At 42.8% G+C, this 62,024-nt stretch overlaps 1 protein-coding gene across 1 annotated transcript; it reads right to left on the bottom strand.

The window, feature by feature from the left end:
* Window positions 1-25,034: 25,034 nt before the first annotated feature.
* CYB5B (cytochrome b5 type B) lies at window positions 25,035-61,754 on the bottom strand. The gene is made up of 5 exons (XM_080936867.1): window positions 61,534-61,754; window positions 40,634-40,762; window positions 40,174-40,203; window positions 31,390-31,418; window positions 25,035-27,392 (listed from the first exon to the last, which is right to left on the bottom strand). Exons 1-5 carry the CDS (start codon window positions 61,693-61,695, stop codon window positions 27,302-27,304), a joined length of 441 nt encoding a protein of 146 aa, XP_080792993.1. The 5' UTR covers window positions 61,696-61,754; the 3' UTR covers window positions 25,035-27,301.
* Window positions 61,755-62,024: the final 270 nt, after the last annotated feature.

The following is a 62,024-nucleotide window of genomic DNA, read 5'->3' as shown; positions in this document are numbered from 1 at the left end:
CATTGGAAGCTTGAGCTAGGTGGCCACCATAGCAGTTGGAAAGCAAGACGCTGGGCCTGAATGGGATCAACCTATAACCTCCAAGCCCCGCCTATATAATCCTGGTCATCCAGTTAGGCTCCATACCCAAAAGACTTCCCTCCCTCCCAAAAACAGCACCACCAACTGGAGGTCAGTGCTCAAATACATGGGGCGGAACATTTTACATTCAGATCTAACACGGGGTAGGAATGTGGGGGTGATTATCAATGTATACAGTTCCTTTTTAGAGCAATGGGTGTCTGGAATTAGACGGCTATTCTGTATGTAGACTACAAACTACTGAGCCGTCCACTTTAGAATAGAGTTTGGGATCTGGCCAGATAGCTCTAGCTCAGCAGTTAAGAGTGTGTACTGCTCTTACCGAGGACCTGGGTTTATACCTCATGTCCTGATTCCTACGGAAGCAGATGCCAAAACCTCATTCTTGAAAGCCAGATCTGAATGCTTGCCCTTCTTCATAACAGACTTTATAACTCCTACTGGAAGGCATTGTGGGAGGTGCAGGATTTGTCAGTCAACCTGAGTTCACTCACTCGCACGGTAAAGATCACACTCCAAGAAGGAAAGAAGCGTGGAAGTTAGGAGCCTGCGGACAGCCGTAGGCAAACTCACTCTCCAGACAGCTCCAGGCACCTAGGGGGAGAACACAGGTAGGTCATGTTCCTTGTAACCCTAAATGGAACTGCCATTGCTTGGACTTGAAGGCCAGGCTCTTCCTACGGACAGTCGCTGGGAGTCTTGTTCTAGCCTTTCCTGACCCCGTTCTGGTCAGCCAGGTCAGGCCAGCCTTGCAAATGCTACTTGTTTACTCGAGGACCGAGCGATCCCTGAGTGGTACACACGTCTTGGGGTGATAGGATGATGGCCAGTAGGTCTTGCTGCCATCATGGGTACCCCTTCCTCAAGCCTTTGTAGGGGGTTATTGTCACCAAGAAGCAGAGACAGGATGTCACTATTTCTTAGATCTTCTGGAGCTGGAGAAATGGCTCAGCAGTTAGGAGACACATTGTTCTTATAAAGGACTCAAGTTCAGTTCCCATCACCCATGTTGGGCAGCTCACACCGCCCTGTAACTCCACAACTAAGGCACCCAACACCTCTGGCCTCTGTGAACACTGCACTCATATGCACACACAAACAACACACACACACACACACACACACACACAATTCAAAACAATGGAAATAAATCTCTTTGTTGTTTTGTTTTTCAAGACATAGTTTCTCCGTGTAGCTCTGGCTGTCCTAGAACTTGCTCTGTAGACCAGGCTGGCCTCCAACTCAGAGATCTGCCTTCCAAGTGCTGGGATTAATGGCTTGTGCTACCACCACCTGGCCATGGAATTAAATCTTAGCAAAAATAATTTCTTGGTCACCAGGATCTTGGTCCCTGGGTGCTCCTCCACAAAACGCCCATAGCCACCGTTGGTTTCTCATGTCAAAAGAGCCCAGACAGATGGCATGAGCTCTGCCCTCCAGTCTACCAATCGATCTCACCCTAGTTTGCTTATTGCTACATAACGAATCTGTTTATCTCAAGACCCACACTCCCTCTTTCTCCTTTAGATTCATGGACATTGCTAAATGTTGTCCTTTGCGGGGGAACCTTACAAAGACACACTTGACCCTGACTGCTCAGCATACCTTCCTAGTTTCAGCAAATCAGAAGACACGCCCACCCTACAAAGAAGACCACAGTAGCTAAAACCCAGGGAGCCTTGGTGTTCTTAGGGCCTTCTCCATGCACAGAACTGGTCTCGCCAGCCTCAGCTGATGTGGCAAGAAGTAGACAGACATGGATCCCAGCTCTGTCATTTGTTAGCTATGTGACCTTGGGCAATGTATCCGCCCTTTCTGGCTGTCAATGCTCTTATCTAAACCCCCAAACCAAACAAAAGATACAAACTGCAAGGAATGGGTCCAAGGCTAGTGGCCCGAGTTTTGTGTGGTTATTGTAAAGGGGGATCAGAGGTATGCAGCTGGCACTTAATACATATTCACACACACACACATCCCTTCTGCTGCCTTCTGTGGGTACTGACATTCTGCAGAGACAAGATCAGCCATGCAGTTGCTGCTACTGAGGATGTCTTAGTTTCAATTTCCTTCAAAGAGCAGAAACACATAGTTTGGACAAGACAGCTATAGGGTGGCCTCTGAAGGCACATTATGCAGGCTAGGGATGTATCTTGGTTGGTAGACTGCTTGCTTGCTGTGCGCACAAAGCCCTTCAATCAATCCCCAACATGCATTAGCAGTTCCAGAACTCGGGAGGTAGAGGCAAGAGGATCAGAAGTTAAAGTTATCTTTGGCTACATAGTGGGTCTGAGGTCATCTTGGGCTACAGGAGACCCTGTCTCAAAAGAAATAAATGTGTCAGGTGTGGTGGTGTATGCCTTTCATTCAGCAATTGGGGAAGGCGAGGAGGGTGTATCTCTTTGAGTTTAAGGTTAGCCTGTTCTGCATAAAGAGTTCTAGTTTTTAAATACTGTAGTCCCGGCTCACCCATGGGAGATATGTTGCAAGACCCGTAGAGGATGTCTAAAGCATCAGATAGCACCAAATCCTACGTGGTTTTCCTATATGTACATATCTATTAAAAGGAATAATTTACACGGAGACTGACAATGACCATTAATAAGACCAAAGATCATCACAGTGCACTATGGTAAGAGCTGCAGAACTGTGGTCTCCTCAGAACATCGGCCAAGGGATCAGCAGGTAGATAGCATATACATGCATCATGAGTACAGTGTGCGGAAGCATGGGTCACATGACAGGTGGACAGAGTGGCCTCGTGCAACATTTTATCATGTTCCTCAGAATAATGCACAATGTAAACATTGTAAGTCGTCTATTTCTAGAATGTTCCATTTCGTTTCTTTCACGGCTGACTTTTAACTGGATACAGAAAGCGAGGCGGAGAGCGGGCGGAGAAGTGAGCTCGACGGCGGGTCTCTGTCCCGGTGTGAATTCTTAGAGACGCTTCTCACTGCGTCCCTGCCGCGGCGGCCCTGGTCACTCCACACTACGTCACTTTCATCTTTGTACTTTCCACTGCCTACAATTACTGTCGCTTGCTAGGCTCATCACCACATGCCTGGAGGTGCCAAGAACACAGCCTGGTGCTCAGCAGGTACACAACCCTGTCTGTTCACTGACCTGCCCCTTCGTCTTGCCATGGAAGCGAAAACCAATGACGTCAAGGTCAAAGTCTCTGTTCGTGTTAGAGCTTCTAATATGTGAGTGTCTAGACAGTCCTTTTTATTTTTGGCATTTTTGGCAAAGTGACACTCTGCTGGAATTTAACAAAACCAGACAACGCCCGTCTCCCTAGAACCTCCTCCTCGGAAGCTGGGCCACCTCGCCTGGAATCTACAGAGACTCTGGTCGCCCGGCTTCTGTGTAATAGAGAGACAGAGATAAGACAAAGGGCTTACAAATCCCTCTGGAATAACCTTCCTGAAAGAGAGGCATGGGTGCTGGCCTGGAGGCCTTAGCTAGCAAACATGGGTAGATACGTGGCCTGTTCCAGACTGGAGCCAAGCAAGTTGCACTGCCAGTACTAAGAATCTTAAAAACCAGGCTGAAGAAAACCTAGGGTAGACTGTAGGGGGACAGGCAGGGCCTTTCCTTATTTTCCTTAATCCATCAGTTTCTCTCTCTCTCTTTTTTTTTTTTTTTTTTTTTTTTTTGTTCCCAAATTTGGACAGAATTCAGGGCCCTGGGCCCGTTGAGCTATGTGCTCCTGGCCTGTCACAAAGAGTTTAGCCACTAGAAGTTAAATGCTCAGCTTGAGTCACAGAAGGGAAAAAAGAGAGAACCCCTCTTTTCAATCAAGGTTGTAATAACATCTGTGCCCCAAAAGGTTAAGAACGGTGGTTATGGAAGGCATGTAATTAGGCTAGCCAGTCACCATCCTAAACATGACCCAAAATTGCCACAATCACGAGAAAGGAAAAGTGCTTCATGCTCCAAAGAAAACAAAGGCACTTCCAACAGGAATTGGCTGTCATACGCTCTGCACTCAGGAAAAAAAAAAAAAAATCAACAAAGTATCCGCCCAGCCTGCCCGAGGCCCATCCCTTAAGCTCAGGTCTCCAGGGAAGGCAGTGTGCCTTTGTTTTCCAGTCTGTGGGCAACTGGCTGGGCATAGAGCCAGAGGTGAGGGACCTGTGTGGAAGAGAATCCTGCGGGGTGCTGAGCCTTGCAGGCTAGAAGCTGCTCACGGGTGGGCTTGGGCTTTGCCCGGACAGAGATACCCAGAGCCCACAGAACAGGGGGAACAATGCGCAGGCTGCAGAGGCAGCGCCCTGGCCTGCTTTCTCCACGCAGCTCCTGCCAGGGATCTGGGCAACTTTCCTACCCTCCTCCCCCCGTGTTCTATCTAGCACTGTCTTACTCATGGGCCTTGGTGCTTTTAGAAGTCGTTTTGGGACCTTTCAGAATTGGCACGGCCGTGTTTTCTCCCTGGGGCCCCCTCAGCTTTCAGAGGCTGCTTTGCTACATTGGTACACAGGGATACTCCCTTCCTTTGACCCTTCTTGGCTTTGGAAGAGGAGGACCTAGGAGGTGGCAGATGTCCCAATAAATGCTGGAAGGTGCTCAGGCAGCGGAGCCAGAGAGCTGCGCCAGCACTCGGGGTAACCTCCGGGGAGGGCGCAGTCCACACACATCCTGGCTTCTGTGAGCAGACCTTGGGTGTCTGCCCATTATCAGACTCTCCGGCTCAACCTTAGGCCTTGAGCCCCACAGGGATGTCCCTCAGCATGGAGCTGTCCTGTGCTTGCATAAAGTTTCTCATTAATATACCCCCAGGGATACTTAGTCTCCAACTCCCAAGCTCCAAATGGTCATGAGTGGCACCTTCATCACCAGGACTCATCCTTGGAGCCCCAGCTTACAGTGTACTGCTTAATTGGAAGGATCTTTCTAGACTCCGTATCCAAAGTGCTTGCACCCCATGTACCAACTTCCTTTTATTAAAGTCGGCCTCTTTCAGGATCATATTCTGTCTTCACACTCAATGTGAAGTCACAAGGGGTTGGGAAGCTACATGGTTTCTTTCTTCTTCACGGGCTTGGCAGCCTTCTCTCCTCCACTGTGTGCCTCGGGGAGTGGATGAATGGGGACAATGCCAACCGCCTCTGCAGAAGCCAGACTCACATATGCACAATTTGCACTGACAGACCCCCATTGCCCAAGCTCCTATCCCACTGGCTGACAGGTGGGTGCTCGTGCTCTAATGGGAGGCTCACAGAGGAGAGGCAGAGCAGAGGACAGGGTGCAGTAGGGTGTTTGCTCGATGTGGAAGCCCCTCTTGGAAGCCCTTGCTCACAGTTCTTCCTGAAGATCACACCTTGCCCCAACACCCCCTTTCAGGTCGTGTGGCTGCCACCAACCCTGAACTGTTTCCTTATGCCTTGAGACAAATTTTCTCCAGACCCCCTCCTACACTCTTCACTTGGTACCTTCATTAAACTGTTCTTTGGGCGACCCAGTTGTTACTTTCCAGGACCAGTACTGGGGCCATGTCTGATTCAATGACCCAAGTTAGCTCAATGGCACACCGGGCTGGCTTATCTTAGGCACTCAATATGCCTGCTTTGAATAGACGACTTTGTTTTAGTGAGGTGCTGGGAGTTGAATCCAGGGTCCTGAGCATCCTAAGTAAGCATGTTGTCACTGAGCTGTATCCCAGTCTTGACACGTGAATGAAGGATGCTTGAACCTGGAGAGATGAGCTGGCTTATTGTAGCTGCAGCACCGCAGACCCCACACTCTCTTCTAACCTTCTCAGGCACACACACGTGTGGGCGTACCTGCACATAGACAACATACACAACATTAAAATGTCTTTGAAAAGAAGAATGCTAGCCTGCCGTCACGGCATACTACTTTAACTCCAGCACTCAGGAGGCAGAGGCAAGTGGATCTCTGTGAGTTCAAGGCCAGCCTGGTCTACAGAACGAGTTCCTGGACAGCCAGGACTACATAGACAGACACTGTCTAAAAATAAAGGGCTGTGTTTCTATTAATGTTTTATTAATGTATACTTTACATACCATAAAATTCGCCCTTTTAGTAATACAATTTAGGGCTTTTGCCATACTTAGAAATGGCTAAGACCATGACCACTAATGGAAGCCTCCATCACTCTGTACAAAGAAGCAGTCCCTAGCAATGTGTCCCTTCTATCCCTGGCAAGCTCAATTTGCCCCAATCTGTGTCTGAACTTGACTATTCTGGACATGTCGTGTAAGTCAGATCACATCGTATGTGACTTTTTTGGTGTCTTGTTTTTTTCTTTCACTTAATGTCATGCTTTCAAAATTCAACCGTATATCAGTGTTTCCTTAATTCTTATTGCTGAATAATTTTCCATCGTGCACATGTACATGTGTGCACACGCACACACCCACACATACACACTCTGGATATTTGAAAGTGCTACTGTGAATATTGTTGTATATACTTTATATGAACATATATCTTCTTTATCATTTTTATTCTATGCGTATGAGGGTTTTTTTTTGCCTGCATGTGTGTATGTGCACCATGGTCATGCTTGGTACCCACCAAGGTCAGAAAGGGGGTCTGATCCCGTGGAGGTGGAGTTCCATATAGTTGTGAGTCATCATGTAGGTGCTGAGAATTGAACCTGGATTCTCTATAAGAGCAACAAGTGCTTTAAAGCACTAAATCATCTCTCCAGCCTCCTCCCACCCACCCCACACTGTTATTTTGAGACAGGATCTTGCTATGTACACTGGACTGGCCTCTAACTCATGATCCTCCTGCCTCAGCCTCCTAAGCAATGAAGTTACGAGTATGTGCCATCAGGCCTTGCTGAACGTGTTCTCAGTACTCACGGCCTGTACAGAGGAGGGGGAATTGCTTCCATTACTGTTTTCAGGAAGGACCCTGCGTTTTAGGTTTCTGTGTACCCCACAACATGCATAGTGCATTCTTTCCCATGTGGCCACAGGTATGGACCTCATACAGACCAGGGGATGGAGCAAAGAGCATCTTGACAGTTCCAAATCTACCTTTAGGGTACATGTCAGCCGGTCAGACTACACAAATGAGAACACTCACAGTACTGTTGCTGGTTTAAAACATGGAAACAATTCAATGTCCATTGAATATATATTGCATAAATACCTTGTGGACTGTCCATCAAAGAAAACTAAACAAACTATCGCTAATCAGAAGAGCCCAGGGGGACCTCACATAGTGTTGAAAGAACCAAGTCCCAAAAGAATACGTAAGGGATGATTTCATTCACATGAACTTCCAAAACAAAGGAAACAAAGTCATGTGGCTTAAGGTTATATGTGTAGGTGGAAAAACTATTAAAATGATTCTAACAAAAAAAAAAAACTGAACAGGATATCGGTTGTCCCTGGTAACAAGAGGGAAACTCATGTGAGGGAAGGGCGCAGGAAACTTCCGCAGATGACAGCCAGTTCTCTCCGATCGCAGCTGGATAGCACTTGCCTACGTCTCCCCTATTCCGGAGTTTGATCTGATACTTCAAAGACTAGGCAGAACAGAGCCTAGGTCCAGGTGTCAGAGACCTGGATTCTAGAACAGGTTCACCCTCACTTGTATAACCGGAGCTACGCGATACATGTCAAATGACTTAATCTCTGTCTCAGATTCCATACCTCTAAAACAAGGATGATAATGACCTTAGCCACTTACCTAACTGAGGCCTCCAATCTCTAGGTGATAAACTAAGGGAGTCTACTTGTGTTATCATTCTGTAGCTCCGAGGCTGATTGAAGCCAACTTCAGGAGAAAAAAAAAATGTTAGAAGCCTGCCTAAGGGTATGTACATACAACTAGGAACGGACCCTGGGGACTCCACCTCTCAATGGGATGATGCCAATTCCAAAGGCAGCGTCGCCCTTCCTTCCCCCCCCTTGGGGGCTGTTCCAGTCAAGGGGAGAAAACTAACCACAACTCTCAGATTTGTATGTTCTCCATTTAAGATAATAGACAACAGAACCTAGCGTGTCTCAGTACAAGCTACAAGAGTCACAGGGACAGGATTGGTACTGGTTTAATGTGGATCAACTGTTCCACCCCTGAGCCACTCAGTTGTGGAGAAGGGCAGAATCATATGCAAAATGGGAGATGAACTGTGAAATGGAGGGTGAACACAGTCGTTGGCTCTAAGGAATCTAATTCTGTAGAGGAACATGCATAGCCCTAGAATGGGTGGGGAAAGGAGCACAGAACACACCAGTGGCCACCAACTCCTACTTAACCAAATATCTGTAATACCCGTTGAGGCAATGAGAATCTGCCCATTTTACAAGGAGACCAAAAACCATGCAGCACTCAATATTCTTTTTATTGTTTGTTTGGTTGGTTTTTTTTTTTTTTTTTTTGTTTGCTTTTTTGTTTGTTTGAGACAGGGTTTCTTTGTACAGTCCTGGTTGTCCTGGAACTCACTTTGTAGACCAGGCTGGGCTCAGACTCAGAGATCTGCCTGCCTCTGCCTCCTAAGTGCTGGATTAAAGGCATGTGCCACCACCACCACCACCTGGCTGCCCACGGTTCTTCAAGAGCAGAGCTGAGCGTGTTTTGGGATCAGCAGTTATCTGTTAACGGGGGGGGGGGGGGGGGGGGAGGTTCTCATTTGCACCATGACATGGTTAGCAGCAGCCCTGGCCTCTCTTAACTAGATGTCATTGGCACCCCTCCAGCTGTGACAGTAAAAATGTCTCTAGTGGGAGAAGATGCATCAGCAGTGAAGAGCATTCTTGCTCTAGCAGAAGACCAGGATTTGGTTCCCAGCACCCACATCAGACAGCCCATGGCCCCCTTTAACTCCAATAACAGGGACTCTGACTCCCTCTTCTGGTCTTCTAAGGCACCTGCTCATATGGCGCCCATTCAGAGAAGCAGACCTACACACATACATAAAGTCAAAATAAATACATCTTTTAAAAAAATGTCTTCAGGGGGCGGAGTATGCACTGTCCTTAGTGTGGGTTGGGAACCATTGAAAGAGGCTCTTAAGATAAACAATGCTTTCCCACTACTAACACAGAAGTAGGATTCAGATCCTGGCTGGTCTCACCCTAAAGCCTATTCTTAGTCATGGTCTCCCTCGTGGCAATATCTAACTTGCCTCATACAGGTGCGATGCTATCAGTGTGAACACACCTTGAAGAGTTAGGTGAAACATAGATTGCTGAGTCTGCAGATTCTTCTCATGTGTCTCATGTAGAGCTGCTCAACAGGACAGGACTCACCATCACCAACCAACTACATCTCACATTTGGCTTCCTGATATAGCTGTTTCCTAGTCCTTTTCTTCACGAGGATTGAGACTTTTTTTTTTAATATTACAATTTATTTACTTCTCTGTGTAAGGTCTGTGTGTATGGGTGTTCATGTATGTGTATGTATGTGTACTGTGTTGAGTATGTACAAATCAAAAGGCAACTTTCAGGAATCATTTACCTACTTCTATAAGTGGGTCCCAGGAATTGATCTCGGGTTGTCAGTATTGACTGTGGACTCCTTTGAGGTGAGCCATCCTGCCAGCCTCTTTCCTGAGGAGTGCTATTTCAGTTTCTTCTTTTTTAAAAGATTTATTTATTTGTTACATATAAGTACATTGTGGCTATCTTCAGACACACCAGAAGAAGGCATCAGATCCCATTACAGATGGCCATGAGCCACCATGTGGTTGCTGGAATTTGAACTCAGGACCTGTAGAAGAGCAGTCAGTGCTCTTAACCACTGAGCTGTTATTTCAGTTTCTTGTCTTTCTGTGTCTAACTCTTTATGTTCTGCCTTACTACAGCTGCTCTTACTAGACTCTTTCCAGGCGAGTTAGAACTATCTCCAGATAACTGGTCTCTGTATTAGTTCTTTCCTATTACTGTGATGAGACACCATTACCAAGGCAAATTATAAAAGAAAAGAGTTTAATTGGGCTTACATTTCTTCAGAATTAGAATCCACGCTGGCAGGGCCAAGGCATGGTGACAGGTGACTAGAGCAGCCACTGAGAGTTCACATCTTCATCTACAAGCTGGACACGACACAACAGGAGTGTACAAGTCTGTACCTCAAAACCCACCCCAGTGACCTGTCTCCTCCAAGACCACACCTCCTAATCCTTCCCAAACCAGTCCACTAGCTGTATTTAAATACAGGAGCAAGTATTCAAATATGGTTGCTTCTTAGGTCCCTTTCTTCTATGTCCTAATGAGGCTGTTCTCATTCAGACAACAGCCCCAAAGGCCACTGACAAAACAAAATTACACTGCTTCCTTCATGAACAAGAGCTGCTTTTCTCTAAATCCATGTTTCCTTTGAGTGAGCTTATCATAACTAAAACTCCTCCCTGAGACTCTTGCTGGGAAAAAAGCCCTCCACGAAGTCTTTAATCTGTTGGGTTTTATTCAGGTTTTTAATTAGTTGTGACTCAATTCTAGAAACCATGGGGTTCTTCCTAAGGCTTTCCCATCCAAGCCAAAAGGGGAAGCTTCTAGACTGAGAGAAGTTAGTTGGCCCTACATGACTGACAGGGAACCTGCCCTGAGAGCTTCTGGGAATTTAAGAAGAAAACATATCCTGGGCTGGCAAGATGGCTAAAGGGTTTGCTGAGACAACCTGAGTTCCATCCCTGGGTCATGGTGGAAGGATAGAACCAACACCTGAGAGTTGTTCTCTGCCCTCCACATGTGTGCTACAACACACACACACACACACACACACACACACACACACACTTCCCTACCCCCACTCATAAGTAAATAAATGCAATAAAATTTTAAATTTTATTGTATCACTTTTAGTTACTGTTCATTCATGTTGGTTATTTGAATTTTAATTAGTTTTTAATTTTTAAAATGTGGTTATTTTTAATTTTAATTCTGTGGGTTTGTACATATGAGTGTTGGTGCTCTTGGAAGCCAGAGGCATGGGATCCACCTGTAAATGTAATAAGCATTTTTTAAATTAAAAAAAGAAAGAAAGAAAACAAAAACATATTCCTATAGGTTCATGTGGCTATCTGGTAAAATGACCATGATACACCAGTCATAGCCTTCAAGTCAAGATCTGAAAATTGAGGCAGAAAAATACATAGCCCTTGAGTGTACAGTTCAATAAATTTGCCCAAAGTAAATACCCTCACAAAACACCACCCCAGTCAAGAAATGACTAACATTCCAGAAGCCCCTCTGAGGCCCCTCCTAGTCACCCCCCACCCTCTCCCCAAAGGCAGCTACTATAATTTTAATCCTCTGACCTCCATATTTTTATATATCTGATGGCCCAGATAATTATCTCTGGAGGCCAGAGTTAATCAGAAGCTGGGAGCATTATTTTCCCATGAGTCATTTCTCTTCGGCAGAGTTTATCAGTGAGGATGCTTCCAGCTGTAAGCAATAGAGCCCTCAAACAAACAACTTCAACAATAGGAAAATTTATGCCCTCTCCAGAAATGGAAGACTTGAAGTACAGCGAGTAAGTTGCATGAGCCTACTCGGCCAGGCCCAGCTTTTGTGGATTTCACAAGATGTTCACATTAGTTCTTTCTTGGGGCTCTCTCTTTTGGACAGGAGACAGCTCCCAGATGTCCCCTCACATCCCAAGAGAAAGAACTGGGTCACATGTGCAGCCCACCAGACTGGAGGATGGACTTATTTATTCCAGCTGCCTTTGCCATAGCACTTGGGCCGGCGTGGACATTGAGATGTCTACTCCATTGTGCTGTATGAAGAAGAACCACGTCACGAAACTGAAGATGCCTGCTTTATATTTACCAACACGCTTCCTATTGCTAAATGGTGATGAGGGCCATAAACAGTGGATTTGTGACTGAACAGACTGTTGGAGATTCAAGGTTAGGGTAAGTCACTATGAGGAAAGAGCAAATTGACCATGACAAAGTAAACACAGCAGCCCTTGCCCTCTCTCTCCGCGGAATGCTAATGATCCTGACTCTCTGGGCTGCCTGGTTGGGCACTGAGTCATGAAGATATTTTCTGAAACTTATTGGAATGGTGTCTGTTACCAGTTATGCTAAACAAGGGACAGAATGTCTCGGTCTACGCTTAGGACAAATTCTACCTCTGTCAAGTCACATGCTAGCCTGCAGCACACAAGAGGTGTGCCATTTAAATGCTACAAGGTACATCAAGAACAGTCATGGGCTCCCCAAAAGAGTCATCGATATGTTCTAGAATATTCTTTCATGCTTAAAAAAAAAGTTCAACATATTCCATTAAAAAGTTATTAGTAGGAGTCATATATATGACTGAATTTATATTTATTTCTTAAGATTTATTTATGTTATGTGTATGGGTGTTTGCCTGTATGTATGTATGTGTATGCAGTGCCCTCAGAGGTCAGAATGGGGCATCAGATCCCTGGAAACTGGAGTTACTGATGCTTGTGAGCTGCCATGTTGGTACTAGGAACAGAACTCAGGTCAGCTGCAAGAGCAGCAAGTGTTCTTAACTGCTGAGCCAACTTTCCAGCACCACCAATATTTATCTTAAAGAGGTAACTGGAGATTTATTATGTTTTTTTCAATTTGGGTGTCATAATCTTATTAAAACAATGAATGAAACCAGGTGTGGTGACACATGTTTTTAATCCCAGCACTTGAAGCGAAGGCCAGTGGGTCTCTTTGAATTCAAGGTCAGCCTGGTCTACAGAGTGAGTTCCAGGATAACTAGGGCTACAGAGAGAAACCCTGTCTCGAAACAAAACTAAACAAAATTTTAAAACATTAATAAATAAGTAAAATGCCAAACAAACCTACCTGGAAGACCTGTCACTGAAGATGTAAATGGTTGGCGTGCCCTCATTGGTGACTAGAAATTAAACTAACGGCAAATACAATAGTGATTTTTTTTTTTGTATTTAATGGCAAAGTTTGCATGTGTTATATGCATATGTAACAGTTTATACAGATATGTGCATATATATGTACACATACACACACAGATATATACATACACACACACACATATATGTACACACACACATATACGGACAGTACAAGAATCTAGTAGCTGTTCAGTCCATGAGGCTGGATGTCTCAGTACACCCCAGATTGCTGAATAAGAAGGCTCTGATGCCAGTGAAGGAATGAACTTGCCCAAGAGAGTGAGGACAAGCAGGCCAAGAGCAAAAGCTTCTTCCATGTTCTTTACACAGGCAGCCAGCAGACGGTGTGGCCCAGATTAAAGGTGGGCCTTCCCACTGCAAATGATTTAATACAGAAAACTCCTCACAGATGTATCTAGATGACTGGTTTTCAGTTAATTGCACATGCAGTCATGCTGACACCAAGAAGCACATATGTACCAATAATGTTACATTTTGGTTTAAAAAGCTCTAAGGGTCTAAGGAGACAGCAAACTCTTTACTGACTCAGTCATTTTCCTGGGCCCAGTCGCACATGTTTTTAATATTTTTGTTTGTTTTAAATATTTTAATTGTACCACATTTATAAGGTACTATCAGCATATGTAGCCACTCTGTTATGTAAGATTACCATTATAAGAAAATGCATCAATAGCATGATTTATTGTTTCTACTAAAGTAAAAAAGAAAACACTGTGGACCTAGAGAGACACCTCTGTGGTTAATAGCACTGCCTTCTCTTCCAAAGGACCAGAGTCCAATTCCCAGCAACCACATGACAGCATCACATAAGTCCAGTCCTAGGGGGTCCAACACCCTCTTCTGACCTCCTTGGGCACCAGGCATGTGAAGATTTGTGTTAAGGAAATACATGATTTGGACAGTAGAGAAGTAAGCAGAGAAAGGTCAAGGAAAGCTGGAGGCAGGGATTCCGACATGAAAGCTGATGTGTATGTTTCCATGGATGCATCTCTAGCTTGATTATGTTATGATTATTTCTAAGGGTTTCCATGGGTCTAGTTTATCTTTTCTGGATGGGCAGCTTATATCATTGTGGATTGAGAATTTAACACATAAACCTGTTTGATAAGTTAATGGATGTGAGTCATGTTTTTACTGGGCTGTGGAGAATTCGAGCTAAGTTCTCGACTGAGAGGAGCAGCCAGGGTGAGCAGTTTCAGCGTGGTAGCCAAAGTTCCAGACTAAAAGAGAGACAGCTTGAGAGAGGGTGGTGTGGGGACCTCGTGGTAGAGAAAGAACCTGCAGAGAGAGACTGAGCAGGACTGGTAGCAGATTACTTTTTAATATTTACCACAACAGGCATGTACTATGGTTCACAGACATACATGCCAGCAAAACATCTGTGTATAAAAATAAGTAATAAATACATTCTAAAGACAAAAGGCATATACATATAATGCTGTTTGATGGCCTTCCTTGTACTGTTATGGTATCTGCCATTTGAGAGCCCCTGGATGTGTGAACTTGCATTCTTGTTAGGATTCAGCTTTGCCCCCAGAGTGACCTGAGTCATGTGGTCTTTGATCTTGTGTCAACTGGGATGTGCCTTTTATTCAGACCTCCACTCTGCAGTCTGAGGTGAGCGTTTGTGAAAGAAGTGAAGTATTTCCTTTCATGATGCCCTGCCCTCTTGGGGGAGTTACAGTGATGGTTCAATGGTGAAGAATCTTGGCTGCTCTTGCACAAGTCCAAGCAGCCACATGGTGGCTCAACATCCACCTGTCATTCCAGTACTCTCTTCTGACCTCCTCAGGCACCGGGCACACACGTGGTGCCCAGATAGATGTGCATACAAAAACATGTAAACACATACAATAAAATACCCCAGTGTTGTCAGGGTTGCTTCTTAAGAACATTCAGGATCATCTTTACAGTTTAGTAAATGTCACTCCCAAAGGTCAGGTCAAGGTTGCAGACTTTAACAGACCTGTTCTTTCCCACCCTGCCAGGAGAGGGTGCATCCTCTGTTTCCAGCTTTGCTTTTTTTGTTTTGTTTTGTTGCAGTAACTACCCTCAAGCAACACAACACAGTGGCCTGGGCACAGAAGGGAACTCAAAAGAACCCCAGCCAACTTTTGCCCTCAGTGAAACTCCAGTGTAGACGGGAAAACAGAACACATGGCCGCAACAACAAAAGGCTCAGGAATAAAAAAATGGATAATTCAGTCAACCTGGACTGGAGTCATTTGAGATTTCTTGAAGACTGAGAGACTCTGAAGCCAGGGAATACTCACTTGAGAAAACGGACTGTGTATCTCCGTCTTCCCTCTTCCTGCCTCTGGCAGACATTGCTAATCAAAGCACACATGGATGCATTGGCCATCCATGGGCTCATCAGACCCAAATAGCATTCCAAGTAACATCTTGACTGGAGCCAGAACTAGCAACAAAACCCATCAGGAGGCAGGGGTAGGGTGTATTGGCTTGCCAGAGAGATCTCTCAAGGAGAAAGAAAGAACAGGGAGGGAAAACAAAAACAAAAACCTAGAAGTAGCTGGTGAAACCTGAGAGGAATTTTCCTACATTCTGCTAATGAACAGCGAGATTTACCCCTAATGACAGCCAGGATGGGAAGACTCTGGTCTCCTGGAGCAGCTTCTTGTCCCCTGCACAGCTTCTGCACAGACAGGCAGCTGGGGCTGAGCGAAGTTACTTTCATTACCATTCAGGTCAGACTCAAACCAGAGAACTCGTTTCTGCCAGTGTTTCATGTGGCGACTTACAGAATGGGAAAGGACCAGTCTGCCCTGGCTGAAGACTCGCCTTTTGAATTACATACATGTGTTGTCTATCAAAGAAAATCCAAGGTTGGAGAGATGGTTCGGGGTTTACAGCACTTGTTGCTCTTGACAGAGGAGCTACCCACATCAGATCCGCTGGAGCTGGAGTTACTGATGACCTCTTCTGACCTCTGTGGGATCCAGGTACACCTGTAGTGCACATACATAATGCAGACAAACATACAGATAACATAAACAACTCTTCAAAAATTAAAAATAGTATTTTAGAAAAAATTTAAATGAAATTATCATCATCATTTCTTTCTCTGTATAGGGTTTCTTTTCCTGGCTGTCCTGGAATTTGCTATGTAGACCAGGCTAGCCTCAAACTCAGAGATCTGCATGCCTCTCTGACTCTCAGGTGCTGGGATTACAGTGTGCACCACCACCACCTCCCTGACCACCTCCACCACCACCTTCACTTCCACCACCACCTCCACCACCACTACCACCTTCACCTCTACCACCACCACCACCACCTTCACCACCACCAACTCCACCACCTCCACCTGTACCACCACCTTCACTTCTACCACCACCACTACCTTCACCTCTACCACCACCACCACCTCCACCACCACCACCTCCACCACCTCCACCTGTACCACCACCTTCACCTCTACCACCTCCACCACCTCTACCACCACCTTCACCTCTACCACCACCACCACCACAACCACCTTCACTTCTACCACCACCACCACCTTCACCTCTACCACCACCACCTCCACTACCACCTTCACCACCACCACCTCCACCACCTCCACAACCACCTTCACTTCTACCACCACCTCCACCACCACTACCTTCACCTCTACCACCACCACCACCACCACCTCCACCACCTCCACAACCACCTTCACTTCTACCACCACCTCCACCACCACTACCTTCACCTCTACCACCACCACCACCACCACCTTCACCACCACCACCTCCACCACCAACACCATCTTCACCTCTACCACCACCACCACCTCCACCGCCACCACCTTCACCTCCACCACCTCCACCACCTCCACCACCTGGCTTGAAACGATGTTTCTAAGGAGAAAATGCAAAGCTTTTAAGAAGGTTCTACAGCTTTTCTGTTAACATTTGTCTGCTGTGAAGCATGCTGGGTGAGGTCACAGAGAATGCAGATGATGTTCACAGATAAAGAATTCGATAGATAAACAATGCTCTTCCTGGGGTTCAGCAGTTAGGACCACGTCCTGCTCCTCTCCAGGATTCTTGGTTCTCAGTACTCATGTTGAGTGGCTCACAACCCCCTGTAATTCAAGCGCCAGGGGATCTGCCCCTGTTACAGTAAATATTAATTGGGAGTTTCTACCCCACCTTGATCATTTAGTTCCCAAATAAAAACCACAAAAGCTCTATATTTATAATAAGCCTTAAAGCACTCGAGCTGAGCAGACATCAACCCTCTACCCTATTTTATCTACTTCCCTGTCAATAATCCAGAGGTATCACTCGCCAGATTCTGCCTAGGCTTCTGCTCCATCAGGCAGGTCCTCATGGCAGACCCACATACCCCGTGGGGACTTCTGCTCCCTCCCTCCTTGGTCTCTGACTCTGACTCCAAGCCAGGGGGCAGAATGGAAGCCCTGCCTACCTCTTTTCTGCCAAGCTACAGGCTGTGGGCACTTTTATTCAACCAATCCTTTTAAATTAAGAAGCAAGGTTTGCACTACAAAAGTTGGCATTCGTGAGAATTCACTCTGGCACGTGTACTCACTTGCACACCCCTCCACACACACATATTCATAATCAGGCACATAATTAAAAATAATAAAAATAAATCTTAAAGAAAAATCATTTTCTTGCCCAGCATGTATAAGACCCTGTGTTAATTCCTAGTACCACTAAGTAATTAATACACAAATAATAAAATTAAATAAAAATAAACTGGGAGGAACATTCCCTCGAAAATGCAGACAACTACCTATATTTGCTTTTTATTACATGCTGTTTGTAGCAGGGGCATGTGTGTGCCCCAGCATGCATGTGGAGATTAGGGGACAACTTGAGGGAGTAGATTCCCTCCTTCTATCATGTGAGTTTCAGGGGTCAATCTCTGGGTGACAGGTGCCTTTAAAAACTTTCAAATGTGGTTGGGAACATAGATCAGTTGGTAGACTGCTTAGATAGGATATATGAGGCCGTGGGTTCAGTCCTTAGCACCACAACAATTGGGGGTTGCACACCCAGAACTCCCCCACTCGGATGGTAGAGGCAGGAGGATCTTCCCTTAAGCTCTCTTTGGCTACATAGGGAGTTTGAAGCCAGCCTGGGTTATATAAAGTTCTGTTTTCAAAAAGAAATAAAACAGGGCAAAAAGTCACACATCTAAACAGACAAGTCTGTGTATATATTTTTTTTTCCTTTGAAGCAGGGTTTCATTATGTAGCCCATATTAGCCTTGAACTCATGATTCCCAGTCTCCTGAGTGCTTTGACTTTTGCTATATGACACCATTCCTTCCCGGCTGCCCTAACTGGTAATTCTTAATTCTTGCAAATAAAGGATTTTTAAAGTTTTGTTTATTATATTAATCAATTAGGTTTTGAAATAGTCTCCATCCATAGCTCTGACAGGCCTGAACTTGTTATATAGAAAAGTGTGCTCCCCAAACGTGCTGTGACCTTCCAGCCTCGGCCTCCCAGTACTGGGGTACAGAATTACCACCACGCCCTTCTTGCACAAAGCGTTTCTTGATAAACTTAGACCGAAATTCATTTGAAAACAGTGATGCTGCAAAGTGTTTTTTGTGGAATCACAAATATGTGTTCTCAGTACACAACCCCTAAGCTCAGGGTAGCAGCATCTGCCTCCTACGTTCTGTTAATGATGATATTCGGCTGCACAGGTTTCGGTGCCCAAGCAAGACAGCCTGGATGCAGATGTTGAGCCATAATTCACCTTGTAAATTAAGTCATGGAACCTCTTATGCCTCCGTTTCTCTTTCTATAAACGGGGAATGTAAAAGTTCTTTAGTAGGATTGTTAAAGAGAACCAAGTGAGGTAATGTGGGGGGGTGTCTCATAAGCACTGTATAAGTGTGAACTCGGTCTTTTTTTTTTTTTAACAGAGAATTATCACAGCTAATTGTCAGTTCAGATGTAGGCCTGACTCCAGTGTGCTGTATACTGACAGAAAAGTGGCAAACTGAACTTGTCAAGATTTGTTTTGCGTTATTTTCACTAATTGTGAGTGTGTGTGTGAGTATGTGTGTATGAGTGTGTGTGCATGTGTGTGTGTGTGTGTGACTGTATGTGTAAGTGTGTATGTGTGCATGTGTGTGTGTGTGTGTGTGTGTGTGTGTGTGTGTGTTTAAGATTCTATCTTATATGCTCAGGCTGGCCTCAAACTCACTATGTAGCTCAGAATGGCCTTGAACTTCTCAGTCTCTTCTCTCCAGCTCCCCAGTTATATGATTGTAGGTGTGCACCATCATGCCCCATGTCTTAGTCAGGGCTACCGTTGCTGTGGTGAAACACCATGGCCAAAGTAACTTGGGGGAGAAAAGAGTTTATTTGGCTCACCTTTCCACATCACAACTTGTCATCAAAGGAAGTCAGGGCAGGAACTGGAGCAGGGTAGGAACCTTGAGGCAGGGCCTGATGCAGAGGCCGTGGAGGGTGCTGCTTACTGTCTGGCTCTCCCTGTTCTCTTACAGAACCCTATCCGCAGTGGTCTGGGACCGCCCCCGTCAATCAGACAGGAAAATTAAGAAAATGCCCAACCCTGTTAGAGAAGCATTTTCACAACAGAGACACTCTGTTGACTCTAGGTTGTGTCAAATTGACTTAAAACTAGCCAGAACACCCAGCTTGGAAACTTTATTTTGAGCCAATGCAACACGAGTGCATATTTCTAGAGGTTAAATAGCGTTACAGTCTCCTGCTAGAGCAGACTGGCTCTTCAAGTTTCACATGGGCAGCTACACACAAACCTGCTGCAAACCCTCTGGGATTAAGGGATGTGGCACAAGGCTGCTGCCTCCCCAGTTCTTTTTGTTTGCTTGTTTGTTTGTTTGCTTTTTAAAAAAATATTTTATTGCCAGGCAGTAGTGGTACATGCCTTTAATCCTAACACTTGGGAGACAGAGGCAGGCAGATCTCTCTAAATTAAAGGCCAGCCTGGTCTACACAGTTTCAGGAGAGCCAGGGCTATACAGAGAAACCCTGTCTTCCTTCCTTCCTTCCTTTTCCTTCCTTCTTTCTTTCATTTCTTTCTTTCTTTCCTCCCTCTCTCTTTCTTTCTTTCTTTCTTTCTTTCTTTCTTTCTTTCTTGTCTCTCTTTCTTTTATTTTATGTATGTGAACACACTATCACTGTCTTCAGACACACCAGAAGAGGGTGTCATATCTCATTACGGATGGTTGTGAGCCACCATGTGGTTGCTGGGAATTGAACTCAGGACCACTGGAAGAGCAGCCAGTGCTCTTAACCACTGAACCATCTCTCCAGCCCCCAGAAACCCTGTCTTGAGAACAAAAATTATTATGATTACATATGTGAGTATGACCATGCATAGGTGTGGGGATTGAAAATTCCTAGAGTCCCTTCTCTCTTCCCACCTTTACATGGGCTTGGGGAATTGAATATATCTTGACAGACTTGTGTAGCATGGATTTCTGCCCACTCAGCCATTTTATTATTATTATTATTATTATCATTATTATCATTATTATTATCATTATTATCATTATTATTATTATTATATGGGTGTTTTGCTTGCATGCATTTCTGTGCACCATGTGTGCCTGGTGTCCTCAGAGGGTGTTGGAACCCTGGGACTAGAGTTACAGATTTGAGCTGCCATGTGTGTGCTGGAAATCTGAACTGGATCCTTTTGAAGAACAGCCAGTGAGTGTTCTCACTCAGCCATCTCTCCTCTCCAGCCCTAAGTTTGCCTTTTTTGAAATGATGCATCATAGAGACCAGGCTGATCTCCAACTTGTTATGTAGCTAGGGATGATAGCTTTTTATCCTCTGGTCTCCGCCTCCTAGGTGCTGGGAGTAAAGGGGTGTGCCTTCATAAGCCGTGAGCTGTGTCACGTTGACAAAGGTCTGACTTGTGGTGGCTATTGTTGGTGTCAATCTGGCTACATCTGGAATTAACTAAAGCTCAAGCAACTGGGTTCATCTGTGAGGGGTTGCTCTGAATTAAATAATTTGCAGTGGGGAAATCCACCTTTAATCTGGGCCACACTGTCTGTCAGACACCTGTGTAAAGGACATGGAAGAAGGCAACTGGTGAGTCCATTCCTTCGCTGACAGTAGAGCCGACTTCTTCAGGATCCTGGTGTACTGAAAACCAGCCGAGACATCCAGTCTCATGGACAGAACTATTGGATTCTTAGACTTTCTATTGGAAAAAAGCCATTGTGGGATGAGCGGGGCCACAACCCTAAGCCATTCTAATAAATCCCCATTATATATGTAGAATACAGATTCATTCTACCAGTCTGTTCCTATAGAGAACCTTGACTAATACATTACTCACTATTTTCTTTTCTTTCTTGCTTGCTTTTTGTTTTTGTTTTGTTTTGTTTTGTTGTTAAGGCAGGGTCTCACTATATGGCCCTGGTCGACCTATAACTTACTATGTAGCCCAGGCTAGTCTCAAACTCACAGAGATCTGCTTGCTTCTGCCTTCTAGTGCAGGGATCAAGGGCATTGTGCCACCATGCTCAGCTCTCTTCCCTGAAATTGTTGAATCACAGCAGTTTCTTGACTGTTGACTCCATCTTGAAAAGAATGCGGTTTTGTTGTTCTTGTCGAGACTTCCTGACATTCTCATCGTAAATAATGAGAATTTAAGAATAATGATCAGTTTGCACTTTCACACACAGCAATCCCACTCAGGCTTCTCTAGGTTTTCCTTCAGCATTTACATTAGGACTATTCTAAGTACAGTTCTAGAACATATATCCTTTTCTTTAAAAAAAAAAAAAAAAAAAATTCTGGGCTGGCCTCAAATTCAATATCTACTTGCCTCAATCTCCTAAACACTGAGATTACACTTTTCACTTGGATAGCCAGAAAGCATTTCCCTGACACCTGCATGTCTGAACACTTTTTAATCATAAGCTTATAAGCATTTGTCATTTGGAAGGCTAGGGTCAGAGAGCTGGAGTTCTAAGTCAGCTTAGGTACACAGCAAGACTCTCTTAAGTAATTAATAAACGTTTTGTGGTGCTACAAATGAAGTTGGGTGTACAGTACTAGCTTAGTATTATGAAAGCCCTGTATTGGATCCCCAACACCAGAAAAAAAAAAAAAAAAAAAAAAAAAACTTGTTTTTCAAGAAAATTGAGTCATTTCAATCCTGTTGTCACTACAGAGACATGTGGTGGCATCAATTTATAACCCAGCACCAGAGGTGCTGAAGCAGATGACTGTTGTACTCAGAGGCTATCCTGGGCTACATGGTTAGGCCTTGTCAAAAGAAGCAAATCAAACAAAGAATATCCGGGCAGGTTCAAGTTCTGCCCATCCCTCTAGTGACTGGGTCAGTAGGAAAATCTGAAAAACCTGGACATCCCATCTCACTTCTGAGGCTACTGTTAAGAATACGGAACAGCAATGTCTGGAGCTGTTACTGCACAGCACACAGCAGGCGCCACACAAATGATAAAGCCCATCAGAGAAGCAATTGTCTTTTTGTCTGTTTTCCAGTTCCTATGGGTATGGGTGTTTTGCCTGCATGTACGCATGCCTCTCATCTGAACTGTGACTATGGGGGTCAGAAAAGGACGTCAGATTGTTAGTCACCATGTGGGTATTGAGACTTGAACCCAGGCGCATTAGAAGAGCAGCCAGTGCTTTCAGTTCCTAAGTCATCTCTCTAGCCTTAAGAATTAACTTTTCAAAATACATATGAACAACTTAGCTGAGCAAGCTCTGAACTACACACATCAGACATCTATGCCGCTAAATGCTGTCAGATGTATGACAGCCATCACCAAATTTTAACAAATTATGTGGGGTCTTCTTAAGCTTTTGTAAAAGGAGTCACAGCCTTCTTAGATCATTGTGAATCAAGCAAGATTTGTCACGAAGCTATGGAACAGCAGGAAGAGTGCCTTGATAATGAATTCCTATTAGCATCAGAGATTAAACATTAGATTCAAATGCTGGCATTAAAAATGGGGCTATCCCTTCCTGTGACTAATCCTCGATTCCTGTGCTAGTGGAGTCGCCGGGGCCTAATGAGTGATCTACTCTGACCTAATGCTGGTCATGCTAAAAGGCTATCAGTGTGTGACAGAGGTAATTATAAAATGGCCTATTTCCTTTGCTTCACAATCACTAGAACTTCAACCTCTTGTGTATAAGTTTCCCCAACAGTTTAACTAGTTCCAAGAAAAACAATCAGTTGAGACTCTGAACCACAGACAATAAAACATTACCCCATGTTGGTTTTTCTTTACTGATAGGAACAGAACTCCAAACTGTTTTCTGGTTCCTACTTCATATCCCTTAACATGGCCAAACCTGGATGGCTATCTCTCCCAACTATCAAATGAGAAAGAATCTTGAGGGGCCACCGCACACCTAGCTTAGGCTATGCTAAGTGTCAGCAGTGGGTCTGAAGAACACTGTACACCCTGTCTTCATCCAGAACACCTAAGAAGCACAGCACCAACATTTCCTTAAAAACAAGTCTTTTTTTTTTTTTTTTTTTTTTTTTTTTTTTTTAATTTTAAAGCAACCATAGTCAGGACAAGAAAAGGAAAACAGTATCTTTATTGTGTAGTTCTAACAAACATTCACTGTGTGCACATTCCAGTAGAAAGAGACAAAGATCTTTGTTCAAAATAAGCTGAAACCAAGTAGGTAAACAAACTCCATCGTCGAATTCACAAAAGGAATGTAGTATTAGCCACTCTGTTGAGGGTGCAGGAAAAGGCGAGTTGAAAGAACTGAAAAGATGTTCTACCCAAGCAGGCGATCTAGACAATGCAGGTGTGGGTAAGGAGTGGCCCCTGCAATTCATGAGTAAGACACTGGCGTAAGGCAGGTGACTGGCACATCCCTACTTCTTCAGCCTCCCTCCTAGACCACTCCCACACATCCCGAAGCCGGCCAGATGTGGCGAAGCTCCCCGTTACTTTTGGGATATTAGGTAGCTGAATCTCACAGCTACAACACGTCAGCTTCTTGTTGAGACATGACACATCTGAGTCCACTTCCCCTGGGGTGGGAGGCAAAAGACAAAGTCACCTCAGGTCGACGTCGGCCAGACGGGTATGACGGGTGCAGATGTGATGACACACCTGGCCTGTAAACCACTTTTCATTGCTCGCCATCGGCACAAAATGAGCACAGACCCAACACCCGGAGCCCCGATGGCAAGTGCTGGAGGAGCCAGCCAGCTCAAATGATAGCTTTGGACACTTGTCTCTGCTTAAGTAACACAAGGAGATATAAACAGTCCACACACTTTGTCTTGTTGCTCTCTCTACAAATGGGCACATCACCAGCTCCCAGGGCTGGGCAGAAAAATTTAAGAGAATGGGCAATAACACCCTGTGTAGCACAAATTTCCCTTTCATGTTTACCAGTCTTTACCTGTATATGTGGCACCTCAAGAGTAAACAACCAAATCTGCCCCTCCCCCCTCCCCCCCAGGTCAGGAGGTGCTGTCAGTGGGCAGGAACTGGCTCCTCTTGGTCTTAATAATGGTTTTCACGGCCCTCAAATGTCCAGGCTTCTTTGACAAGTCCAGACTTTTAAAAATGCACTTGTGCACGTGTTGTATTGCTTTGTTGTTTACGAAAAGCCTTGACACACTCTCACCTAAAACCTCCTTTCACCTAGCTGTTTATGTAGGCAACAGAATTACAGCAAATAGACCCGAAAGGTTTTGGGGTTTTGTTTTGAGACAGAGTCTCATTATGTAGCTTTGGCTGGCCTGGAGCTTACTCTGTAAACCAGGCTGGCCTACAACACAAGAGAACTGTCCGCTTCTGCCTCCCAAGTGCTGGGATTAAAGATTTTTTTAAAAAAAAAGAGAGAGAGAGAGGCGGCAGCAGCATTTTTTTTTATATATATAATATAAAATGACATCGTATTATCAGTAGTTCAAAAGGAGCTCTGGTTATTGATGGATTTTATGGATCCATCCAAAGACAAAAGTATGAAAATCTTTTCTTCTGGCTCTCAGGGGAGAAAAAGCTCAGCTATAATAGCAGGAAAAGAACACATATGTAAAATAGAAAAAAAAACACTTTTTGTATTGATGTTTACTGTAGAAATATCAAAACACCAATTTTACTTAAAAATACAGTTTTTATTTGATAAGAGTGGTTGTGACATGGTCTATGTAGCCCCGACTGTCCTGGAACTTGCTATGTAGACCAGGCTGGCCTCAACTAAGAAATCTTCTAGCCTCTGTCTCTCCCCGCATTGGGATTAAAGGTGTGTGCCACCATGACCAGCCAAAAGTGCAGTTCTTTAACATTTCTTAAGCCAGAGAGTTTTACTGGGCGTTGGTATTGGCTGGAAGGCTCCCCGTCGAGCAATCTGTGTGCCTTTGTTCTGCCCTCCTGCCAGCATACTCCTTGTGGCTTAGCTATTCCAGCCAAGTGGATCCCGGCCTCCCCGCCCCCTGTACACAAGCCTTCCCTTCCTTGAGGTGCTCTCAGCATGCCTCTGTTGTTACAGAAACTTGCCTGTCAATCTATGACACAATATTACAGACATTACTAAAGATAAAAGGTTGGTTAAGTCCTCATATATAAAAGTCACCTAGAACTCACTCTAAAATATCATATCCATGAATAAAAGGAAAAGGTTAATGTTATGATGATGATTTCTGAATTCATTCAACTGCTAAATCACAGGATATGAGTCCTGGGCTGAACTTTTTTTTAAATAGTTTGTATGGGCAGACTGGTTTACTGTGCAGTTTCCTGTCCTGTCAAGCCCCTGGTAAGCTGGCAGGGAGGCAGGAGAACACTTCCCAACATCTCTGGTCCTGCTGGAATTCCTTGGCTCCCTGCTGGATGTGACACCAGCCCAGAAGCTGACTGGTAATGAACAAAGATGTGAAGAAAACTCATAGAAACTAAAAAACAGCTGGGTACTGTCAGGCACTGCCACAGGGGGAGAGAATACAGTCAGGGGTGCCAGGAAAATGCCTGGACCAATAAGAAAAGGAATTTTTAAATGACTGCCTACTTTCCAGTGAAATTCATATCCAAGGGGGGAAAAAGCTTCCAGATTTATCATTATCCTCAACAGAAAAGTAGAAAAAAAAAAAACCACCAAGTTGGAGCCATAGAGGTAAAACCCAGATGAAAACAGAATGTTTTCAACCTTGGCATGTTCTCTCAGTCTGAAATGTCATGTGGACAATGACATTTACATGCAAGCTATTTTACTGAGATAAACATAAGATCAAACTTGAGTCTCTTACTTTAAAGCAGGGAATCAGAAATCTGCTAATCGGTAAACAAAAAATCAGCAAATGCCTTGTGAAGCCCCAAAACCTTTAGAGAAGTTCCATGTAACCACACACTCATCTTTCACCAGTAAAAACAGCCAGGGCGGAAGACAGTTAGAAACCAGAGTCAGACCAGAGAGCGCATGTTGGTCACTTTTTAAACTGCTATCCTATGAGTAGTGTTTGGTTCTCTTTGTAAAAGAGATTATTCTGAAGTTGGCCCTTCTTTAGCTCTTATACCCCTAAGAAATCAAACGAATGCACAGTTCTGTGAAGTACTCTTGGGAAACAAGAGGCTACACTTAGGGACAGGGGGAGCCATCAGCTACACTATGGGGGGGGGGAGACAACCACTGTTATATTCTTCTAGTTTTAAAAATTACACCTGAGGTGTGTGGGGGGGTGTGTGTACAAAGACCACAGCACACATGTGGAAGTCAGAAAACAATTTTGGGGAATTATTTTTCTCTTTCTACCCTGTGGGTACAGGGACATAATTAAACACAGGTGATAGGCTTTGTGGCAACTACTTTTATCCGATGCGCCATCTTCCTGGCCCCTTACTTCTAACAATCATAAATAAGATCATTTGGCAGCTGTGTTTGAAATAAGAGATACACAACTTCGTGAATTAAATCCCTTGATGAATGACAAAATTAAATCAGAATTTGAAAAAAAATTTACTTAAAAGAAAAAATGAGAAAAGATTCAAAACTAGACCACTGTTCCCTTAACTGTGTCACTTGAATTCAAAGTATCAGAAATCATGTACTGTCCTCAAAGGCCATGTCATCATAACATAGGAACTCTAAGTCATTGACATCAACTCTTAAAATGAAGAGAATGAGTGGGAACCAGAGAGAAGAAACCCTGGCAAAGACACAGTGAAAGCAGGTGCTTTGGACGTCAGGCTCTGGCTAATGACAGACTCTGGTCCTGCACGGAAGAAGGAGATATCTGGTCAACCATCTTGGCTCCAAGGGGGAAAAGAACAACTGGCAGGATCCAAGGAGGGAGCACCCTGCAGCCTCCAAACAAGTCTCCACCTCTCACTCCCAGGAGAGGTGCTCCCACACTTCAACATGGCCTTCTCAGGAGGATTTGCTGTCGGTCCAGAAGTGACGATACAGGAAGCCTACAAGAATAGCGCCCACAATGGGGACAATCCAATACGCCCAGGAACTAGAAAAGGAGGAAGAAAAAGCAGTATGTTAAGAATATTTTATCCAAATAATTGAATGATTTTCAATATTCATGTTTAATAGTCAGAAGACAGAGGCATTAATTTATCTTGATTTTTCTCTTAATTAAATTGCTTTTACCATGTAGTATTTAAAAGGAGAAACAAACATATAAGCAAACAAACAAAGCCAACTCTACATTTACTTGTGCATGTGCACACATGTGCCCAGGCATGGCATGATGTACATGTGGAGGTCAGAGGGCAACATGTAGGAGTTGGTTCCCTCCTTCTAACACATGAAAACTTGAGTCATTAGACTTGGCAGGTGTCTTTTACTTGGTAAGCTAACTTGCAGAGCCCAAAAGACCCCTTTTTAAAAAGAATGTTGGGGGAAAAAAAAAGACTTGACCTATAAAGCATGGTTGTGTGTACCTTTAATGGACAAAAGCAAGCAAATCTCGGAGAGTTCAAGACCACACAGTGACACCTCTCAAAACAAAAAAGGGGGTATATCGTAGTGTAGAGCTCTTATCTGCCATGCGCAGGGCTCTGACTTCTCTCCTAGCCCTACAGCACATCGAAAACAGAGTAAGCTGTGAAAACATACACAGCTGGACAAAGCGGTACATGCCTGCAAACCCAGCACTATGGAGGCTGAGGCGGAAGTGCTGTGACCTAAAGGCTAGCCTGCGCTACACTGTGAGCATCAGCCCAGTCCCAGCTATGCATCAAGATGCTGGCAAGCAAGCAAACAAAAAGAACAAAAAAGGAAACAGACTCATGCATACACACAGAATTTAGAAACCAAGGCAGGAAGATCAAGAGTTTAAGAACGAGGAAAGAGTTATTTAAAGTACTTGTTCAAAAAGTTAAGTGTGATCCCAGGACTCAAGTAAAAATTCAGGTTGCAGTGACTATGCTTGAAATGTCAGTAGTGGGGAGTAAAGATGGGTGAGTGTACTACAGGACAGTGAAAGGCCATGTCTCAAAGGAGACAGACAGTGTTCCTGAGGGTGAAATATATACCCCATGTACTCACATCCAGGCAAAGACATATGTGCTAAAAAAAGTTTACAAACACTCTGGTATTTCAAAAGATAAATAAGATACACATATATACCATTCAAGGTGTTTTTATATAGACATATTATTATGTCTGGGTTATAGGGTTATAGCTATTCAGATTTGCCTTTGTAATTTTTTAAACAAATTATTATACTAGAATATTAATTTTTATGGTGCTAGGGGCATGATCCCATGAGGAAAATAATCATTCCATATAGATTTTTGTATTATCTATCTTATTACAAGTTTAGAAGCAATAGTATCCATCCACGAGCGATCTATCTCTTTCCCAAGTAGACACAACATAATCTTTGCATCCCAAGTAAAAAGCTGGTAATGGGAGTCAGGTGGCTGGTCTCAATGTCCAGTTTTGTTTTGTTTAAGATTATTTATTTTATGTCTATGAGTGTTTTGCCTGTATGTATGTATGTTATCAGGTGTGTTTATGGTACCCTCAGAGGCCAAAAGAGAGCACAAGATACTGTGGGAGCTCGAGCTGTGGATGGCTGTGAGCCACCATGTGGGTGCTGAGAACTGAATACAGGTCCACTGCAAGAGCAGCAGTGCTCTGACCACTGAGCCATCTCCCCAGCTCCTGACTGTCTAGTTCTAATTTTGGACACTATTGAGGATGCACAGAGCACATGGTTGTTCTAAAAGTTAAAACAATATCGTGTGTATGTGTGTGTGTGTGTGTGTGTGTGTGTGCGCACGCGCGTGCACCTGACACCCTTAATACACTTCTTGAACAGAGCTTATTAGCTCTGCCTGGCTTGGACTTTTTTTTGAGGCTTTTTATGACTCAAGTGTCCTGGCTGCCCCTCTACTTAAGACATATTCAGTGTTAGTATATAAAAGTTCCAAGCCAATAAAACCAGCTGAGATTGTTAACAAAAACCATTCTCTTGGCCTAAACATACTTATCATAATGTACATAAAAGTACGGCGGTAAGCTGTTCCCAACAAGTGAGAATGGCAAGCAGGCAGCTTTGCTTTAAAAAGCTATTATGGCATGCATAGCAGAAACTATGGAACATGGAAACTCCTAAGTAATCAAGGCTTCCTGAAGAGTAACCATGAAAGAGTTGAGTCCAAAGATAGGACCCTCAAGAAAACACTGAAGAAAAATTCTTCCATACAAGAGAGAATGGTTGCCACCCACTTCACTTTTGCTACTGTTTGTCACTGTGAAGACAAACAGGAATTGCATTTCCGGTGCACTCAAGGAAACTGAGCACCAATAACTTTGTGCCAGAGACATATTTTCTTCTTGGAGACATATCCAGGTTATAGCAGATAACTAGGATTTGTTAAGTTTTCACTGCTTAGTAGTATTTTATTATAACTATACTAGAACTCATTAATCAATGTTTGAAATTTTCCCAATGTTTGAATGTTCTGAATAATGTTGTTATAAACATTCTTTTGGGCATTGTTGTTTTGAGACAGGGTCTCACTATGTGGTGTTGAGTGCCCTGAAGTTTGATATATAGACCAGGCTGATCTTGAGCTGATACAGAGCCACCTGCTTCTGCCTTCCACATTCTGGGATTAAAGGTGTGTGTCACTATACTTGAAGATAAACTTCAAACTTTTTACAGTTTATTTGGTTTATGTGTGTGGGTGTTTGCCTGAATGTATGTATGTGTGCTACTTGAGTGCCTGGTGCTCTCAAAGGTCGGAAGGGGTTGAATCCCCTAGAACTAAATTACAGCTGGTTGTGAGTTGTCATGTGGGTACCAGAACTAAACCTGGGTCCTCTGCAAGAGCAGCCCATGTTCTTTACCACTGAGCCATTTCTCTAGACCCAGCTACAAACATTCATTGTTTGTTTCCTTGTGCTTTTCTTTTGGGCAATAGTCTTACTATGTTGCCAAGGTTAGTGTCAAAACTCCCAGGTCAAACAATCCTTTACAAGCAATGCTTTCCAACCACAAGGCAGGCACACTATGCCCTGTTTTGCGGCATGTTTCTAATACAGGTCCCATAGAAATGAAAGTGTTAGGTCAAAAGTTAATTATTACTTGACATGGCCAAAATCATCCTATTAACATCCCTGAGGAAGGGTTAAGAGTCTTAGTAACTCACTTCTTTTCTTTTTTGGTAACTAACTCTTAATAAGCAAGTCTAGGTGTAGAAATTGTAGTTTTGCCCACTCAGGTGTGAAATAGGCCCATTATTTTAATGATAAAGACATTAAACCTTTTCCATATGCTTTCCATATTTATGTAAAGCATTTAAATGCAAGTCTTTGTGCAAATTCTATTGAGATATTTTTAATTCTTTATGTATTCTGGAGAATAATTCTTTTAAAAACAACACTGATTCTTAAATAATTGCATGCATCCATATATTTGATGATACCCTCCCACCACTACCCTCCTCCATCTCTCTCCAGGGCTTCTACCCTCAGCTTCACATCCTCTGTTTAAACATAATTAACACCCTCCCTCCTTCCCAAAACCAATCAGTGCTGCTCAGATCTACATAGAAATTCTTTGCTTTGGTTTTCCTTCTTAAAAGTTTAGTTGTATGGTACCCACCTTTAATCCCAGCACTCTAGAGGAAGAAGCAGGAGAATCTGAGTGTGAAGTCAGCCTGGTCTACAGAGCAAGTGCCAGGGCAGCCGGGGCTACACAGAAAAACCTTGTCTCAAAACAAACAAACATTTACGTATATGTGTATTTTGCCTACATGTCCGTCTGTCTACCATGTGCATACCTAGTGCCCACAGAGCCTAGAAGAGGACACAAAACACTCCCACCTTACCCACCAACACACTCCATGCTGGGGTTACTGGGTCCTCTAGAAAAACAGCCAGTGCTCTTCACTGCTGAGCCATCTCTCCAGCCCTGAGACATGTGTTTTTAAAAAGAACCTCTTGCCAGACATTATGTAGAGTATAAGGAAGACCATTAGGGAGATACTAACCTTTGGCATGAATTGTTTTTTGAAGGATCCTGAAGAAATCACATGTTCAAAAAAATGATAAAAAGAAAACATTAGTACAATGCATGAAAGTCTTCTTATCTATCAAGAAACTGTAGACAGTGAGGGGATTTCCTTCATTGATGCCTGCTACCTCTAGGCAATGGGTAGACTTGGGATCTTTTACTTCTTATAACACAGTTGTATGTCTTGGTGAAGAGTCACTAATGAGAACACAGAAATAACAAACCTGTAAAAATATCAACGATAAAACTCTGTTGAAATGGACTAAACTTTGAGTCACAATGACAGGCCTATTAACCAGGCTCACCACCAGCAGAGCTATGATCACATTTTCTGAAAGTGTTTTAAAAGGCCCTTAAAAGTCTTCTCTTGCGAAACGACCAGCTGTCCGTTGCTCCTGGACATGTGGACAGATGCTTCCTAGCTTACAGTAAGGGCCCATCATGCTCTCTGAGACTGAAACTAGGGACTTTGGGAATTATTTAACACTTTTTCCTTTAAGATTTATTTAATGTTATGTGTATACGTGTTTGCTGGATGTTTTCATGTACACCGGGAGAGAGTGTTGGTCACCCAGGAACTGGATATAAATACTTGTAAACCTCTCTATCTATGGCTGCTTAGAATCAAGCCTGGGTCCTCTGCAAGAGCAGGCAATGAGCCATCTCTCCAGCCTGGGACTATTAACAATGAAAGGAAAAGAAAGTAAAGAAAAGAGAATACCAAGTGAATCTTTTTTTTTTTTTTTTTACAAATTCACTCTGTCCAGAGTAGCCTTAAATTCAAGATCCCCCTGCTTTAGCCCTCTAAGTGCTGAGGTTACAAGTATGTATCACCGTAACTGCCTCCTAAATAATCTTTAAAACCAGATTGGGGGGATAGGGAGCAGGTAAGAGCACTGGATGCTCTTTCAGAGGATCTGGGTTCAATTCCTAGCACCCAGATAGTAGCTCCAACTCTGTAACTGCAGTCCCATGGGAATCCAATACCCTCTTCTGACCTCCAAAAGTACAAGTGTGCACATAGGCCACTGAGATGAAAGCAAACAAAACATTTAAACACATAAACATAAGTAAAACTTTGGGATTAAGAAGCAACGATGAACCTTCAAAACGTTACCTGGGCTAGTGAGAAGGGCAGACACCAACGGCTGCCTGTTCTCCATGTCCTTCATGTGGGCAGGCATGAAACAGAAGTCAGGCCACAGGCAAATGGAATATGGCTGCTAAGAGCTCTGTGGTGTCTTTGTGGAGTGATCAAGTTGTTCTAAAATTGATTATGATTATTATCTTACAGTGCCATGAACTAGAAACACTATCGTGAAGATGAATAATTTTTCTAGCCTGAAAACAGACAGCTGGTGCATGTCAAGTCTTTTATACTCTTTTTACAATGGAAGTTCTGAACGCATGTTCACTGCAGTGAGCCTTGGGCTGCATCATCAGGAGAAAGAACAGAGAGCTAAGCCTGCAATATGCAGATAGTAATCAATTCTAACAAATAAGAAATCATGTAAACTGTCGTGGTTGTTTGTTTTTTAACTAAGTACCTTAAAGTACACCTGTTTTAAGAGCAATTTATTCCTCAAATCAGGGAAAGGAGAAAAACTTGCATAATACACGGGAAGGAAGAGGAGAGAACGCATGAATTCCTTCAGGACACTGGCAGTAAAGCATGTGATTAGCTGCGGCCCCCTTTTTAGTCAGATGTAATAATTGATACTTAAGGCACAGCCAGTGACAGTTAAGTCATTCAGTTGGTTTAGAAAGAAGCCACCTAAGTTAAGTTTAATTTTGTTGTTCAATTCCTTCTCAATTTTATAAAACTAAAAAGCAAAACAAAACAAATTTTCTGCCATCTCACACACTTCCCACAGTCCTCCTTTCTATGTCAGAACACTGACAAATCTGATGTGTACTTAAGTGACATTCCTACAAGCTACGGATGGACTCATTTACCCCTTGATGTTCAGGCACATCTGGCTGAGAAAATCCATGCCAGATGTTAGTGCTTTTCACTAAGGCTTTAGTAATGAGAGTTCAGACCAGATCATACACTCTGCCAGCAGAAGCACATCACCAGTGTGCAAGCTTTTTTATTTTCCAAGGAGTACACTTGCAAACACAGTTTCTGAGTCTGCTATGATGTTAGTCCAATATTATCAATAGTTAAAATCAACTGCTTAGCTGAGCATGGTGAGACACCTGTAATTCCAGCACTTGGGAGGTAGAAGTAGGAGGATCCGGAGCCTTGGATCCCCTCGAACTGGAGCTATGGATGGTTATGAGCTGTTGTGTGGGTTCTGGAAACTGAACCCAGGTCCTCTGAAAGAACAGCCAATGCTCTTAACCACTGTAGCGTTTCTCCAGTCCAAAGTCAACTTTTTCTAAAGCTACCCGTAACTGAAAATATGTGTAGTATCTTCCAGCTCAAGGCTAACTCAGCTTCCTTGTTTATAGAATGAAGATTCAGATGAACCTGAATTCTAAAATCATTAGTCCAGCACAACTTTCTGAGTCAAGGCATCTTAGCAAGTCCTTTAATGATCAGCATTCTACAGGGCAGGAGAGGAATCAGAAGCTCACTACCCCAGGTCACCTCTTTCTCTTTCACTAGCTCTATAAGAGATTGCTTTCCCAGACATTTTCTCTGTACACTATACACTGAATACTGACTTAATCTGAAGATAAGAATAAGAAAGAAACACTAGTCTGGCAGGGATGCTGAGGTCAATGAAGGAGGATTGCATGATGAACTTTTGTTTATAAGAAAATGTGAAAGAGAACACACACTTAAGGAGTGTGGTAAACTTCATCACCAGAACATAAAGGTAGGAAAGAAAAAGCCAGAATTATGATTATAAAGTGAAATCTTCTGGGAACTGTTTTCTGAGAGACAAAGAAGTTGTGTTCCAGAGATAGCCAAGGTTGTACCTCGTGCTGTGGCTGGACTTGGTAATATGTGAGAGTCACCCAGGTGGTACTGGTTTTAAAGGAATGAGGGGTCATGGAGAGCAGCTGAGGCTCGGCACTGTGAGAGGCCATGGAAGGCCATTGGTGAGAGTGCAGCCTCAGTAGCAATTAGTGCCCCAGGACTGACAGTGGTGTTTTGGAGATGCCAGTGCCATGAGATGACCACTAAGAATAACAGTGGCAGTGGAGAACAGGCGGGTGAAGCCTAGAAGACAAGGTGTGTGCTACAAAGGGAGAAGTGACCCAAGCCCTTGGAGGAGCCCAGAAGTTTGTGAGTGGATCCCAGACATTGGATGGTTAGAGTTTGATTTTGCTTTGATTGTGACTGTGCCCTGATATTTTTCCCTCTTGAAGGAAGAAGTAGAGCCCACAGTTAAGAGATTTTACATTGTAAAAAGACCTTGATTTTTAAGAGACTTGATATTTTAAAGGGGTTGTAATTTTAATATGTAAGAATTTGTAAGAACTGTGAGACTCTTAAAATTATTTAGATCTTGGGAATGAATAAGAAAGTAAGGGTTGAGGCTTAATAGTGATGTGTTTATGTGTCAAGTTGACAAGGAGTCAATTGTACTAGCTGGTTTTATGTCAACTTGACACAAGCTGGAGTTATCACAGAGAAAGGAGCCTCAGTTGAGTAAATGCCTCTATGAAATCCATCTGTAAGGCATTTTCTCAACTAGTGATCAAGAATGAAGGGCCCAGCCCATTGTGGGTGGTGCCATCCCTGGGCTGGTAGATCTGGGTTCTATAAGAAAACAGGCTGAGCAAGCCAGGGGAAGCAAGCCAGTAAGTAACATCCCTCCATGGCCTCTGCATCAGCTCCTGCTTCCTGACCTGCTTGAGTTCCAGTCCTCACTTCCTTTGGTGAAAAACAGCGATATGGAAGTGTAAGCTGAATAAACCCTTTCCTCCCCAACTTGCTTCTTGGTCATGATGTTTTGTGCAGGAATAGAAACCCTGACTAAGACATACTAAGACATACATTACATCTATATGATTATGTATGTATGAGTAGAGCCCTGGGAGGCTAAAAGAGGGTGTGGGTCCCCTGGAGCTGGAGTTACAGGCTGTTGTGAGCTAACTAAGATGAATGCTGGAAATCAAACTTCAGTCCTCTGAAAGAACAGCACATACTCTTAACTGCTGAGCCATCTCTCCAGTCCCAAATAATTTTCCTGGCTGAAAATACAGTTCAATAATTACTGCCTCATAAAGTATATATCCCTGTAGTCAGTGTGGCTATATATAATAATACTTTCCTGTTGACAGGAAAAAATGCAAATCAAGAAAAACTCCCTAATACAATTTTCTAAGTTCTCTTAAACATACTATCAAATTCATATTGAGAAAATGTCTCAAAATAACAACAAAAGAACCCACTGTGATAATACATATAACACATCACTGGGGAGAAAAAAAAACCAAGTCTGGGGATGTAGTTCAGTTGGTAGAATGGTTGCCTAGCACACATGAAGGCCCAGGTTTGATCACCACATTACCCATTGTGTGGCTAACCACACAAGTGACCCCAGAGCTTAGGAGGTGGTAAAAGAAGGGTCAAAAGGTCATCATCTGCTAAGTGGTGAGCTTGGGGTCAGCCAGGGCTACATGAGATTCTGTCTCAAGAAAAATCCCTCCAAAGGTGAACATCCTTATTTGTACCTAAAGAGAGAATGTGTGACTGAGCAACTCTAGTTGGGAAGTATGGAAGAGCGCTGTCTAGCTTCTCATGCTCTGTTTCTAGAATGTCATAAGGGACGTTAATGCCTGACAGTGCTCAGAAAACAGCATCTTGTTTTTCAAGAGTGATAGGGCCAGGACATTTTATGCTTAATTCCCAAAGACCATAGCTGTCTGGCAAACCACATCACCAGACAGAAGTCCTTGGTCAGTGACAGTTACTACTGATCCTATGAGGCCTCATTGAAAACTCCAGTAAGTTAGGTAGTTAAGATGGGAACAACAACAAATTGTTTTTTATTCTTCTCGCTGGGTTCTCATGTACAGCAGGGTGTAGCTAAGGAGGTCTTGAAGTACTGACTCTCTTATCCCCACCTCCCAAGTACAAGTCTTTTCTTATTAATTTTATTCTTGAAAACAACAGTTTTACCGTGTGGCATCAGCATACCTCAAAGAGTGAAATTATTTTTAATTCTAATAATTTATTACTGACTGAAGCAGGCACCATGGCACACCCTTTATCTCAGCGCTTGGGAGGCAGAGGCTGGCAGATCTGAGTTCCAAGCCAACCAAGGCTACAGTGAGACCCTGTCTCAAAGAGAAAAATAACTTGTCAGACTTATAAATTAAAAATCTTTAAAATTTCTATACTGTAGTATGTCTGCCATTGACCTGGGTATTATTGATCCACAATGAAACAATGAGATCATTATCACTTATCACCTGGACTATAGTAAAAGGAACATGAGAAACTGTCTCTAAAAGAATTGGGAAATGAAGACTGGCACTGTAGCCTATGCTTGTAACCCAGGGCTCCAGACGTGAAGGCAGGAGGAGCGGAAGTTCAAGGTCATCTTCAGCAGACACAACAGACCCCTGGCTGGAAACTGACTTTCCCTGGGAAGAAGGCAGAGGCTGTCTGAAGCGGGGAGAAGTGGTGCAGACAAACCAAAGGGAGGATGGAGATGAAAACTATCCTATAAAGCTGAAGGCTGTGCTTAATGAAGCTTTCAAAATCATTTCTTACAGATTCAGAATCCCTGAACCACAGGAAAGGAAACTAATTAATAAATGAGCTTCCCTCCCACTTCGGAAGGAAAGCAATCTCGGCATCCTAGGATAGATGTGTCTGTTTCAGCCTCTGTGAGAAGCCAGATCGTTTCTCAGCCTTTTGGCTAACATCAAGCACAGAGATAAACCTGAGGGATCAAGAATTTTTTCCTGGAAAAGAAATCAGTTTGGAATATAATTCTATGAAAACCTGATAGGTAGTCTTGAAATTTTTCCAAAAGGCTGTCTTTGCCTAATCTGCCTGGAGGGTAAGAGACAGCCTGACTGGAAACAAACAGCCAGAATCATCCTAATGGAGACAGGTCCCTTGAGAATAAGTAACTGGAGAAAAACAGGCTTGAAAGCACAGCTCTTCTCAGTCTCTCCCTAACCTGGGATGGGGTATACTACATTTCCAGGCCTAAAATCATACCACTTGGTGCGCTGAGGAGGCTTTTTCTATACTTCTTGCAGGGGGAAAAAATCCAGGGCCAATCAGTTTTCTTCAGCTGATCAACCTCTAATTAATTGTTTGGCTTACAGAAGGCAGGAAATGCTTGCATAGGAACAAATTCAGTGTCCCTGGGTTTCTCTGCAATGACAGGCACATCATTCAAGCAGAAAGTGATGCAAACCCAGGGGGTTGAAGAAGTGGCTCACTGGTTAGAGCGCTGGCTGCTATTCCCAAGGACCAGGGTTCATTTCTCAGCACCCGAATGGCAGCCCTCAACCGTTTGTAATTCCTGTTCATACCAATGTGCATAAAATACGATTAATAAATTATTTTTTTTTTAAATGCAAAGCCAGCTCAACTGCAGAAATTCTAAACAGAACTACTGGAAGCCCAGGAAAAGAACACTGGTACAAGGAACAGAATTTCTGAAACACTGCTGCGGATTCCTCACAAACGTTCCTCCTGTATTAGCACTAAGAGAACCAACAAGAAACAATTGATAGATGTCTAGACACTGTAACTGCAAGAGTATCTGTGTACTGTTTCAACAGAGAGTGCTCTCATGATCGCCTTGGAGAGCGGAGTGACGACTACTAGGTTCAAGGTGAGTTGCCTGTGAAACTGCAGAGTATCCTTTAAATGAAATACTAAGTCACTGGGCTGGAGAGATGCCTCAGCGGTTAAGAGCACTGTCTGCTCTTCCAGAGGTCCTGAGTTCAATTCCCAGCAACCACATGGTGGCTCACAACCATTTGTAATGGGATCCAACACCCTCTTCTGATGTGTCTGAAGACAGCTGTAGTCTTTATGTATGTACTCACATACATAAAGTAAACAAATCTTAAAAAAAGAAAAGAAAGAAAAAATGTTAAGTTAGGGTGGCATTTTCTAGATAGGTTCAATTAAGATCATATTAAATCAAGATGATTCAGGACGGGGTAAGCTGTGAGGAGCAGTGCTCACAGACATTTCAAGAGCCATTTCATCTCCTTTGTAACTTAGCAGCTGGAGCAGTTAGAGGAGATAGAAGAGTTAACCCGAGTTGATTCGTGGCAACAGAAGGCACACACTGCCAAGCAAGTAGCCTCTTGAAAGGATTCCTGTGTCCATGCCAATTTGAATTGCTGTGTCAAACCTGCTCATTAGTTCCTGGCTCAATGAAGAATGAGAATGTAGAAGGAAGAAGGGGAGACTATTGTGTCCATGAGGAGCTGGGAAACACCTAGATTGCTATCCCTTTACCCAGAGGGCATGTAGCAAACTTATAAAAGACAGAAGTCGAAGGAACCATTAGAGATCATGGGAGGTGACCCTGCCCTTCTTGTAGAAAGTAGGAAAAGCTTCTGTGCTTTCTTCTTGGTCCATAAGTAAGGCAAAGCACATTGAGGTTTTCAAATACTCAAATATTAACTCTTTTGTTTTGGATCCACCGGTGAGTAAGCTGGAAAGGGTGTGGAACAATCCAAGCACACAGGACTTAAAATCAATTTGAGGAAATGAGGACAGAAAGAAAGGCCTTTATATTGCAGATAAAGATGTTATCTTGTAGAAAAAAATTAATCAGAGTATCTATCATCTCTTTTATATTAGTAAGAATAAGATGTCTTCCCAAACTGAACCCATAAACTAATTTCTTTCAAAACCACAGTAAACATACTTTAGAGTCTCAATAAAAAAAGCTGACAGAGCATTAATAAAATATTTCCTACTGGGCTGAAGAGCTGTCTCAACCATTAAAGGCTGGGTTCACAACAGGAATGTTAAAGTGATTCCTTCTGTTTAAGATTTAGCCTTTCCTTTTTCCTGACAGGTATAAAGTCCAAATCCTTGAAAATAGAATTTTGGGAGCCAACCAGGGTGACACAAACCTTTAATACCAGCACTCAGGAGCCAGAGGCAGGTGGATCTCTGTGAGTTTGAGGCCACCCTGGTCAGGGCTGTTACACAGAGAAACTCTACCATGAAAAACAAAAACAAACAAACAACAACAAAAACACAGTTTTTGTTTGGATAAAAGTGAAGATGAACTCACAGAGATCCATCTGCCTTTCCCCCTGTGCTGGGAAAGTGCTGGGATGAAAAGCATGGATCACGTTCTCTGGTTCTTTTTCTCAGCCTTTATTTTATTTTATGTGAATGAGTGCTCTGCCTATAGGAATGTCACTGTGCACCCTGTGTATGCAGTGTCCACAGAAACCAGAAGAGGATGTTGGATCTGAAGTTATAAACAGTTTTGAGCTACCATGAGGATGCTAGGAAACAAGCTCTGGTCTTTTGGAAGAGCAAACTGTGTTCTTAACCACTGAGCCTTCTCTCCAAAGAATTTTTGTGGTTGTCATTTTTTGTTTATTCTTGGTTTTTTAAGAGAAGGTTTCTCTGTGTAGCTCTGGCTGTCTTGGAACTCACCCTGTAGACCAGGCTGGCCTCAAACTCAGAGATCTGCCTGCCTCTGACTCCTGAGTGCTGAGATTAAAGGTGTGTGCCACTTCAACCTGGCATCTCCAGCCAGTTTTAACTTCTAATATTAAAAGTATTTTTAAGAGCAATTTTACTCAAGTTAATAGAAATACTTGGAACACACAAGACAAAGTAGTGACTTCTTACCTTGTTATCATGTTTAGGTTTAAGGTCACTCTGTTTAAAAAGAAAAAGAGAGAACAGTGTTCAAGATACATCCAAATGAGGTCTAGCAATATGTTAGCTCCTTCAGAGACTTCAGGATCTGAAGAAGGGCCAAGGTTCATCCTTTAGCACATCAGGATCCCCTATTAAAATGCAAAGCCCAAAGGACTCACAGGTACATAATAAATAACGTTACCAAGAAACTTGCAAGAATAACCAAACCACTATTTTGGGAACAGGTGTTATTAATTACAAGAATCAATCAATAAAAGATGAAAACCAGTTCCCTTGGCTTTTCAGATACTATGTATGATGATTCTGGAGAAGACCTGGTCTGAGAGGCAGACTGAACGAATTTTTACTCTGAATAATTCATCCTCTCATCCTGTTGGTGGCTGTGGTTTTCTCTGCATAAGTGTCTGGGTGCTAGAGCAGTTCTTACCGGATGGACATCACCAATGTAGTACTGCTTGAGCATCTCCCTGGCGTCAGGGGAGTGGCCGACGTCTTCAAAGCTTTCAGTTGCATCAGCACCAGCTTGTTCCAGCAGCACCTCTTCCCCACCAGGATGCTATGAGGAAATAGCATTTGCTAAATAGAGGGCTTTCTAAAGAGCAAGCTGAAGTTTTTTTTCTCTTTCCATCCCTTTTCTCCCTTTAGTGGAGCTAATGTGTGCCACTTGTGAGGGCAGGCACATCAGGAAGAGCACAGCGACATTCTCTGCCGCACTCTGGCCCAAAGTGCATGCTTTGCATGTTAGTTGCTGTCCTCTGCCAACCTTAGAACTGCAACAGGACACACAAGAGAGAACTCCAGCGTTTCAGAACTCTTTATTCTGCTCTTGAATCTTTTATTCCTTCCTCCTCCCACGTCCTCTACTCCTCGTGTGGTGCAGCTGATCTGGAATATACAGCGCAGGATGAGCTTAAACACCAGATCTTCCTGTCCCCTTGGACTGCAGGTTTGGATGACAGTGTCCAGATTATTGAGGTGCTGGGGACTGACCCAGGGCCTCATGCATGCTAGGCAGGAGCTCTCCCAGCTGAGCCATGTTCCTGCCCATTCCTTTTCTTTTTTTGTTCTCTCTCTCTCTCTCTCTCTCTCTCTCTCTCTCTCTGTGTGTGTGTGTGTGTGTGTGTGTATGCACATTAATTCCTCCTGCCTCAGCTTCCTGGATGGTTAATCTCAAAACTTTTTGTAAGTTTAAAATTCTTTTCTTTCTTACTTTTTAGTTGTTGTTGTTTTGAAACAGGGTTTTTTTCTCTGTGTATCCTTGACTGTCCTGTACACCAGGCTGAACTCAATTTCACAGAGATCCACCTGCCTCTGTCTCCTCGAGTGCTGGAATTAAAGATATGTGCCACCTTTGCCCAGCTTAAAATTGTTTTCAAATTAAAAAAGAAAAAGAAGTAGGTGAGTGGAGGGGAAATATGTTCTATAGTTACATTGCTAAGTGCTGAGATGGCTTTGTGCCCATATCTGTAAACTAAAAAGAACAAGAGCACCTACCCTTACAGCTAGTGCTATTACACAGGCTGGACACGAGTACCTAGCACTGGGGGATGGCTCTGTAGGAGAGAGCATCACAACCTGATTTTGATCCCTGAAACCTATAAAGAAACCCAGCTTCCAAAAGTTATCCTGTCTTCCCATCACACTCTGGAACTTCTTGCACACACAGTGCAAACAGAAAAACTAATAAAGTAAATTTTTAAAATTTGGCACCAGCCAGACATAATAGGTAACTTTTATCCCAGCACATGGGAAACAGAAGCAAGCAGATCTCTGAGTTCCAGGCCAGCCTGGCAAACAGAGTGAGTTCTAAAGCCATCCAGGGCTGTCTACAAACAGATAGACAAACAGACAAAAAGTAGATACATGAAAAGCCAAAGGAGACTCTGATCACTGCACAAAGTGGACACTGTGTCTTTTGAAACTGTATTCACCAAGTATTACCTATTTAAAAACTTTATTTTCTAAACCAACACACAGCAGTCCTGACTTCAATATTCAGCAAACATTTGCTTATTAGCAAATTTAGAATTTTCATTAACACACCCAAGCCTGTGTTTCTGAAGTACTAGTGTCTTTTTTAATTAGTTACTTTTTATAACAACCACTTAAACTGCTTTAATATTTTAAAGATTAATTCAAGAGAAATGCAAAGCCTTTCCAAGTCACCTACCAATCATAGTCACTTACTCATCAGCTCCCTGAGGATCAGATGCTATTTTGGTCCCCTGAAAGGTCCCCACCCAGGAGAGCCCAGCGTTTAACCATGCTATTTTAGTGCAGGAGTGAAACTGCCACCATTCAGCTGCCGTCTTGAAAGAAAATTAAGTCACTGCATAGGGAACTACGTCCCATTTGCTCTATGTCTAAACTACAAAAAATATTTTCTCTTTATCCTATCCAACACACAGGCTTTCATAGTCAGAGAATATACCAAGCCTAGTGGCACAGGTCCCATAATTCCAGCATCTCAAGAGGGTGAGGCAAGGCATCCCAAACTCTAGCCAGATGGGGCAACTGTCAGCCCCTGAAGCAAAAAGAAAAGCAAGCTGGCTGTGGTGGTACATGCCTTTAGTACCTAGCACTCAGGAGACAGAGGCAGAGCAGGTAAGTTTCTGTGAGGACTTAAGAGCTGCCCTTACACTGAGTAAACTGGGAGAGACATGGTTCTCCAAAAGGAAGAGCACACCAGTTGGCTATCTACTGCCAGATGGTCAGCCCTGAAAACATACACATGTGTGCATGCATACATACAGGACATATCACACAGATTCGACAGGTTGTTTATAAGAGTATAATTGTGTATACAAATATATATGTGCCTATAATAACAATTGATTTTTTTAAAAGAGGCCACAAATATGAAGGAGAACAGGAAGGGGTATTAAGAGGGTATGGAGAGAGAAGTATTGTATTTAAAATACAATCTCAAAAATTAACAGCAACAATTTTTTTAAAAATACATAAAATATGATTTTTTTAAAGTTGCCCTTAACCTGGTAACTACTATTTGAAAGAGTCTCTCTAAATAAAAGGAAAACTGTATAATATATGGATATGCAACAGAACCATTCTTTCCTGAGCCTTAAAACTAGAAAGGAGAGGAAACAATAAATGTGTAGCTGGTAATTCACAAGAAAAAAAACCAACTTAAAAATGTTTTAGGAAGGGCTGGAGAGATGGCTCAGCGGTTAAGAGCACTGACTGCTCTTCCAGAGGTCCTGAGTTCAGTTCCCAGCAACCACATGGTGGCTCACAACCATCTGTAATGGGATCCGATGCCCTCTCTGGTATCTGAAGACAGGGACAGTGTACTTATATACATTAAATAAATAAATAAATCTTTTTTAAAAATGTTTTAGGGGGCTCAGCAGTTTAACGGGCTCTTGCAGAGGACCCAAGTTCAGTTCCTAGCACCCACATGGTGATTCACAACCATTTGTAACTTCAATTACAGGGAATCTGACCTTATTCTGACCTCTGCAAGCACCAAAGCACACATACATGAAGGTAAAACACTGACATTTCATTTCTATAAAATAAATGAATAAATAGCAAAAAATAATATCATGCAAAAAAAAATCTTTTTTGGTGAAGGGGTGGGTTGAGACAGGATCTCACTATGTAGCCTGGCTGTCTAGGAACTCACTATTTAGTCCTTAAACGCAGAGAGACCCGCCTGCCTCTGACTCCCAAGTGCTGCAATTAAAAGTAACCCAGCTTTAAAAAAATGAAAAATGAAATGTTTTAAGGCAGACGGATGGCTCAGTGACCACATGCATGAGAACCAGAAGGCATACAAATGCCAGGCGGGCACCCAGGCCGTTGTAACTCCAGAGACGGGAAAGCAGAAGTAAGGAATCATGGGAACACGTTGACTAGCTAGACCAGCCACATCAGTGAGCCTTGAATTCAGCTGAGAGACCCTGCCTCAAATTAAAGAAGACTCTTAATGTCAGCATCGGCCTCCACACGCACATATAGACTCAAAGAGCACACGAGGGCTGGAGGGATGGCTCAGTGGTTAAGAGCACTGATTGGTTCTGAGTTCAAATCCCAGCAACCACATGGTGGCTCACAGCCATCTGTAATGGGATCGGATGCCCTCTTCTGGTGTGTCTGAACACAGCTAGTGTGTACTCATATATAATGAATAAATAAATCTTTAAAGAAAAAAAAAAAAGAACACATGAAAACATAACCATTCACATAGCACACATAAATACATAAAAATGTTTTAACTTTTTTCTTCTGCTAACTCTAGAAATAATAAATAGGCAGAGAAAATGAAAACTTGAGCTACTGATGAAATACTTTTAAAATCTTTGGAAAAGCATTATCAGTTATGACTAAATATGATGTGCAATCAGTCCTACTTTAAGCATAATAAGTTATTTTTGTGGATAAATGTCTTACCTATTTATATTTTGTTGGTATTTTTATCATTTTCTTTACAAAGTTCATAACTTTCTTTATTAAAAATTTATTAACTACAGATGAGCAAATGAAATTTCACTATTCATTTCAACTCACTCAAAGAACTGAGTCAAGATTTTATTCGCAAAAATTCTTTTCAGCATGAACACCTAGTGCCAGGACAGACTCAGTAAATTACTTTGAATACTGTATAAGGAAAATAAAACTCTAATTTGCTACTATATTTTTTAATGTTTTCTGGATCAAAGAGGGGTTATATTACAAAGGTTCTTGCCTTGGAGTTTTTAGAATCTATCAACCTGGGGCTGAAAAGATGGCTAAGTACTTAAAAACACTGGCTGCTCTCCTAGAGGACCCAGATTCTGTCCCCAGCACTCACACGGGGCTCACAACTGTCTGTAATTTCAGTTCCAGAGCTGATGCCTTCTTCTGGCCTCCTGACGCACCAAGCACACACGGTGCACAGACATACATATGTGCAAACACCCACACACATAGCAAGAACCTTCCCCTAATGAATAAAGATTTCAGGGGACCAATCACTGGGCAAGGAATAGGTGGGACTTCTGGATCAGAGAGAGGAAGATGGGGACAACATGTAAGTAGGGGAATCCCCCCCAAAAACCAACCCCCCTGCCCCTTTCAGGTAGCAGATCCGTTGGGATCCAATACTGGACGATTTATAACTTATGGATTATTACAGGGCAATTTGTCTTATCTAGGTGGGCCGTTTATATCATTATCAATTGGCTCTGAGTTTATTGTGTGAACATTAATTGGGATGAGAAGTTACTGATATATACCTAATTGATAAATTACAAGCTTCTAGAGTTTTGATTTTGTCGGGTTACTGGGAACTGTTATCATAACCACAGGGGCTGGATTCTGGGAATGTGAACAGAGTCCAAAGCGGAGAGGCCACTGGGGACAGAGAATAGCAGGAGGTATCGTGGCATGGGACAGTCACTACTTTTCTAATATTTACTACACATACACATAAAATAAATTATAAAAAAATACATAGAGCATATCAAATCCACAGAAAGATCAACAATGCCACACAATGAGTGTGTCACTCAGCCAGACTGAAGGCCTAGTTACTCTGCTTAAGCTGGTTTACATAATGCTGTAAAGAGACAGCAAAGGACAGTGTCTGCAGAGATCTGAGCTGCCCTGGGGGGTACTCTACCTGGATTAAATGTCCCAGAAGTGACAGAGTGACATTTTCATCAAGAAGCAGATGTAGGACCAGTGGGATGGTTTATCCAGGAAAACACTTGATGTGCAAACCTGACAGAACTCATGGTGAAATGAATAAACCAACCAGAAATGTGTTTGCATAAATACATGCAGATGTGTGTTTTACAAACTAGAAAAGTAGTGCAAATTATGAAACAGAATTAAGAATAGTTATTTTAAGGTGGGACAAAAGATAAAGAGGAAAAGCATGGGTGATAGCTTTTTTGGTTTTTGTTTTGTTTTGAGATAGTCTCTCTATGCAGCTCTGGCTGTCCTTAGACTAGGCTGGCCTCAAACTCACAAGAGATCCGTCCACCTCTGCCACTCCAGTGCTGAGATTACTGTGGAGGCACCATGCTTCACATGTAAAAGTGTACTTGACTGACAGTTAAGGTTCTAACTCTTGGCAGTAATTACCATATTAGCTATTTTTGTATCAGTGTGACCAAAAAAATAACAAAAATATCAGGGAGGAGGAGAAGCTTCTTTAGGGTTGGTTTCAGAGGATTTCTGGTCTATGTACGGAAAGCATGGTGGCAGGAACACGAGAGACGGGGAGTAGGACTAGAACCCACAGTTGGTGTTGTTTTCAAAAGGGGACCTATTTTTGTCAGCTTAGACCTCACCTCCTAAAAGTTCCTCAGCCTTCCAAAACTGTGTTAGCCTTTGGCAGACAAGTGGTAATAAGCCTGTAGGGGCATTTCTAAGTCAATGCATAATAACTAAAATTTACGTCTGAGTGCATAAAAGGAGAGCTTTATAACAGTGCATTATGCAAAAGCTAGACATCAGCCCAGAGGTCACTTTGGGGAGGCAATTTCACAGATGTACAAACGTAGGAAAAACTCACTAAGCATGCTTTTAGGCTTTGTGCATTCTTGTGTTACAGTTTTTAAAATATGTCTTCAGAACTATGCAGCTGACATCAGAAGAGGAAACACCTGGATGGTTACTGATTAAACACAGGCAGAGTTTTGAATGTTTTTCACTGCACGGCACTTTCTTCAAGCAGTATTTCAGATGGAAACCCAAATACAATCGAGTGCAAGTGAAGAGTGTTCAGCAAACTTCAGGAATCACTCTAGAAACTAACGTACAAATGATACTAAACGACAGATCAAGTACCACCAGTAGCAGGCACTCGGCAGTCTTAAGTAATCCCAAGAGCTGCAGGTCCCTAGCTTCAGCCTCAAGGAAATGCGCTGCTGTGCTATTGCCAGAGGTCAGGTCAGGTAAGGAAGAGAGAACTGAGAATAGTTCACACGGTGCTCCACTCCACCCGACTCAGAGGCTGTGAGTCCTAGGGTAGATGAGAGTACACTCTAGACCTACACCAAAAGTTATGACATGGGACCAAGTCCAATTTTAGCACAAACAGCTCTTGTCTGCCAGTTTTTGTGTTGGTTAATGTTCACTATCAATTTAACAAGGTTCAGAATCGCCTTGAAAACAACTATAGATGTGGCTGTGAGGACTTTCTAGAATGTTCTTAAGACAGGCCTTGAATGTGGGTGACTGCAAACATGTGACCAAACATGTGACCAGCCATCTCTCAACAGTATCATGCTTCCCTGCCACGGTAGGCCATATTCCCTCAAACTGATAGTCAAAATAAATCCCTCCTTAATGTCAACTATTTCATCACAGCAAGAAAAAAGTAAAACAGTAATGATAAATATTGTCTTGGCTAGAACAATAAGAAATAAAAGCCAAGCATGGTGGCACATGACTGCAAACCAGCACTTAGAAGGCATAGATAAAAACCATCAGGAATAAGACTAAACTCAGGGCTGGGAAGATGGCTCGGAAGTTGAGAATATGTACTAGTCTTGAAAAGGGCCAGTGACCAGTTTCCATACCTTACTATGTGGCTCACAACCTCCTGTAACTCCATTCCAGGGGATTCAAACTGCAGACACCTGTGCTCACACATGCACATATCCACACACAGACACATACACATACACATAATAGAAGATACTACAAGACGAGTTCAGAGGAAGTAGCTTGCATAGGGTGCCTCTGCCCTACTCTCCAATTGATGGCAGAAAGGAAATAAATCTACAATACTGCCATAAAAAAGCATGGGAGGCAGCCACTGAGCTGAGATTGAAGGAGGGGCCATCACATGGCAAGGCATTATGTGGAGCTTGGTTTCCGTGGCCTCTTCTAATACTTTCTACTACCACAAAGGCCGAAACCAGGAGTGGAGCCAATGAAGCGACTGGCTCAGGGACTAGCATAGGAAACTTGAGGTGGCCCCACATCGATGCAGCGCCCTGCTTGCTGCACTTTCTTTTCTTTCTAATGTATATGGACAGATGCTATGTCTGCATATGTCTGTTTCATAACACATGTGCTTTGTGCCTGCTGGGACTAGAAGAAGGTATCAGATCCTCTGAAGTAGTTATAGATGGTTGTAAGCCGCCATCTAGAAATCAAATTCAAGTTTTCTGAAAGAACAGCAAATGCTGCTGAGCCATCTCTCCAGCCTACTGCTGTATTTCTTTTTTCATAGAAACTTTCATTTTTCTTCACACAAAAAAATTTTTTATTACATTTACTTTATGTGTGTGTACACACCTCAAGTCACTTGTATGGAAATCCAAGGACAACTTGCACGAGTCAGTTTATGGATTCTGGAAATTGAACTCAAGCTTTGCACCAAGCACACTTACCCAACGAACCATCTTGCCACCCCTACATTCACTTTTCTTTTACGTCAGAAGAGAAGAGCAGAGGAGTGGGAAGAGGGAAAAAGGGAACAGGAACTACTTACTACTCCTAGTGAAAGGTTACAGTTACAGAGAGCTCAGTGGCAGAATGCTTACGTAGTAAGGGCAAGACCCTTACTTTGATCCCAACGCTATATGTACACCACCCCACACACACATCCCAACTAAAAAGCGAGAGACTCAGCATGTCACTAACAGTGTAAAATGAATCAAACTTACAAAAATTATGATTGAAAGTAATATGGCTGAAAATAAACAACCCATTTAATTTAAAAGAAAACTTTAACAATCTAAGCATAACAACATTTTACTTTGCTTTCTTCTAAAAAACAGGTCCACCATGAGCAAAGCATGAGACTGTTTTAAAAGACAAACTACTATATTAGCTAATAAATACAGAATAAGGAGAGATTTTTGTGCTCCTAAATCAGGAAATTTGTTTGTTTGTTTGAATATAGGGTCTATTTTTGTAGCCTTGGCTATCCTGGAACTCACTATGTAGATTGAGCTGGCCTTGAACTCACAGAGACCCACCTGCCTCTGCTTCCCAAGTGCTGGGATGAAAGACTAGGGCATAGGAAGCGATTTATTTGTAGCACCTTTTATTCTTGAGCCATCTTGCCCACCCAAGTGTTCTGTACCATGAAGCAATTTATTAATCCTCATCTCAAATCTTTCTGTAGAGAGCATTCGGACTTAAATGTTTGCCTTCATTCTTGAACTTTCTAATGTTGAGAAACTGATATGCACTCAGTAAAAACCAAACTTCAAATGCCACTTTCCAATTGGCCATCCAATCATGAGGGCAAACAACTGAAATTGTTTATATACACAATTTGTAGTATAATTTGTAATATACTACATAGTATCCAACAAAGCACAGAAGACACTCAGTGATTATTATTTTTTAAAGGCTTTGGTAATCAAACACAATAGTACACACATGCTATCCAGATACTAGTAATGTCAAAGGAGGACCTGGAGTTCAGAGTCCTCCTCATAGCAAGTCTGAGAGCTGCTTGGGTTACATACACTACATAAGAAAATTCTCATTGAGACTGAAGTAAGAAGATTATTGCTTGACCTTAGTAAATCAAGTCTAGCCTGGGTGTTAGTAACACACTGAGACTTGACTATCTTTTATAAAACAAACATCCCAGCACTCAGGGAGACATTGACAGCCTGAGTTCCAGACTAGCCTGGTCTATATAGAATTTAAGAACAGCTAGAGAAAGCTACAAAGTGAGACCCTGTCTCAAAAATAAAACAAAAATGCCACTACTTTATAATTTCATCCTCACTCTTTTTACTTGTGGAATCAACAAAGAAAACCAGATCTCAACTTAAGGAGGGGAGGAAAGCATCCCTCTCAGCCATTCTGAATAAAAATGATAACGCTCTGTGGGAGCCACAAATTGTGTAATAACATACTCAGCTCAAGAGCAAACCAAGGCAAGGCTTAAGACACATACGAGATTTTTTTTTTATTATTACTCAATATTTGCCCCATAGGTGAGCTGTGGCATTTAAAGCTCTTAACCCTTTCAAGCTTGTAATATGATGCCCAAAACAAAAGTTGTATTCACCCTTCTCCCAGGAAAGCCAATGAAGACAGTTCAGAGTCAAAAGCTCAACTTTTTATAGGTAACTACAGACAAATAATGCTAATGCTAACAGGTTAGAAATCCCCTGAGTTGAACAACCCTCACACCTAAGGCTCAGAGAACATCCTGGAAAGGGGCCAGAAAGAGTGTGAGAGCCAGAGGACCAGTATGTATGCTGTGAGATAGGAACTCTGAACATAATAACACTGAAGGGGATTATGGGAGGAGTTGGAGGGAAGACAATAAGGGAGAGAAGTAATATAGATTACTCATGTATAAATTTATTAAAATCTTTTTTTTTAAGGAGCAAAAGAAATCTCTTTTTGCTCTTATTCTTTTGAGAGGTTTGTACCTTAAAAAAAAAATTATTCTATTTGCATGTATACCTGCATGCCAGAGGAGGGCATCAGACTCCATTATAGATGGTTGTGAGTCTCCATGTGATTGCTGGGAATTGAACTCAGGAACTCTGGAGGAGCAGCCAGTGCTCTTAACTGCTGAGCCACCTCTCCAGTCCTATTGTTGTGTTATTTTGTTTTTGAGAAAGGGTTTCTCTGTGTAGCTCCAGCTGTCCTTAAACTCAGAGATCTGCCTGCCTCTGCTTCCTGAGTGATGTATGTCTCCATCACCCAGCAAGAGGATTCTACGGATGGATGGATGGATGGATGGATGGATGGATGGATGGATGGATGGTGGATGGATGGGTGGGTGGGTGGGTGGGTAGATGGATGGATGGATGGGTGGATGGGTGGGTGGGTAAATGGATGGACAGATAGACTTTTGTTGTGTTATTGTTGAGACAAAGTCTCTCTACATAGCTCTGGCTGTCCTAGAACTCACAAAGATCTACCTGCCTTTACTCCTGAGTACTGGGATTAAAGGTGTGTGCCTGGGGCTGGAGAGATGGCTCAGCAGTTAAAGAGCACTCACTGCTTTTCCGAAGGTCCTGAGTTCAATTCCCAGCAACCACATGGTGGCTCACAACCATCTGTAAAGAGATCTGGTGCCCTCTTCTGTGTCTGAAAAACAGCTACAGTGTACTCGTATAAATGTAATAGATAAATCCTTTAAAAAAAAAAGGTGTGTGCCCTATTTTCTCGGTTGATTTTTTTTTTTTAATGATCAGTAAGGATGGGAAAATTCTTAGTAAAGTGCTTTTCACACATGAGTCTTCATGCACTCAGATTATTGACCTGAGTTCATTCCCCATGAGCCACATGATAGAGGGAGAGAACAAGCAGATTCCTAAAAAATGTCTACTGACTTCCCCATGTGCTATGACATACACACATGCATGCACACCCACTTTGAATAAATAAATGTTTAAACATAATAAATTTTTTAAAGAAAAAAATGTATCAATTATCAGATCATATTAACTAGAAGAAGGAAAAAACAACTCAGTCATCTCAGTGACAAAGAAAAGCATTTGACAAAGTTCAACACCCTGATAATCTTAGAAAAGTAGAAACAAGGAAATTTCAGCAATATAGATCACTTATGAAAAAAAATACAATAGACTACTCAGAAGCGAAAGACTGTTTCTTAGATCAATAACAAAATCAGACCAGCTCTAGGGACTGCTGTTCAGTGCTGCACTCAAAGTTCTAGCCAAGACACTTACACAAATACAAGAGGAAGAGGAAGAGGAAGAGGAAGAGGAAGAAGAAGAAGAAGAAGAAGAAGAAGAAGAAGAAGAAGAAGAAAGGAAAGCAGAGAGAGGGAGGGAGACAGGGAAAAACAAAAAGAAAAAGAAATATATCAACAGCTTACAAACTAAGTCAACCAAGTTTTAGGGAACAAGCTTAAAAAAAAAAAAAAAAAAAAAAAAAGGTGTTACCATAAACCAGTAATAAATGATCCAAAAAGAAGACAAGGACGAGAAGAGGAGGAAGAAAAATAAAGAAAGCAATTCTACTTAAAATAGCATCTAGAAGAGTTACTACCAGAATTCAACCATAACCAAGGAAGCCCAGGCTGGCTTCAGACTTCCTGCCTCAGCCTCCTGAGTACCAGGATCACAGGCATGAACCAGCACAGCTGACTTACGTGATTTCATGTCTATGGAGGCCTGTTGTCCTTACACTCAGAGAAACAGAGCTCAGGACAGTGGTCTCCAAGGCTGAGAGCACGGGGGCTTGGGGATTGGTATCTGTTGCTTAATGAGCATCGTTTCAGCTGGCAATGAGAAAGCTCTGGACATGGATGAATGGGGTGACAGTTCTCAAAACCATGTACTTAATGTAACTATATGTCTAATAGTGGTGGAAATGGTGACGGTTATGCTTAAATCCGTATAATAAGAATGTTCTTCATCTAAAAAGTATAGTGAAAGGCTGATTAGATGGCTCAATAGGTCATGGTCCTCGCTGGCAAACTTAATGCCTGAGTTTGATCACCAGAACCTGCAAGATGGAAGAAAGGAAGTGACTCCAGAAAGTTTTCCTACATAACACTGTAAATAAATCGAGTGCCATTGAATTGCACAGGTAAAAATGGTTAAAATGGAGAGCTAAGGGTATACAGCTGGGTCAGTCCTCAACACGGAAAAAAGAAAAAAGGTCAAAATAGCTTTACACATACACAAACACACACAAATATGTTCACATATATATGTGTGTAAATAAATGAATATGTATATACATATGTGTGTGTATTTGCCTTTAAATCACAACTAAACAAGGTAAGAGTGTGGGATTATTTCAGTAACCTATATCGGTTGTCTACACTAATACAAAATACTAGACAACAAAAAATTTCTTCTTTGGCCTAGGGTGCAGCTCAGTGGCAGTGGGCTCAAACATGCAGGCCAGACTTTGATTCTTAGCATGGCGGAACACAACACAGTAATAACAAAGCTCACAAGAAGCTGGAGAGTTGCCCCTGCAGTTAAGAGCACTAACTGCTCTTGAGGAACATGTGGTTCCCAGTACCACACTGGGTACTGTTTCTCCACAGGCTCTGTACTCAGGCATAGATACAAATACATACACAAAATTAAAAATAAATCACACAATCAGAAGCTAGAGATACAGTTTATTCATAAGAGTGTTTGCCTAGAAAGCCCAAGGTCCCCAGTCCAACCTCTACCCCAAAATAAATAAAATTCTCAACTAGTTTAAGTAAAGCATAGTGCCCACGTGCCTTAGCACCTACTTTGCATACAAATCTCTTATGTGTTTGGCTTTGGGTTTTGGTTGTGGCTCAGACATTTCCCAATTCAAAATTCAAGATCATCCCAACTCAGTGTCATAGGTACAGGGATTTCAGATAAGAGACACCACAGTCGACTCGTATTTAAACCTCAGATAAGCTACCACATAAACTAGTAAAAGAGAAGAAACAACTGACTGTGTGGTGTTTATTTCTAGCTCACTCAAGCAAAAGTAACCAAGTAAAACACTACAGCTATTAGAAAACTTTGTCCTCTTGTGAAGGCCCTCAGTCAGGTCAACCATCCAAAGAATACGTGATAGGAAGCAGAAATAGTCTTAAATTCAGTCACTGTACTAAATACTGACAGAAGACAGAAAATTCTATGCTGTAATAAAGAAATGGAAGGACAAACTACTAGTGGGACTCATTCCCCATTGCTAAGCCTATGGAAAGAACAGGGGACTGGGGAGCTGACAAGAGGGATGACAATTACAGTTTAAAATTCTAGCTGGAAAAAAATTATTCAAGTTCTCTGTGGATGGAAATTCCATACCGATGCAGTAAAAATGTGACAATGGAACTCTACTGAAGCCCACCTGACTTGGAAAATGGAACTGAGAGTCATTAGCTTGAGGAAGCTGCAGAAATAGGCTGGATGATAAAGAGCAATCTCTGGCCAAATACATTCTATCACCAAAGCCAAATATAAAGATTAAAGTATGGCAGGGCAGAGAAAGATAACAGAACTAATGGGTCACAGGAGGAAATGATGCCATTTGCTTGGGGATAAGAGTGAGCCTGGGAAGTCAGGGGTGTTGCCTAGGAAACTAGCCTGATGCCAAAGGGTAGTAACCTGGCAAGATCACCAAACCACCCCACGTCCCAAATTCAGGTCTAGGAATCCCAACATAGTACCCCAGGCCCCACTGCTACAGATTCTCACAAGTTTATGTATCTTCATAAACGATCACAATTTTAATTAGCTAATTATGGTGGGTGAGGCATGTATGTGGAGATCAGAGAACAACACTGTGAAGGAGGTTCACCTTTCCCCTTATGTAGGTCCCAAGAACCAAATTCAGGTAGTCAGACTTGAACAAATGCTCTACCAGCTGAGCCATCTAGAACCTACAATTGTTATTTTTATTTAATGTCTCTCTTTCTCATTAGACTATAAACTCTTAGGAATAGGGACCACGGTTGTCTTCTATGTGACTGAGAACTAAGACACAGGAAGATTGGGGAGCTCTCACTCTGTTCGCAAAGTTGCATACATGAACAGGCACACATGCCTATGGCCACACAAAATGAATAAACAAATGAGGAAAAAAAACAACACTAATTGGGTCACCCTGCCTGCACAAGGCATGGGGATTAACCTTTGCCTCATCTTTTTCAAGTCTCTAGGTCGACCCACAGGAACACCGAGGGAACACAGAATGTCTTCTGTATATATGCCTACTTACCACCTAGGTAACAACTGGACTATAGGTTTGGTTTTTGCTTTGTTGTTTTTAATCACCCTTGAGAAAACCCACAGCGAATGATTAGTCAAACTCAAAATTTCAGGGGATCACTGGGGATTGATCCCATTCTCTACCTTCCTTCAGGCAAAGCCACTGTCTTCTAAAATGACAGTAACTTCTGCCAACTCCTCCCTGCTACTCCTAGGCACCTAATGCACCTTTAACTATTTCAAAGAACCTGTCACTCAGCATTCCAAAGATGTGGCTGGAATATGTTAAGTCCTGGGTTTGATCTCCACCACTAATAAGTAAATGTTGCTGGAAACAACATAGTCCTTGAGATATGTGGCGATTTAAATGAGAATGCTTTCTCTATACACTCCTCCCAAATATCTGCATTCTTGGTGCCCAGTTAGTGGAACTGTTTGGGAAGGACTGGGAGGTATGGCTTTGTTGGAGTAGGTATGGCCTTGTCGAAGTGGGTGTAGCCTTTGACTGGAGTGGGTTTTGAGATCTTAGGAGCCCACACCAGGCCCTAGTCTTGTTCTCAAGTCTCTCTGTCTCCCTCTCTCTGTCCCTCTTCTTCTCCCTCTCTCTGCTAGCAACTTGTGGATCAGCTACTGATCCTATTCCTTCCCATTATATTCATAGACTTACCCTCTGAAACTATAAGCAAATCCCCAATTAAAGGCTTTCTTTTATAGTTGCCTTGATCATGGTATATTTTCACAGCAATAGAACAGTAACTAAAACAGATACACAGGTTAAAAAAAAGAAATATAGGGCTAGAGAGATGGCTCAGTGGTTGAGAGTACTGCCTGCTTTTCCAGAGGACCCTGGTTCAATTTCCAGCACCCACAAGGCAGTTCACATGGTAATTCCAATTCCAAGGGATCTAACACCCTCAAGCAGACATACATACAGGCAGAACACCTATGCATTTGAAATTTAAAAACAGAAAGAAAGAAAAAGAAATGCAGGAGCCAGGCTGGTGGAGCACACCTTTAATCCCAGCATTAGGGGGATTTCTGTGTGTTCAAGGCCATCCTGATCTACTTCGTGGGTTCCAGACCAACCAAGCCTTCATAGTGAAAACCTGTTTCAAAAAACAAAATGAAACAAAAACAAACAAAACAAAAAAGCAATGCAGGGGCTAAAGAAATGCTCAATGATTAAAAGTGCTTACAGAGGATTCAAGTTTGGCTCCCAGCACCTACATCAGGTAGCTCATAATTGCCTGTAACTCTAGTTTAAGAGGCTCTAACACCTCACCTTCACAGGCACCTAGCATGAATTATCCACCAAGTCAGACATTTCCAGGCCTCTGCATAGTTCTTTGGCCAAAAAAAATCATCTTCTCATGAAGGCTTTTCCAGAGCAGTTTGTTCCCCAGTACTGGAGGCTGAATTCAAGGCCTTGAGCACACTGTTAAGTGCTTCCCCAACAAGCTGTATGCCTGGCCTGACTTCTTGTAAGTTTCCTTCATAGACAGAGACAGATTTTTAAATTCTTGTATTTGGTTTGTTTTCTTTGGTCTTCCCTAGAATAGAAACTTCAAGAAGGCAGGATGCAGACTGCAGTGAGGCACTGCCCATCTTACACTGCTCTTCTGAGAAAGCTACTCACTCACACACACACACTCATACACATACAGAGAGACACACTCACACTGACACACTTACACACAAGCCACTCACTCATACACAGATACACACAGAGACACACTCACACTGACATACTCACACACAAGCCACTCACACATACACTTATATATACACACACACAGACACACTCACACAAGCCACTCACTCACACACTCACATATACAGATACATACACACTCACACAGAAATACATACACAAGCTACTCACACACATAGACACACACACAGACACACTCATACACAAGCTACTCACACACATAGACCCACTCATACACAAGCTACTCACACACACACACACACACACACACACACTCACATACAACACTCACATACAAACTGTTCACAGACACACATACACAAGCCACTCACACACAAACTACTCACACACAGAGACACACTTGCACACAGACACACTCACACACAAGCCAACTGCTCTAAGTTTTTTCACTTCATGTTTTAAAATGGATTTTTCTTACTGTGTGGGGTTGGTGTAGGTGTGTGGGGTTGGTGTAGGTGTGTGGGTGTATGAATGTGCCGCAGCCTTGGTTCTCCCCTCCCATGGGTTCTGGGGACAGAACTCAGGCCGTCATGCTTGTATAGCAAATGCATTTATCCTCTGAGCTATCTCACTGGCCCAAGTGTTTTCACTTATGACATACAGGAGAAGAGAAATTTCACATTAAAATCTAATAAACACCATATATAAACACTATATGTAACATTACATATAACTAGCCAAATGTAGCTTCAGAAAAACCAGACAGTAAGTAATAGATATATTTTGATATTTTCAGACCAATGTTATAAAATTTTTTCCTATGATTAGTTTTCTAAAGTATTAAATAGTGAAAAGGAAAAAAACAAAAGAACAAAAAACCCCCCTGATATGAGGTAACGGTGTAGTTTGGTAGTAGAGGGTTTGCCTGACATGGACTAATCTCTGGGTCAGTACTTAGCACCCCACAGACCATGTGTAGAAACACAAAACCTACACTCTCAATACTTAGGAGGTGAAGGCAAGAGGATCAGAAGTTCAGAGGTCATCTTCAACAACGTAAGAATGTGAGGCCTGTCTACTGTACATGACACCTTGTTTTTAATTAAAACCACACACATATAGACATACACACACACACACACACACACACACACACACACACACACACAAACCCACCAAGTAATGATACGTACTATTTTCATTTCTAAATTTTAATACATAAAACTAATAACAGTGATTTTTTTTTAATGCAAAAGTAATCTGGTAGAAGAAAAACAGTACCATTCTAAACCATCACAAACTCTAGTCATATCCTAATCTAACCACAGTCATTAACAAAAAAAGGCAAACCTATAGATTCAAGATAGTCAGATCAAGAAGCCCTCACTAATCCCCAAGTGATTTCAGATTGGAAAGATAGATGCAGGTCTTTCCCATCTCATCTAACAGCACCCTGCTGCTAAGTGCTGAGAGCCCAGAACCCTGGCTCATCCTCAGCAACTCTTGCTTTCACATCTAGAATCCAGTGCATCACGTACCATCAGAGTGCACATAGGCAGTAGTTCTTACTGCCCACATTGACATCATTCTGGTCCAGCACCCTTCCTTGCCTTAGTTATGTCTTCCAGAACTGTGCTCTTCAATTCCACCTTAGTCTTCTGCGCTGCTTTCTCAAGAGTGCTGCCAGAACCACCCAACTAATCATTAAATCACAGTATACCATGCTTTGTCTCTAATGATTTTTCCATCAAGAACAAAAATTCATCCTTAAGCAAGTGCATCCCAAAACATGATCATCCCTCTGATCATTCTGATTGCATGATCCAACCACTGAAGCCTCACTGCCTGTCTCCAAACATACCATATTCCCATCTCAGAAATGTTGTGTGGACATCCACATGGACAGCTCCCTCACTTTATGCCTGGCCTGTAGTCATCTTCATGACATTATCTCTGGCCTCCATCCCCCCAAATATCAACCCTTTTCTTCATGATCTTACCACATACACAGATTATATCATCTTCTTGGCACCTATCTACTGTGTATCCATGGAATACAATTCATTCATTTACTGCTTACTGTCTGCTTCCTATTCTAGATGGCAAGGTGTTTACTCACTATGTCTTTAGTACCTAAAACAGTATGCGGTACCAAGCAAAGATCTGGTATTTGATTAAGCAGATAAATGAATAAGCTATGACAGGACTAGAGATAGTGGGACGAGTTAACTTGGAACAGCTAACTGCAAGTTCAGCATGGCGATTCAAGCCTGTCCTCTCAGTACTGAGGAAGGTGACACAGGAAGATTGCCACAAATTCAAGGCCAGTCTGAACACCAAAAAAGCAGCCTAGAGTACCGGTAAGGCCCTGTCTAAATAATAATAATGACGATTTTAAAAATGGCTAGCTACAGATAAAAATCTATATCTCAAGGAAAGCCTTACCTACGAGATCTCACCTCTAGCTACATCAGTACAAGGTGAAATAGGCTGGCCATGTTTCCTTATCTGAGCCCTTCCAAACTCACTATCTATGCTCAACCAATCAAGAAATCCTGGGATGTGGACTGTCTAGATATTATATACTATACTTTAACAGAAAATGTAATAAAAGGCAAATACCAGAAGATAGTTAAGACTAGTATTGTGAAGTAATACTATATGGACAAAAGAAATCAAGAGATCTTCTAAGCCAAGCTCCGCCCCTCCTCAGATAATTATATATGATCAGAACTTCACAGAAAGTGTTTCCAGTATCCACACTAATACAATTGTTACTTTGACCCATGGTGCTCTCAGCCAGTTGTTTTAAAAATGAAGCTGGGCTACCTTCAATCTCAGCACAGAGGCAGAGGCAGGCAGATCTCTGTGAGTTCAAGGTCAGTCTGGTCTTCATTGTGATTTCCAGGACAGCCAGGGCTAAGTAGAAAGACCCTGTGCAAAACAAAAAAAAAAACAAACACAAAACAAGAAGTTGGCCCAGGAGTAGTACACAGCTATAATTCTAATACATGGGAGACAGAGGAAAGAGAATCAGGAGTTCCAGGTTAGATAAGAGCCTATCTCAAAATAGCAAGTGATAAAGCAAACAGCTGGGCTGGGGGATAGGGGTTTGGTTCAATGTACAGTGCTTTGGTTTAAGCCAAAGAACCTTTTTTTTTAAAGGAGGAAAAACAAACCTGAGAGTCAGATGTGGTAGCATAGACTTGAAATCCCAGCTCTAATGAGACTAAACTAGGAGGCCTACAAAGAGTTTAATGCCTTGCCTGGGCTACAGAGTAAAATCATTGTCTCAAATGATGCTAAGGGTAGAGTACTTTAGTTGCCTAGCATGTGTAAAGACCCTGATTCATTTCCCAACCGTGGGTAGGGAAGAGAGTAGTCTACTATACAAACATAAGAAATTACCAAATCCTTCTACTAGAAAAAAATTATTAGCATAATGTCCTCTTTGTAAAAGTTCATTCCCACTGAGACTCTGGAGGGAAGATGTGACTCTGGGAAACTAGTCCAGAAATAGTGTTTGCCTGGCATGTGCAAGACCTTCATATATAACATCCAATACCCTCCACACACAAGAAATTAATTTCTCAGGACAAAGCTGTGTTATAAGATGCCAGCCATAAGGGTAATATTCTATGACAAAAGAAAATGATCACACAAACCCAACCTTCAAACTCATCTTTAGTGACTGTTCGACATTGGTTCCCTGGGTTAAAAATGGCAGACAGCAAAGGAACAAGAGGTAGCGAAAATGTTCTGTTTTAGGCTGGAGAGATGGCTCATTGCTTAAAAGCACTGGCTGCTCTTCCAAAGGTCCTGAGTTCGATTCCCAGCAAACACATGGTGGCTCACAACCATCTGTAATGGGATCCGATGCCCTCTTCTGGTGTGTCTGAACACAGCTACAGTGTACCCATATACATTAAATAAACAAATCTTTAAAAAAAAAGTCCTTTTTTTTTTTTTTTTTACTGAGGTGACTACATGACCAAATACACAATATCCTCTTGTCAAAGTCGAGGTTACAGAATCAATTCAGTTGACAGTGTATGCCTAATAAGCTAAGCATGAGAAATTGGATCCCTAGAAAGGCACATACAGAAAGATTTAGAAGTTCAAGGTCTACAGAGACTATGTAATCGACATGAAGAACAGCCTAGGGATACATCAGACCCTGTCACAAGAAGGGGAGAAATTATCTGTTGCCCAACAGTCTCCAAGAGATCTTGGGTAATAAGAATTGATTTGAAGAGCTAACAAAAGGGTTGAAAGCCATGTTCAAGGCCAGCCTGGTCTACATAAAAGTTCTAGGACAGATAGGGGATACATAACTAGGCTGTCTTTATAACTAACTAACTAACTAACACACACACACACACACACACACACACACACACGCGTGCACACACACACACTACTGCCTAACCAGGAACAGGGTTGGGGGAATCTCACCTCATTGGTTAAGAGCACATACTGTTCCATACTGTTCTCTCAGAAGATTCAAGCTCAATACCCAACACCCACATCAGGAGGCTCACAACCTCCGCTGACTTACTCCAGCTCCTGTCGTTCTGACCTCTGGCTACTGCAGGCACCAAACGCAAATGCATATGCCCCCGCACACATACATGATTTAATTGTTCTTAATTTTTTAAAAATCCTGCCTTCTCCTCAAGAAAATAAAAGCCTCCGCAAACATTGCTTTCTAAGGCATACTTCCTGGAAAGTGAGGAGCAGTTTTGAAATGGGTTCGAGTGGATTAGGTCGTTTAGTGTGTGCTCTTGAGAGTTCTCAGCCTCTGCGAGCCTCAGTTTCTCCTTATGAAAAACAGGTTGATGGTGGGCTAGCGTGTGATCTAGCACACTGCAAGTGCTCCGTGCATTAAGAAACGCACGTTGTCACCCGAGGCTGAGACTGCAGTCCCTCAGAGGGTCACGGTCCCTTTCGGACGCCGGACGGCTACGCGTGGCCTCCTCCCCTCCCTCACCCCGGCAGCGCGCGGGGGCCTCCCGCCTCCCAGGCCCGCACCTCGCTGAGGAATCGGGTGATATCGTAGACTCGCCCGTGGATCACCATCCACGTCTCCTCCGCAGTGTTTCGCTTCGCCACCTCCTCCAGCCGGAAGTAGGTGACGGAAGGGTCGGAGCCCTCGCCATTCCCGCCGCTGCCGCTGGCCTCTGAGGTCGCCATTGGATCCGAGTCCCTCTCTGCCGCTTTCTGGGATTCTGCCGCTAACTTCCTTCACACCCGGCCCGCGCTCAGTCCTCGTCGGCTTCCGTAACCGGGTAAAACCTGGTCCGACGTCCAACTGACCAATCAGCGTCGTCCAGCCCCTCCAACCTTGCCAATCAGATACCGTGATTTTGGACCGGCGCCTAAACGAGGCTGGTGACAGGTGTCACCTCAGGAGACCATTCTCTTTGCTCGGCCCATGGGTAGGCAGGACCCTAAACGAACTAGAGCCAATCTCCAGAGTCTCTTTTCCCCTCCTGCCACCCTGGGTTCCCGAGTCACCGGAA

The sequence above is a fragment of the Micromys minutus genome (assembly GCF_963924665.1).
Source record: "Micromys minutus genome assembly, chromosome: 24".
Taxonomy (NCBI): domain Eukaryota; kingdom Metazoa; phylum Chordata; class Mammalia; order Rodentia; family Muridae; genus Micromys; species Micromys minutus.
The sequence above is the reverse complement of the archived record's forward strand: the minus strand, read 5'-3'. Positions and strand labels throughout refer to the sequence as shown.

Coding starts and splice junctions, on each gene's coding strand:
- CYB5B (XM_080936867.1), bottom strand. CDS start 61,695: ATGGCGACCTCAGAGGCCAGCGGCAGCGGCGGGAATGGCGAGGGCTCC. Junction 40,763..61,533: donor TCACCCGATTCCTCAGCGAG/GTGCGGGCCTGG, acceptor ATTTCCTCATAG/CATCCTGGTGGGGAAGAGGT. Junction 40,204..40,633: donor ACATTGGTGATGTCCATCCG/GTAAGAACTGCT, acceptor CTTTTTAAACAG/AGTGACCTTAAACCTAAACA.